Source organism: Mauremys mutica, chromosome 8, assembly GCF_020497125.1.
Source record: "Mauremys mutica isolate MM-2020 ecotype Southern chromosome 8, ASM2049712v1, whole genome shotgun sequence".
Classification (NCBI taxonomy): domain Eukaryota; kingdom Metazoa; phylum Chordata; order Testudines; family Geoemydidae; genus Mauremys; species Mauremys mutica.
Window position 1 is genome coordinate 13,217,011 of NC_059079.1, and position 72,089 is coordinate 13,289,099.

At 44.0% G+C, this 72,089-nt stretch overlaps 1 protein-coding gene, 1 long non-coding RNA gene and 1 other non-coding gene across 4 annotated transcripts; 1 reads left to right on the plus strand and 2 right to left on the minus strand.

Moving 5' to 3' along the window:
* Window positions 1–20,424: 20,424 nt before the first annotated feature.
* On the minus strand, window positions 20,425–45,797 carry LOC123376454. 2 transcript variants are annotated; one of them, XM_045028456.1, is made up of 2 exons: window positions 45,737–45,797; window positions 20,425–22,304 (listed from the first exon to the last, which is right to left on the minus strand). In XM_045028456.1, the coding sequence occupies exon 2, from the start codon at window positions 22,098–22,100 to the stop codon at window positions 21,414–21,416; it is 687 nt and encodes a 228-aa protein (XP_044884391.1). In that variant the 5' UTR covers window positions 22,101–22,304; window positions 45,737–45,797; the 3' UTR covers window positions 20,425–21,413. The 2 variants fall into 2 exon arrangements, with proteins under 2 accessions (XP_044884391.1, XP_044884390.1); XM_045028455.1 differs by lacking the exon at window positions 45,737–45,797 and adding an exon at window positions 27,789–28,393.
* Window positions 45,798–49,760: 3,963 nt separating this feature from the next.
* On the plus strand, window positions 49,761–56,467 carry LOC123375267. The gene is made up of 3 exons (XR_006581378.1): window positions 49,761–49,892; window positions 55,276–55,366; window positions 56,241–56,467. It is a non-coding gene; the product is annotated as an uncharacterized LOC123375267 (long non-coding RNA).
* Window positions 56,468–59,256: 2,789 nt separating this feature from the next.
* Window positions 59,257–59,320, minus strand: LOC123376783. The gene has a single exon (XR_006581953.1). It is a non-coding gene; the product is annotated as a small nucleolar RNA Z39 (small nucleolar RNA).
* Between the last annotated feature and the right edge of the window lie 12,769 nt (window positions 59,321–72,089).

Consider the following 72,089-nt stretch of genomic DNA (forward strand, 5'->3'; position numbering starts at 1 on the left):
CTTATTGTGCTCCTAACATTGATTTGGACATGTAGTTACACAAATTGAAGATGAGTTACACTAAATTATGAGTATTGTTCCCCATAATTCCTAACCTCCACTCACACTTAAAATATAAATCCCCCTTAATCTTTGAATAGGTAAAATGATGTCTGGTCAAGTCAAGGAGACTTGTAATATTGGGCTCATACTCTAGCTGCACAAGAAAATAACTTGCATCACTGTTGTGGTGTTTATAGTCAAAGAGGCCGTCAAAGTCTTTATGTGTTTGCTGAAGCAGTGGAGCAGTACAAAACTGCAATTCTACAGGAATCTTCCTTTCTTTGAAGCCTGCCTTCCGTGGCTAGCACAAGTTACACATCAAAGGGGAACCCTGGCCTTGTAAAGTGTTTATCAGTAATGGGGACAAGGAGTTGTGCTTCCTCAACAGATCCTGGCTTACAAGAAATTAAGTAATAATAGCTTGTGTCCAGTCCAGGGCAATTGGGCCCTTGAAAAATACAGCGATATGGAAATCTCTTTCCATTGGTGTAACTCTCCTCCCACTGAATTCTCTCTCTCACACACACACACACGCGCGCGCGTGCACAGTATACAGTAGCAATAGGAGTAAGGATTCCAAAGCATGGTATGGAATACAGCTGGTCAGGATAAGTTTATCTGGCCCATGAAAAAATGTAGATGTAAACAGAAAACTAAACTAATCAAAAACATTTTATTCCAAAATTTTCTACACATTTTTTGTCAGATTTTAGTTTTAAAAAAACCTGATTGTTCCCCCTCTCCTCCTTTTTTTTGGCTACCAGAAAACTGAAACATTTTGGCCAGCAGGGTAAAAATTTTTGTTGTACTGAAAATTTTCCCCCAACTGGTGGAAATGTTCAGTTTTCATTTAAAAAACCTAAAGATGTCACCAAAATCAGGTGTTTCCTGCAGAAATTTCTGGTTTCACAAAAAAAGTCATTTTTTGTGGCAAATATGTTTTGAAGGAACATTTCAACTGGCTTGACTATGGACCCGACAGACTGGGTAGGCAGACATTACTTACCTTAGTCTTTGGTCTTGGGTAGGTAGGTTTCCTTTGACAAATCAGAGGCACCCATGTCAAGTGGTGCTGGAACAGCTTGTATAGTGGGAGTGCTGAGAGCCATTGAACCAAACTGTAAACCATATATATGATGTAAACGATTTCAAGCCGGGGGGTGCGGCACCCCAGTACCCCTAGTTCCAGCATATATGACCATGTCTTTGTATTGTATTCATCATCTTTCCCAACCGTAATTAATACTCAGTAGTTCTGGTTGGGCAATCCTGATTAGACAGTAGTGCAAAGAAAACTGTTTTCTGTGGAATTTCAGCCCTTCTGAGCATATCAACAGAACAACTCAGCTGCCACTGTTCCAATCCTCCAACCCTTCAGGAGCACTAAATTCATGATTTGAGAAAACTGAAAAAGGTAGTGCAAAGTTCTTCTGTGCGACATTTTTTCAGTATTGGATTGAATGGCTAATGTGTATGTGCATCTGTGGTATATTTGTGGTATTGAAACAGATTCCCTGGGGTGTGTCTATTTTGTTCCACAACAGTTCATAAATCTAGTAATTACTAACAAAGGATATTCTGTTACAGGTAAATAATGTTTGAAATATAATCTCCATAAATGTCATTATTTTAGCTATTAATTTTATAGATTGTTGAAGTAATTAACAGTGCATAAAGAGGACTTCCTGGAAAGTGAGTGTGATCAGCTGCTGAATAGAGCTTTATAATGATCTCTTAGCATCTTGGAATGAGGATATGAATTTCATATTACATATATTTACTTATTTTAATATCTGCCAGACCTACTGGCCAGCATTTCTGTTTGCTTAAGTAGGACAATCTGAACTACATCAAGATTCATGGCTTAGAGTCACTGCCATTGCAAATTATGAAAAGATCAAAATATACCATAATTCTCTCACACAGTGAAGCTGCTATGTTACCTATAACTAAGCAGAATCTACAGCACAATTAGTGTATGACACTTTTGTAAGCACTTTTCTCTTCACTTTAATGCTTTTTTATTTTTAGTTTGTTTTTCTTTCTGCCTGCTATGTAGTTAACAGTGGCTTAATGCTGCATCAGAAATGAAGGTCTCTATTCATTAACGGTTATTTGGGCCACTTCTGTATAAAAGTGACATTCTTTCAGTGGAAAATAGCCCTGAGAATAGAGGGCCTATCCAGATTTTTCTGCTTGTGTTCCATTTTACTGTCCTTCACCTATGGCCTTTGCCACAATTTTTAGTTATATGGCTCCCCTACAGCTGAAAAGAGTCATCTGACGATAAATCCTGGTTACCTTTAACTTTCTTTCTTCCATTTTTTGTCCTCTGATTGATTCGATGGTTGTTGCAAAGAACCACAAGGAAAGGCAATATAAACAAACAGAATGGAAATCACCATACTTCCAGTTCTCTGCGCCACTCGAGTTATACTCTGCTGAATGGTGTGGAGAATAGCAAACATGCTCAAAAAGCTGCTTACCAGACGAGGAGTCTGTGTGGTGGCATTTGACTTCTGCACAGATTTTCCCGCCCTTTGTGTGTGTCCTGAGATCCAGGGTTTTACGGAATTGAATCCATTACTGATTCCACGGGAGGCAAAGTTTACCTCACCCTGTTACCCCCAGAATAGAATGAACCTCAGGGACATTGAGCAGTTGAAAGCTGTGGATTTTCTTTGACCCTATATAGGTCTTTCTACCAGGGGTGGCTCTAGCAATTTCGCCGCCCCAAGCAGGGCGGCATGCCACGGGGAGTGCTCTGCCGGTCACTGGTCCCGCAGCTCTGGTGGACCTCCTGCAGACGTGCCTGCGGAGAGTCCGCTGGTCCCGCGGCTCCGGTGGACCCTCCACAGGCATGCCTGCGGGAGGCCCACCGGAGCCGCGGGACCAGCGGACCCTCCGCAGGCACGCCTGCGGGAGGTCCACCGGAGCCGCCTGCCGCCCTCCCGGCGACCGGCAGAGCGCCCCCCGCGGCGTGCCGCCCCAAGCACGCGCTTGGCATGCTGGGGCCTGGAGCCGGCCCTGCTTTCTACAATGGGGCCCCCTGTAAGCAGTGCTGCCCCCCAGATATGCACGCTTATCTTCTATTGACCACAATTGGTGTTTTGGATGCCAGAATTAAGTCCACTTGACAGTATTGGGGAGCAAAGCTGAAAAACCTGCATCACCCCTTGACAATAGAATGACTTATCAAGAACTGAAGCCGTCCATGCACATAGCCTTATTTTCTTTAGAATACAATTAATCAGAAGCAGAAATTCAGACTCTCCTTTCTTTTGATAAACTATATTCAAATCAGCTTTGGTTAGTCCCAAAATATTCAAGCAGCAGTAGAAGTAGCATCTGTTTCTTTAATAGCTAGCTGGGGCTCAGAGTCTCCAGCTATCATATTGTCCTCTTAATCTAAGACATCAACTGGTGCCCATTTGGTGTTTATTACAGCAACTCTTCCTTCTCTGTGTGAAGGAAATGATACCTCCTTTCCCTCATTAAAGTAAAATATAACCCCCTTTTAATGCACTGGTCGATTGTTGCATAAATTATGAGGACTTTCTGCTGATATGGAATGCAGACGTTTCATACATGGAGTGCAAAGATTCCTTGCCTATGAAAATAAAAAGCAGATGTCTCTCTCCCTCCCTCTTTCTCATGAGGTTAATCATGGTACTTTAACTCTTGATGCACCGTGGTGGGCCACATTCATGAACTACACGCAACTGGCAACGAGCCTTAGAGTTAAACAAATTGGACCCAGTTAATCCCCAGGTTGCTCTCTATATTTGTCAATGGGCAAAATGCGGTGGAGCGTCCAAGGGAGTGAAATTCTGCTCTCATTTACACAGGCGTGAATCTGCAGTTTCTCTTGTATAAATGAGAGCAGAAGCTGGCTCAGGGAGCCTAAGTGGGTGAAACATGATACTTTCTTCTAGACCCTCAGTGTATATGAATTGCAGACTCCCTTTGGCTATGTCTATACTTGGAGCTAGGGGTTTGATTCCCAGCTTGGGTAAACATACCCACACTTGTGCTCATCAAACTGGGACGCTAAAGATAGAAGTGTAGCTGCAATAGCACAGGCAGCAGCAGCACAGGCTCGCTGGCCCAAGTACACAGGGTCCAGGGAGGTTTGTACTCAGGGTGGCTAGCCCATGTCGCTACTCTCCATGTTACTGCAGTGACACTACAATTTTTAGTGCACTAGCTCAATCACAACTTGCATGAGTACGTCACACCCATAACTCATAGTGTAGACATGCCCTTGAGTGTGGCTTACTCAAATTCACTCCCACTTATCAATATCTAATTTAAACTCCTACCATGCCTTCCATCTCACCTCTGAATAGGGTTCACTGAGTCTAATTGAGCATCTGTGGCTCTCAGGTGCTATAGCTCAAATTCTGAGGTGTAAAAAGAGCGGAGTGTAACAAGAAAAGCAACTAACAGCTGGTTGTAAAAAGGTGTAAATTAAATCAGGCCCCAGAAGATCCTCCGCCTCCATATGGAGAAGCAGGTGGAACAGAGCTTTATATCACCCAGGGATTCCCCTCCATCACATGGAATTTAATCAAGAATTTAGTGCTCCTGAAGGGTAGGGGGATTGGAACAGTGGCAGCTGAGTTGTTTTGTTCTGCAGAAAATTTTGATGAACAATTAAAGATTGAAATATTTTGATTTTGAAATGCCTTTGCAGTGCCTCATAGGTAGGGTGACCAGACAGCAACTGTGAAAAAGACAGGACAGGAGGTGGGGGGTAATAGGCACCTATATAAGAAAAAGTCCCCCAAAACGAGACTGTCCCTATAAAAATGGGACATCTGGTCACCCTACTCACAGCTGTTTTAGTTCAGGTTATATATGGTCCTATTCTCTTCTATAGGCTGGGCTGCCTGCTTGGACTACATTTCCCACAATGCAACATGGTCCCATCTTTTGCTGAGGTGAGGTATGAGAGTTGCATGGTCATAGTGCATCAGGGAAGAAGTCTCATTGAGGAGCCTGATTGCTATAGGAGAATGAGGGAGACAAGTGGGCACTGAATTACAGCTCCCACAAGGCATATCCAAATACTGTAAACATGTTCGGTTTTTAAGTGTTAGGATTTTTTATGAAAAAAGCACAATTTTCCATGGAAAAGCAGACACTTTTTGTGAAAAATTTCATTTAATCAAAAACATATTTTCTGTCAAAAATCTGTTTTCACTGAAAATGTTCAACACACCGTAGTATTTAATATATCAGAATAGCTCTTTTATTTTCTGCAGAGAAGAATACTTGTAAACACACTGCACAAACCAGGCAGATGACTCCAAACCACATGGTTGGCCTGCATGTCATGGCATTGTCACAAGTGGATTATTACTTCTGGAGGGAGACCTATGGTGCAGAAGATACAAAACTAGTTTGAGTGTGATTAAATGGGCTAGAAGCTGCACATTTTATGGGAAGGATTTGTAAGCCCAGTGCCAATCTGTAAGACATAGTATGGTACTTAAATTCTTCTTATCCATAAGGGTTGCTTCAGAGGGAACCTGTTTAAAAGTCCCCAAACAATTTAACAGTTGTTTTCATCACAAGGTCTGAGGACTTGAGGAAGATATCCAGGAAGGGTCTTGAAATCTTACCAAGATCATATTTTTCCTAACTTGGCAAAGTACATTTTCCAAATTGTCTTCCATTTATATCACAGCAACTCCTATTAGCATCACTGTAGTTGGGGAGTTCTTGGCATTACCATGATGAACATCATTTATCAGCAGATAACTCACCAGTAAAAACAAACAAACACATGAACAACATTGTGACTAGAACAAACCTTGCCCAGAAGGGTCAGCCTGGGAGTGGATCAGGTGGCTCAGCAATGAAAACAATCAGTCAGCCAGTACGATTCTCCTGGAGGTGTTGTTCTTGAGAGTTTTACAGTGCATTGGTTGTAATAAGAGTAAAATGAGATGAAACAGAAAAAAACCCTGCTTTGTACTACCTGGGTGTGTAGCCGGAGGCAGACTTGCTGGGTGACAGGCCACAATGCTAGAATAAACTGATGTACCTCATTGGAAAGTAGGGAGTCCCATACCATGAAATGGTTGCTGGTTCCTTAGATCAGCTAAATACCACATCATTTTCCAGGCAAGTCAGGAGAGATGCTTTAGGTGTCCTTGACCTGTCCTGCTCTGCCAAGACCCTACTCCTCCTTTTGACCACAAAGCAGCTGCTTTCATTTGCTCTGAGAGTCTAACTGACCCACTGTGAGCTATGGAATTAGTATTATTGTGCTCCTTTTCCAGCCTGGGACCAGCGCTTGCCCAGTCCAGTCTTTGTTGCTAAGGTGTTTCCAGGTGTTGTCCTGTAGGAGGGAGTGAGGCCAAATCATGATGTCACCTCCCCCTTTTATATCTTCTTCCAACCCACTTGAAAGATCTTTTACTGTGACCAGAGTCAAACAGTTCCCATGGTGTAGTACTGTCTCTGAGAGGTTTCTATTGAACCTAATTCCTGAGGTAATCCTTGTGAGTGTGTGTATTTCCTCAATAGGCCATCAACACTGTTTGGCCTTTTTATTGTCATACCTGAAAGGCTGCTTGTGGGTGTTCCCAACCTCGCAACATGTTTCAGTAACACATACATGGCAAAACTTCATAACCTCATATACAATGATAGCACATACAATTTAACAGGATATTAATGTTCAACAGATTAAGACTTTTAAAATGATACCTCACAAGGCATACTTTGTACAAAACATATAATTATATCCCCATGGTGAATATAGGGTGTAGTGTCTCTCTTTGGGACATAGAGTGTCACAGATACAATACTGGGTGTTCTTCCAGATGGTAAATTTACATTAATAATTTACCCAACTCTAACACATATTCAAGCCTGTATTCTCAGCTATATGCACAGTGATTTAGCAGGGTGACTCCTGCTGATCTTAGTGAAATATGTATCAAGGGCTTCTTGCAGGTTGCACAGGAAATGGACCCCTAAATTAGCGCCAAGCAAACAAGAGGGAGGGAAATTATTCAAAAATGTCATGACATTTGTTGAATGATTTATTCAAAAGATATGAATCAGCCAGTTCTGCTGTTAGCATAGACTGGAATAGGTTACAGACCCTGTCTTAGACTGTAATCCAGCTTGAAAAAAGGGAGCCAAGTGAGAATTTTGGGCTTAATTCTCATTTATGCTGAGGTGTCTTTACCTTGCCAGAGCAAGATATAAATGACATTAACGCCCACTTTAAAACCCGGTATACAGGGCCAGAAATGAGTAAAAGGCGAATTAGGCCCCTAGTGTCAATTTGTATTACCTTGTGCTCCCTGCATTGGTTTATCATACCTACTGAACTTGGATCGAAAACTCTTTTAGGTAGGGAATGTCTCTTTGTTATGTGCCTGTGTAGTGCATGGCACAACAGAGCCTTGGTCTCTAGGTGCTACCCCGATACAAATAATATAATAATAATAGACCAATGTCTTATCACAAAAACACAGCATGTTAACTATAATGGGCCAGACTGGGCTCCTAGGTTCATGACCTCCCATACCCTGGTTTTCCTCCTTCCACTGCAGCCCTGGGGCCAAGAATCCCAGGGCCCTGGGAGGATCGGGGAGGGGTTAGGTTCCAGGGACTAGGCTGGTGCAGAAACACAGTCCTTTTGGGGATGGGTTCCATAGCCCTCTCTCCAAGGAGACAAGCCCCACCCCATAAAAGGACAATGTTAGGGTCTCCATGAGGGGAGCCTTGCTGAGATTTCCTGCATCCAAGACCACTCCTATGATGAAATCTGTGGGTAGGGGATGATCTGAAATAATGAAGCTATCGGCAACTGGCTGAAGACTGATTTGAGCTTGCCCGTGTATTACTGGAGAAGTGGTGTCAATTGCTGCTACTGTCTCACTCCTCAGATGGCTCATTCAGACTGATTCCTAGAGTTTAAGGCCAGAAAGGGTCATTAGACCACCTAATCTGACCTGTATCACAGGATGCTAAACTTCATCCAGTTACCCCTCTATCAAGCAGTATGTATATATTTCTGTTTGACTAAAGCAACAACCTTCACTGGGTCTCCCCTGTTATGTGTAAAAGCACAACGAATGTCATCAAATCAGTGACTGCCATACAAAAGTAAGACTAAAGCATAACTTATGTTTGGCTAAATCATATCTTCCAGAAAGACATCCAGTTCTGATCTAGAGATCTCAATGGATGGAGAATCTACCACAACCCTTGGTAGTTTATTCCAGTGGCTAGTCACCCTTGCTGTTTAAAAGTTGTGCCTTATTTCTTATTTTAATTTGTCTCTGTATTTTTAGTGAAAATATAGAAACAGTCTTACTATGCAATCTGAATGTGCACTGTGAATGCAGCCTCTGGGCAAGGAAGGCAACCCAATGTGTTTGTGATTACAGCTGGTCAAAATTTGCCATCACAAAGTTTTTTTCCAACAGAAAATAGCTTTTCGGTAAAATGGAAATTGTGATTAAAAAAATTAAGTTACTGCTCAGTCTACCAAAGCTGCTTGTCTTCTATAAAAGTAGTTGGATTCCCTCTATTTGTTGTCATTGTATGATGCTATGATAGTTTTGTTGTCAGCTTCAGGAAAAAAATATCTTTTAATCTATTGATTTCCAAACTTGTACATTTCAATTAATCCAGACATTGTTTGGTGTTTTATGCTGTTTAAATTGCTCCCCTGCCTAATACCCACAAGAAACAGAAATTTAAAGCTGATTTGGTTTTCACACACTTGATGAAATTTATAGGTAGGCAGTTCATGGAAGACCTCGGACATTGTTCTCCGGAGTTGGACAGTATATTTTCTAATAAAGTTTATTTTTCTTCTAATAAAGCTTGTTAGACACAGATCAGAGCAGACATCTGTGAAAGATCAGTTGAGGTTTTATTAATTATTATTTATTATTAATTATTATTATTCAGCAGTTCTACTCTATTGTGTTGAAAACATTCCGAATGTTTTCTCTTAAAGGCCTGCAAGAGCCACCCAAAACCCTCAGTTTGTGGCTGCAACAAAAAATGTCATGTTGTCAATTAGGCAGTAGTTGTAGAGTCACAAAGTGTCATGTCCAATATTGAAGGTAACATTTGATCTTAAGGACTAAATCCTATAATTTGATGGTGCCGGTTGTATAAGGCTAGCTAGTGGTTGCTGTGGGATTCTGGTGGTGACGGTGTGTGGCAGTCGATAAATTCTTGTTATATTTAGGGTTATTTGGTTTGATTGGGGTAATTGATGGGTTTGTTTGTGTATTAGTATATTTTTAAAAGAATCTCAGTGGCCCCAGGTCACTGGATGGGCACTCTTTAACCATAGTTTGTTAAAATTCAAATACATAAATAGAGGCTTTTTTTTTTTTGCATGCAAAAAGTTGTTTTGCACCCTCCTCCCAGCAGTGGGAGCACGTTTAGATGAGAGGTTGAGTCATTTGAATTGTGTGGTTTGCTAAGAGGAACAGGATCTTTTTCTAACCAGTAAACATCATCAGTATCCATGTGTTTGCTAGTGTGATCAGCTGTAAAGCTCATCCCGCTCTGAAACCATTACAACACAACTAACTGAGGAGATCTGCACTGGCCTGGAAGTACTGTCAAGAAAGAGTACAAGAAAAAGAGCTTCTGGCAGTTTTGAAAAGACAGGTGGCTGGGGAGCAGAGCACAATGAACCAATTATGTTACACAACTGTCACAATCTCTCTGTGAAATCAAGCTAAAACACTTACATAGATGCAATGTAGAGATCTGCATGTGGAGATTCTGGATGGAAATGTCTTCAGATTTGTGGGGTTCATAACCAGGGTTCAGGTTTGAACCCAGCTAAATCGGATCATTTGCAGGGTTCATATCCAGGATTCAGGTTTGAACCCAGGAAATTGGACCAATTAATTCACAGCTAGCAGAGTAAATTCTGAGTTCACAATTATACTCCTCCCCCCTATTCCCTACTTACTAGACAGTATCACATATGGACTATTCAGAGATTGTGGCATTTTGTTGTGGGTAAAGTACCAAGAAACACATTGTTGGAGTACCAAGTTACTTAATTTGTTTGAATGACCTATTTCTGCTGTAGCAGGGCATTCGTTTTTATGAGAACAGATTTCAAGAGGAGCATTTCCCAGGTCTGACTCTGATGCTTGAAAAAGAACCCAGGAAGGGAAAATTGTGATGAATAAAGCTAGGTGGTATATTGTAATGCACTGGCTGGTGTGTATTTATATCACTGTACTCTGTTGGAGTGAAGCATCGCTGTTCAGCTGTGAATCATAAACCCCACGCTGACAGAAGCGAAAGGAGAGTCTTTTCAGCTCAAGTGGTGGGATTGTGCAGGGGGATGAGGGAACGTTGCACCCCCAAACTGCAAGCCTTGAGCAGGCATGGAATTTGCCCCTTCCCCTCATGCACAGCCCTGTTGGCCTGACTGGAGCTGCCCGCCCCAAATATAGAAGTGAAACTACGCCTGTGCTTTTGGGGCAGTAGGAGCTCAGTTCCAGCCCTGCTGTCACTGGAGTTCTAGATGGTCGTGGGGGGGCAGGGTAATGACAATATGACCTCCTTTGTTTTTTGGGGTTTTTTCTACAGTCATGTTAGAAGCAAGTTCTGAATGCCTGTGAACCCTAGGTGTCTGGGGATAAGCTTGGCCTGACTAGTGTGAAATGTAACACATAGGCTAATGGGTATTAGAACAGTACAGCAGCTCTGCTAATGTTATGGTTGTGAGCTACTCACTGTTTAAAAGATGACTGTTCTAAAGCATCTAAAACCACATGGCTGACTTGGATTGTCTTGTAATCAGCTGTTCCTCACAGGGGTGTGGCAGAGGGTTAGTTGTCCAAATCTGTGGTCATTTGCATAAGGGGTTCCTAAGATACAGCCCCCCTAAAATCATCTTTTTACAGAAATGCCTGCTCAAACGATGGCTCTAATCCTCCCCAAACTGATCTCAGCCACTCAGGATTTATCAGGTAGTACACGGCACCCACTGTCCCAATAACTTTTACGAGCCTCTACAGCAATACATAGTAACATAGTCAAAGCTGGGGAAGAACATGGAAGACGTATGCAATAGAGTGGGGCAGACAGGATATGTGCAAAGAAGAATCCAAAGGAATATAAAATCCAGCTTTCATTCTGATGGCCAGCTGTCTGTCTGCATTCACAATCTGTGCTGACTGAATCGTCCAAGCTTCAGGTTAGCACCACTGATGTAAACTGGCCCACAGAAGATGTATAGTGCTGGGTAATAGATACAGTCTGTTCTCCTCTAACGCTAATCTACTGACTGCCGACTGCCAAAACTATGGAAAATGTTCCTCCCTTTAGTAAACAAAGATAATTTCAACCCACCATGCTTTACTTTAAAAGGATAAGCAGAGAAAAAATATCCATCTACAGAGATGTGGGGAACATATTTTAAAAAATTGGAAGGGAGGAGGGAGGACTGTGAGTGAAATACATCGTCATAACACCATATAATTCACTTCAGGGATGCTGCCTTCTCGTCATTCATTTTCGTCAGAAAAACCTTAGCCTGATCTTCGATTTTTTTGAATGACTTTTTTTACTGTATTTGTGAGAAGCAACATAAACACATTAACCAACAGATTAGGAAAACGTGTTTCATGGCATACAGTGAAATTCCCTGAAGTAGCAAAGTCTGTTTTTTTACTACAGTTCCCATGGAGAAAAATCATTCTAACATTTACTGAAGGAACACTAACTATGTTAATGGGCTTACTGCGTGTCTCCTTAGCTGTGAAAGGGGAAAGACCATATTTCACCATTAAATCTGACGTTTTTCTCATGTTTCAGGCAAAAAACAATAGAAAAAATGGCTCCTCTCTTTCTCTGGCATAATACGTATTTCCCAAATGGGACCTTGTCTTTTCTGGTGTTTGTGGTACATGTATCTATGATGGAGCTATTATGATTTGCTTTCTGTGTACTACACCTTAACATTTCTAGGAATCTGCTGCCTGAAAGGGGCAGCTTCCACTTTCTGAGGCGGAGTAGCGCAACATGTAACAGGGGGACACATATGGTGCTCTCTCTTGGACCTTTACTTTTGTTCCTTCTTGTTTTCTTTTTCAGCTTAATCTAAAAGAACAACCATTCAGATAAAAAAGTAGATAAACATTCCCACCGGCAAAAAAAAATCTTTGTTTTAGCATTGAATTTGCTTAAATTCAAAACCTAATCTCTGGAAAAAAACAGGAATATCTAGTTATAGGAACCTTCTTTAATATATCTTAACATCCATACATTCCATTAAACCAGGGGTTCTCAAACTGGGGATCGGGACCCCTCAGGGGGTCGCGAGGTTGTTTCATGGGGGGGTCACAAGCTGTCAGCCTCCACCCCAAACCCTGCTTTGCCTCCAGCATTTATAATGGTGTTAAATATATAAACAAGTGTTTTCAATTTATAAGGGGGGGGTCGCACTCAGAGGCTTGGTATGTGAAAGGGGTCACCAGTATAATAGTCTGAGAACCGCTGCATTAAACAGTGCTAACAGACTGCAGCAGAAGCTCTCTTGGATTATTCTATTCTATTCTGGATAGTTTCTTAAACTGCGCTTATCGCTGTAGGACCTGAACACCTACCATAGTGCACTGAATGACATGATTACACACCCGTCATGTGTAGTTCATTCTCTCTCTCCTCATCGCCACATGGGGAGAATTGTGTATACTGCAGAGTGGTGTGATTTGTTTTCTAAATGTGCATGCTGCTCTGTGGATATGGTGGAGAAGGCAGGTCAAAGAAATGCACCTTGTGCTTGGTGTGGAAGTTGCTGAGGTTTTGGATGGTCTTCAGCTCCTGTGGGAGTTCTCAAATCTTCACTATGTATATGAGGTAGGAATATGCTTGCTGGCTAGGTATACTGATATTATATATGTCACAGGTCAGGGCACTTTCACCTGTATTGCCCCTCGGTGGGCCAGCCAGGGCACCCAATCTCAGGCTTCCAGCTCCTCAGCTGTTGCCCTTCTGGGCTGGGTTCTGTATCTCTCTCTCTCCCTTCTGACCAGGGTATTTCCAGGCTGCACAGTTCCCCGTGTTACTCCCAGCACAGACAGGTTGCCCACAGACACCGGATGGCTTTCTTCTGAAAGACAGTTAACAGGTGTAATTGCTACAGTTATAAGGTACCGCACACAGGGCTGGCTCCAGCTTTTTTGCCACCCCAAGCGGCGAAGAAAAAAAGAAAAGAAAAGCCTGATTGAGCAGAGCAATTGAGCTGCCACTGAAGTGCCACCGAAGAGGAAGTGAGGCACTGAAGGACCCGCCGCCGAATTGCCACCACGGACCTGAACGTGCCGCCCCAAGAACAGACAGACTGCCGCCCCTTTCTATTATCCGCCCCAGGCACCTGCTTCCTTTGCTGGTGCCTGGAGCCGGCCCTGACCACACAGCACTTCCTGTGCAAGCCTGCTTTATTCTTACAATAAAAAGCACTACAGAGAAAACATAATTAAAACACTGAAAGAACCTAAACACATACTAATAAGCTTACTGGAGTTAATCCCAACTTTAACATGGATTCTGGCAGGCGCAGTCCTTCAAACCCCCATCCAAAAGGGGATTCCTTGTGGTCACAGCTTCAGCTGAGAACAAGCACACTCATAAATGTTTACTTCACCCTTTATGCAGTTCAGGAGTCTTTGATCTGGAGTTTCCAGGAGCAGGTAATGCATAGACAATAGGTTTTCCATTCCCAGGGTGTAGCTTGAAAAGGGAGGATTTGAAATGGGTCATTTGCATTGCCCAGGTACTTCCTAGGAAATCTACTTCACAGATATAGTTCCAAAAAATCCTTTGAAGTTTCTAATACCTTCCAGAGATTTAATTAATCAGTCTCCTAGAAATGGTACATACACTCAATTCCACAATAACACATACCTAATTGTATTTTAATACAATGTCCGCCAAAGATGTTAAACTTAATTCAGTAAGGTTTAACTTAATTCAGTAAAGTTTGTCAGTCTGTCACAATACATAGAGGGGAAAGTGTGAAGTTGGCATTAAGGCTTTGCTTTGGAAGATGAATTTGGGGAAATTGGCATATCCACTGAGTTTATTTTATGGTATCCTGCCTCCAGCAGTGACCAAACACTGATGCCTCAGAGGAAGGAAACACAACAATAATACTATGCACCCAACCGTGTGAGGTTGTATAGGACAACAATTCCTCTTAAGGAACAATTCATATTCAGGACAAAAGCATGCAAGTCAGTTACATTTGTAACCTTGGGGTCAAATTCATCCAGAGGAGTTTGAAATTCCACCAGGAGTTTGATGATTTTTACTTTCCATAGCTGCAAATGTTATCTCTGGCCATAAAGTTGTCCATTCTTTTTATCTTGTATAATTATTATTGCAGCGCTCCTATCTGAGGCAGCATTTCATCTTAAAAGCAGAGCTCAAAATTAATCCATTGGCTGCTTCCAATCATAGTTTTGGAGAGAGAGGAAATGTTTCCAGCCTCACGAGTCTATTGTGTCCCTTTGTTGAGGTTGTGAGATCACCACTGAAATTATTACCGAGAGAAAGATCTGATTCTCCATTGACTTTACCTGGCAGAGTCATTTACAGCAGTGTAATAGGTTGCCACCTCTGAGGTACAAAGAACTGGGACATCAGAACCATTTCATCTGGGACAGTTACCTCATAAAAGGGACAATCCTGGGAAAACCTGGACCGGTAGCAACCCTACAATGTGGCATTTTACCCCCACTTAGCACTCATTTGCGTGAAGTGTAAATGATTCCTACAAGGTGCAAAACATTGGCGAATCTGGCTCTGGTATTCATGTGGGGTAAAGAGGGCAGTTACATAGTTAAGTTACTCTGAAAGAGAACTTTGCAAGCTGTTTACTAGAATCCCTTTCTTTCCAAATTCTACAAGTGTCCGCTGAGATCAAAAGGAAATAATAAAATGTAGATGGCCTCTCCAGTCAATGCTCCTTGCTTTGGATGTGCTAGCATTGTCATTTTCTACTTCCTGTTGAGATAGCACTTGACAGCAGCCCTGGACTGATATAGAAACTTCAAATACCCAGTTTTTAGGGAACATATGGGGTGGGCATGGAATGCACAGTGGAATATTTGGGTATGGAAAAGTCTGGATGTTTGCTTTTGTCAATAAGGACTTTCAGAGTTTGACTGAATATTCATGATTTCCTACTGATATCTGCAATGCTCAGTGATCCAGCCAAGTGGCCAGAACTTTCTAAAAGCTTCTTCAGTATGCTGTATGCTATTGCCTGTTTCTATGGCAAAGGTTGGAGAGCTCCATGGGATGAATGTTATAAAGTCTGTGGCAGTCAAATGACATTTATACTATCATAGAATATCAGGGTTGGAAGGGAAGGGACCTCAGGAGGTCATCTAATCCAAGCACCTGCTCAAAGCATGACTAAGCCCCAGACAGATTTTTGCCCCAGATCCCTAAATGGCCCCCTCAAGGATTGAACGCACAACCCTGGGTTTAGCAGGCCAATGCTCAAACCACTGAGCTATCCCTCCCTTCCCCACTTATGCCTGACTCTAAAAATGTATTACTGGCATGCAAAACCTTAAATCTGCGTGAATAAATGAAGACTCAGCATAACACTTCTGAATGATTGCCGACCCCTGGACTATATTATATTATATGAGAGGGGGAGCAACTTTGACCCCTAGAGCAACTGTGACCCCTAACACTGGACCCATGTAAATCTATGCAGATTTGGCTGGGTTATGATCTGTTGAACCAAAATCTTCATATAGATTCTTTTAGCTACTCTCTTTACATTATGAACTCCGCAAACCCAGAGCCAACTAGCCTTTAGAAAGCCTGATTTCAGTGCTGTTATGTCTTTTAGCAGAAGGCTGAAAAGGGATTTTGAATCCCCCCCTTTGTTAATAATCTAATTTGGCGTTGGCATTGGGATTTAATACTACTTGCCTGCGGCTGCTTTTAAACTTTCTATTTTCTTTAAAACTCTTAATTGCGAGCTTTAAGGACTCCCAGCTATTCTTGGTAAACAGAAAATGAGAAGGTTGAAGTTCCCATTGGCAACAGGCTAATTGAAGGGTGGTTTCTTTTAACAGGAGTTGATTTTTAAAAAATCTTTTATATTACTATTATTTTATGCCCTTTGGGATATGACTCGATAAAACGGAACCTTTGACAACCATACAATGTACTAACAAAGCGGAACTCATCTGATCTTTATGGGTAGGCTCATACTCCATCAGGGCCACATGCTCTTGGAGACAGTACAGGACAGAATATTTTAGGAAATCAAAGCGAAGAGGCACTGATCATACATCCCTAAGGTGAAATTCTGGCCCCACTGAAGTCAATGGAAGTTTTGCCATGTTATACCCTGTGACAAGAAGATCCAGTATGGTATCTAGTCTGAAGTCCTGCATAACATAAGCCATAGCATTTCAGCAATATTTTCCCCTCTTTTTAACTTCTGCTGGAACCCTGCAACGTGTGTGTGTGTGTGTGCATGAGAGAGAGAGAGGGAGAGTACGTGTGTGAGAGATTTCCTAATCTTTAACAAGGGTTTCAGCCATTTTTATCACTTCCAAGAATACTCCTTGTCAATTTGCTCTCTCTCTCTTTCCAAACAACCTTAGGGTTTAATCCTGTGTGGTCCTAAATGACCACAACTCCAGTAGGTCTTTTGTCTCCTCTTTCTATGGCTGATGAGTTAAGGATGCCCAGCAACTTCACTGATCAAGCTCTCAGAGTCTACCTTTAACGTACAGAGATTCTTGTGCTTAGATAAGGCAACCCCTGAAACAGCTTTTCAAAAATCTCTCAAATGTTTCCTTTAATTTCAGATAGGTTTATCCCAGGTGGAGACCTGAACTCAGACATCTTGTTTTGTAGCAAGTCACTGCCTAGCTTGTGTGACTCCTTGAGAGATGAACATTTTGGTACCCTCATAGAGAAATAATCCTTCTTCTACCCACACATCTCAAACATTTGGATCATGTGCTACATAAGTCTGACAATTGCTTGTTCTTGATCCAAAACTGCTTTCCAGGCATTCTCTTGTAGTACAGCATTACTCATGCAAGTAAGGAAAACTGAGTAAGACTTTTACAGGGCAGGGCAGAGTGATGAACAATTGGAACACGACAATGTCATACCAGCTCAATTCAGGATAATTCAAGGATCTTTAAGTTTTGGATCAAGATCTCGCACAGACTACTCAATGTGTTGCAATTTGGCCTCCAGATAATGCTAGCCAGATTTTTGGGCACAGTCATTTGTACATGCAAATGGAGTAATTGTGCATACAAAGTAGCATGAGCAGAAACCCACTGAAAATTTGACCCGTGTGATGCTAGTTAAGGGCCTGATCAAATGTCCAGGGAAGTCAATGGGAGTCTTCCACTGCCTTTAGTGGCCTTTGCAAAAGAGCCAAAGTGCACAATCCATCCTTTGCAACTGACTCAGTTGCTTCTTTCTACTAATTTAGGGCCAGATTTTGCAACCCTGACGCCTGCTGAGCAGCACAAACTCCTGTACTAATAAAATGGAGATGAATTCCAGAACTGGTCCCTGAGCAAGAGACACCCAAAAGAATCTGGATACATTTCAGCAACAAAGAGTTCTTATCCAGCACCCACAGAAATAGATAAGAACTCTCCTTCCTCAACCCCGTGTTTCATTACGGGGATAGGAGCTTGCAGGGTCACAAAATTATTTAACCCAGGAGTTACAATTATACCAAAGTTCTCTGAATAATAGGAAAGCCAGAAGATCTACAGTCCCTCCCACCAGAGACAATCTCTCCATGTCGGGCTTGCCTGCCCACTGTAATTACATACAATAGGCTTTTAGGGATAGAGGGTCAGTGAAATGTCCCCACTGCACCCCAAATATAATGTATACATAGGGTGCAGGTGTCTTTGGGTCAGCACCATCCTTGTCTGCTAATGAGCCCGTTTGTGCTGGGGTCTGTGCATAGCAGCCATCATTAAACATGATGTGTCTCAAGGGCTGCTCCTCTGTGCTGTGAGGTGAGGACAGTGGGGAACCCATGACTCATGGAGGAAATCACAGTGACAAACTGTCCACCCCACCTGATAGGTTCATATTTTTGCAAAGAAAAAGGGCAGAAACTTTTTTTTTAAAGAGAGAATGAGAGGTGAGATTGACCCTTACCTTCATAGCACCCCCATGAGCAGCAGGCCATTTGCCATGAGGTCCCTGGGCTTTGCAGTCTTGAAACCCTGTTTTCAACTTTCTGGGCCTGTTCCGAGACCTACTAAGTGAAAGACTCCCACTGAATCAGTGGGCTTTGAATCTGCTCCTCTGTACCCTGCATAAGAATAACAGAGACTGGTGGGGTAACTCACATGACTGGAGCACTGTCATGGACAGGTATAAACTGTTCAGGAAGGATTGGTGGGTGGGGGAAGGTGGAGGAGTTTCACTGTATGTAAGCGAGCAGTATGATTGCTCAGAGCTCCAGTATGAAACTTGGGAAAAGTCTGTTGAGTGTCTTTGGGTTAAATTTAGAGGCGAGAGCAACAAGGGTAATGTCATGGTGGGCATCTGCTATAGACCACCAGACCAGGGGGATGAGTGGACGAGGCTTTCTTCGGACAACTAACAGAAGTTTCCAGATCACAGGCCCTGGTTCTCATGGGGGGGAATTCAATGGCTAGATTGTCGGGCTCAGCGGGTAGTGATCAATGGCTCGATGTCTAGTTGGCAGCCGGTATCAAGCGGAGTGCCCCAGGGATCGGTCCTGGGGCCGGTTTTGTTCAACATCTTCATTAATGATCTGGATGATGGGATGGACTGCACCCTCAACAAGTTCGCAAATGACACTAAGCTGAGGGGAGAGGTAGATACGCTGGAGGGTAGGGATAGGGTCCAGAGTTACCTAGACAAATTGGAGGATTGGGCCAAAAGAAATCTGATGAGGTTCAACAAGGACAAGTTCACAGTCCTTCACTTTGGATGAAAGAATCCCATGCACTGTTATAAGCTTCTCCTTTATCTCCCTTGCCTCCTGCAGGCCTTGTGCCTTCTCTCATGCCATCCCTTCTGCTTACAGTGGCATCTCACTCATACACACTGCTCAGCATCCACTGTCCCGTGGAGTGCTCAGTCTCTAAACACCACACTCTCCTCTAAGATTGTTAAGGGTGGTTCAGGTTGGAGCTGTATCATTTCCTGCCCAGCAGAACAGGGACTCTCCTATGTGCCAGATTTAACCTAAGAAACTGTACCACATAAATCTATACTGCTATATACATTGTCATCATAATACTGTAAACTACCATGTCATGTCTGTGAAATTTGCACTGAGTTAATAGAGCCAGATGGCTGAATCTGCAACGGGATTTTGAGTGCCAGAAAGATAAAGCAAGAGCTCAGAAATCAATGATCCCTTGGCATCCCGCAGCCGTCTGAAGAGGGGGATTATGTTTAATCTGTGTACAAAGCATGGAGCGGGGTGGGATGAACAGTCCTTTATTTGTTGACAAAAGTCAAGGACACTTTGTGGGGCTCAGTTGTTTCTTTGGCAAGGAAGCCACTCAGAGCAGCGGGGGGCTTGTTCTATTTTTGATCGGAAGTGAAGACTACAAATGCGCTTAAAAAAATTAATTACCAGCTCCTTTAATTAATGTTGCTGGGAGAGGTATTGCATTACAGTGCAAAGTGGAAGAAGAATATAACCTTTCTGTGAACTTCTCAGCCCTGCTAAAAGCATAAATTTAAAACCTCTTAGCAAAAACTTTTTTGGCTTGAGCTGAGGTCTACAATCAGGATTCTGTCTGAGGGTATCAGTGCGCAAAATCTCTGCCTCGTGGAACTCTGAACCCCGAGAGGTTTCTTATGTTTTGCCTTCATTCACTATAGTCTATGTCAGAAGGTTTCAGTGGTCTGCATCAGCTCTGGCTGCTTTTTGTCCTCTGAGCCTTGTGCACTTCCTCTCTGCCCATGGAGAAAAACTTTTGGAAGGGTGACAAAAAGGCCAGGGTAACTGGAGTAGATCAGAAAGCTCTGTACGCGAGTAACATTCTCTAATGATATATCACTTTTGTCTGCTACCAATTGTCACAAATAATTAAGGCAAACAATTTATGGCCCTGTACCTCACACTTACCCTAGTAGAGTTTCATCTCTGACTTATACCTGGTGTGTTCCATCGGGGCTGTCTGCCTTCTGACTAAGGGCAGGGCAAAAAGAACATTCTGAAATACAGCTACTCCCTTGCCTTAAAAAAAAATAAAAAAATCCACAAGCGCTGGCTTTTTTGGCTTCCTCTTTATTATACAAACATATTCTCGGAGTGACAGCTGTTTCTGCTCAGGAGTGAGACAGAAAATTTGGCTTCATTTTGCTCTTGGATGTTGATTATGTGGCTTTGAAGAATACCCCATTCACTTTACCCTTCGCTGTCTGTCCATAGCTTTTGGGGCTGGGAAGGAGCTGGAAGAGGAAGAGATTTCAAAGGGATGTTTTGCCGTTAGAGGTTCAATTTTGGTTTCATACGTGATTTTCCTAGATGGCAGTTTTATGGCTAAGACCTCTGTGAAAAACTGGAGCATGCTGGCAAGCTCATGAACATGCCACATAGTCTATGATGACCTCTTGCGATGGCAGATTTATAGCTTTTTCTCCTCATAAAAATCAGATATCTTGCCAAAAGCAGTCCAGCTGGAGTTATGAAATCAGTAAACACGAAGAGACCACAATGCAATGGCCTTTTCCGTTATATTAATTTGCAGCATGCTTAGTACATAATCTTAGGTGCCTCAGATGATGCAGCACAAACATGGTATGTTTGGAAAGATGCCATTGTTAATTTAAAGGCATGTAATTTTATAATTTCATTAGCTCCTGATATGCCCCTTTTCAGTCAATAAGAAGGTCATCTTGTTGAATCACAAATATGTTCTAGGTACAGCATCCAGTTTTATGTTTATGTATCAGTACTTATTATTATTGTTCTCATAGTGCAGAAGAACATAAAGTCATACCATGGTGAACAGTAAATACAACACATGGGAGTCATTGGCCAGAAGTCTTCCTCCATGTTTTTCAGCCTTGATAAACATGCCACCCTGCATCCCATCAATCGGCCACATCATCAAACCACACTCACTGCGGGTGCCCCCGGGCACCTGGCACCAGTCCCTGCAAAACTTTCTTTGGTGATCTTCCTCCACTCATCCCACCCACATGTCCTGCAAACTCAAGCTTTCCTCTGATCATCTTGATGATATCAGGTATCACTCCAGTTATGCCATATATTCAGGCAATTACCTTTTCATTAGGCATGTGCATGGTACACCTAGCATGCAGCAATCACATGTACCATTTCAATTCAAAGGCAGAAGGCCTCGTAATGTCCATGTCTTGCAAGCATGTCGCTGAGGATGGCCATGAACTGAACTGACCCAGCACAAGTCAGGAGAGTAGTCATGATCCCATCTAGAAGAATGGAATGTGCCTTGCTGCTTAGCATCATGGATAAGGGCGAGGTCATTTTGAGATGCCCAGTCTGCAAGTTGTTCACCATCCTTATACCCCCAGTCTGTGTGATGGCTGTTGAAGTCTCTGATGTAGACATCTGGGTGTAGCAGGCTTGGTAAAACCTGTTGGTTCCAGCTGATGCTTGGAGGCATGTAAACATTTGCCAGCCAGAAATCGCAAACCTGGATGGTGTCGCAGAATTCAGTAGACATCAGCTGAATGGCATCTGCAATATCAGACTGAACGTATGTGGCTCGACCATACTTTGGGTGTGCCACATGGCACAACAGGTCGAAGCCGTCAATACTGTAACCCCCAGCTTCGGCAGTTGCCACGTATGTCTCTTGCAAGCAAATGATGTTGATAGTATGTTGATGAGCAAGAACACTGAGTAAATCATACTGGGCAGCCGACAAACCCTCCACGTTAAGTTGTAACACGCATAGAGCTGGACCAATGACATAGAAGTCACAGGACTGCACGTTGGGGTTGTCGGTGATGACAGTGCCGGGATTCGTTGAGCTGGTGCTCATAGAATTCAGCTCGCTGGTTGGATCATTAGCTTTCCTGTCTGCTGCCAGGTACTGGTGGATGGTGCAATGAGGATGCTGATCCGCTGCCCATTACTCAAATGGTAGAGAATGAATGTGGCTCCTGGTGGACCTCAGGCAGACACAGAAGACTGAATCTCCAGGAGGCCTTCCTGACTTGTAATACAAAGACATCCCTTTGTGAATCTAAGGAACAGAGAGAGACTCCATCTTTATCCTTTACCTTAAGGAGACAAAGAAACCAAGTGATTTGATCTCTGTAATAGGCTTTGGCCAGGTTAGCCAGTAAAAAGCTAGAAAGGAGACTGGGAGTGAGAGAAACATCTTGAACAAAGATTGTATCTTGCTACGCTATATTTTCACTCATTTTTCACTTGTAACCATCTCTAACTTTATCTGTTTTCCTTGGTATTACTTAGTCCATGCTGTTTTTTATTAATAAACTTGTTTTACTTTTTCTATTAACCAATTCAGTGCTCTATTTGAAGGGAAGAGTGTATCTATCACAGTTAAATTGTGATGTGCTGACTTTAACAGGGCAGCAAACTTAATATTTTCTGAGAACGCATCGTGGTAGGGGCTGTGCATTGGAGAGACACATCTTTGAGAAGCTCAGGGCCTGGAGTTCACTGATTGTTACCTGCTAGGTGAGGTCTGGGCTGGGAGAGTCTTGATGAGTTTGCTGATGAGGGAGACCAACTGGTGTGGCAGGGAGCTGACACACAATCAAATTGCCAGCAAAACTCACTCTTGCTGAGGCAGGACTCATTGGGAAATATTACAGTAATCTACAGTTCCTTGGATTGTGAGTTCCTTGCAGCAGGGACTGTTCCTTCCTGAATATTTGGAAAGTACCTGCTACATCTTGGGTGTCACCATAAACAAATATTAAACAATAATTTAAAAAACTGAATATTTTCCAAGTAGCCCCTTGTCTCTCAACTCAAGTCCATTTCATCCTGCTCTGTTAGTGTCACACTTATGGCTATGAGTGCAGGGTAGGGAACAAACTTCTCCAGTTTGCTAATAGCCTAAAAATGTCTCTTTGAAATTGTTTAAAAAACAAATGACACAAATTGGAATCCCTTAATGCATGAATTCAAAGGATGGTACATACTTAAGCTTTATGTAATAAGATTGTAATGATAGACTGTAGGTTGTAAGGATTTCAAGGTCTGGGGCCTTCACTTTTCTCAGCAAGGAAACAAAAGGTACATCTACACTGCAATAAAACACCTGTGGTTGGCCCATGCAATAAAATTGCAGTATAGATGTCAGGGCTAGGGCTGGAGCCCATGAACGGGGAGGGTGCCAGAGCCTCAGCTTCAGCCCAATCCTGGATGTCTGCACTGTGATTTTACAGTCCTGCTGCCCAAGCCTCATGAGCCTGAGTCAGCTGACATAGACCAGCCAGGTATGTTTTACTGCAGTGTTAACGTACCCAAAAGGAGAACCTGTTCATTGCAGTAGCGCTAGGGCTTATATCTTCATGAGCTTCAGCCACTGGAGGGTAATCTGAAGCACACTTGCTGTTCCACCTGTTAGAGCAGTGGTTTACGTATGCTAGTCAGACTCAGGATCCTTCAAGCTATTTCTTTTATTTTGGTTTTATCTGTGCGATCTTGGTGTGTACTTGTGAAATGTCTGTCCCACCAGTCTAACCTGGGCTACAGAACTTGAATCAAGGGGATAAACTCTTTCTCTGTTGCCCAGCTTCTGAGAAACATTGTTAGAACACCCCATTGTGAGTGATATAAGAAGTTGAAGAAGCAGAAGAGAAGGACTGAGGTCCATTATTACCAGATACACAGCCTCTTGCAATCACAAGAAAATTTCCACCGAATGTTACCCTGATCATCTGCTGAATGCTCCAGCAAGGAAAGAAATCTGGTCACTACCTTAACCACACGGTCCTGATTCTGATTCAATTTACGTAACTATAAATCAGAAGTAACTCCACCAATGTCAACTCCATAGAAATCAATGGAGTTATTCCAGGGTAAAAAAGGTGTGAGATCAGAATCAGAACCAATGTGCTTTTCTCTTTCTTTCTTTCTTTCTTTCTTTCTTTCTTTCTTTCTTAATACTCATTGGAAGGCTGAGACTTAAAAGGCATTTATAAAAGCTACATAGTGATACTGAAACTGACACCATGGCTCTGAGTCAAAGTACTGAAAAAAAGAACGGTGAAGAAATAAACAGCTCAGAACATATGCGATAAAAGGCAAAAGAAACCCAGAACAATTGCTGTGCCTTGCAGGCCTGAAAAGCAGGTCTAGGATCAGTGTTTTTTGTTATGACTTTACCAAAATCTTAGAATAATGGAAAATGAGGATCATTTTAGTTGGCTTTGTTTCTGTGCGAATGCATCACATCTGGCTCTGTGCTATTTATGCTCAAACTATATCAACTTTTTTAAAGGGGGAGTTTAGGAGCAAGTTCTAAAAAAATAAGCAAGTTTTCAGCTGTGATTCCTGCAGCACGGAGAGGAAGCCTCTGTGGGGTTTCATTTGAGATGCGCCTACAGCATGAATGCAAAATGAACATTCCCATTCTATTTATGTACGTATTTTTATTTTGGCGAATTGAATGCCCTGCCTAGGGCAATGGATTTCTCTGCTTATCCAGCACTACAAAGTTATTCACGCTGACACACTAATGTGCTTTAGCCCTGATGTGGAAAGACCACCTGTAGGTCTACAAAAATAATTCAGTCAATTGCATTTAGTAGTGAAAAAGGAGAAAAAATGGAAAAAAGAGGGAAAAAACATTACAAATAACAAAAATGATAAATGTTGATAATTTTTCATTTTGGAAATCTATAAAAGAAATGAAAAATTTTTGTTTAGAATTAAAGTTTAATTTTGCTTTGAAATCTCCTGTTCAAAAAATAAAAATTCATTGAAATGACATTTTCCCATGAAATATTGTATTCTTGACAACACCCTGTTTTTCAATAGGAAAACTTTTCAGTTGAAACATTTCAAACAGTTCTTGTTATTTTATTTGCTAAGGTTTAAATAATAAAAAAGAACAAAATAAAAGACTCCTATAGAATAAATTTCAGTGCCCTGATACTATAAATGTTGCAGCATTATACCTCTAGCAGCATCAAACAACAAACATTTAAACAGGAACTAATTACCATATATACTCGATCATAAGCTGGTTCATTTATAAGCTGACCCCCCCCAAGATGCATAAGTAAAAATGGAAAATTGTTATAACCCGTTCATAAACTGACTCTATAATTCGGGGGTCAGCAAACTTTGGCTCCTGGACCATCAGGATAAACTGCTGGTGGGCCGAGATGGTTTGTTTACCTCAAGCATCCGCAGGCACGGAGGTAAACCTAAGTAAACAAAGTGTCCCGGTGCGCCAGCTGCTTACCCTGATGGGCCATGACAGCAACTGGTGGGGAAATTTTTTTTGGAGGGAGAAGCTGGGAGTTGGGGAGTAACCCCTGTGATTCCCCCCATGACCCCACTCCTAGCCCAGGACTCCCACACTCTCCCCATCCCATCCCCTCCCACCTTATCTGGGGAGGGTCAGGGGAGGATGTCTCTGGCTTGGCTGGAGCTGCTCCGGCAGGCTGGGCAGCGCGGCCGCAGCCTGCTCTGGCGGGCCAGACCGGGCGACACGGCTGCAGCATGTTCCAGTGGGCTGGGCCAGACGGCACGTCCGCAGCATGCTCCGGTGGGCCGGGCCGCGCAGCCACAGCCTGCTCTGGGGGGGGGGGGGCCGAGCGGCACGGCTGCAGCCTGCCAGCCCCAGAGCTGCAGCTGCTTCGGAGGCTGGGGGGAGAGCAGCGTGGCCAGAAGCTGAGAGACTCTGGCCCCACCTCTTCCCTTATGGCTCTGCTGCCTCTCCTTCCTCCCTCTGTTGGGGAGAGGGGCTGTGTCCTACCTCACCCTCTCTATACCCCTTCATAAGCCAACCCCTGTCTCTGGTGCTTCCCTTTTTTTACTAAAATAATTTGGCTTATGAACGAGTATTTACGGTACTCAGTTTGCTCAGCCATCCAGCTAAAACCACCAAACCAAATGAAAAATCAATCACTCCCCCATTTCCACCCTCTATTGTTCTGGGAATATATGTGCATCTCTCTCTAGACCAGTGGTCTCCAAAGTGGGATGCGCGCACCAAGCAAAAATGGTAGAGCCGGCCCTGCGGTGCGGCAGGGGGTGCGTGCTCCAAAATTTTTTACCTATAGGGGTGTGCGATCAAAAAAGTTTGGAGGCCACTGCTCTAGACTACCCAAATAAATCGCTTTTGCCGAATGCCTGGATGGCCAAAATCTGTGCTATTTTGGACTAAGGAGGGGAACAATAGCAGGAGATAATCAAATTAATTATTTATAATGAAATCAGTATCACCTGAGGTACAAAAAGGGCTGATTAGTGTTTTGAGCAAAAAAACTGGAAGGCCAGGCAAGGCACTTCTGTTTAGTTCTCGGGCCTGCCACAAACTTCATTGTGCAATTTTGGGCCACTTAAAGACACACTTTCCATCTCAGTTTACCCATCTCTCTCCCTGGCAGACTAACAGAGAAGTGGCTGGTAGCGGGGGACACTTTGGCTGTGAAAAAAGGCATGGTCCAAACTACTCATGGACTGTTGATATTCAGAACATGTTATAAGGCCCATCTTGTTGGCTTCACTGGGATTACTTATGTGCTTAATGGGATGCGTGTACTGAAGTGCTTTGCTGGACCGGTGGGTACATTTGCAATGACAGTAGTGATCTGTTTGTAGCTTACTGTTATGGGGTTTACAGAGACTAAGGGAGTGAAGGAGAAGTAGCAGGCCAAGAGGGCCCTGCCCCTCCGCAGCTGCGGAGCCTGCTCCAAATGGAAGATCTGCTCAAAAGGAGACTGACTCCCTCCCCCATTTCCTGCTGAGGGAGTATAAGTGAGCAATGGGAAGAAAGCTGGGGAATACTTATTTGACCAATGGCACTGCTGAGATGAATTGGAAACTTCCTGCTGGGAGGTAGGAAGTGGCCCAGGGGAGTCTGGTCAGGTGCAACTGAGACACTCCATGCTTCTTTCCTCTTTCTCCCTAGGCTGGGACCCAGTAGAGAGGGAGGATCTGGATCCTCCTATCAAATCTCCCCTCCCACCGATCCAGCTGGGAGAACTCTGGAACACTGGGAAACAATAGCCCACAGCTAGACCGCTGGGCCTGCTGACTGTCAGGCAAGCCCATCCAAGGACTTTGGGGATGGAAGGACTGTCAAGCCATGGCCTACTGGTCTCTGAGTGAAACCTGCTACACTTCCTCTGCATGCCGTTTGGGTTGGCTGCAGAAACGATCAGTAGAGAGATCCATTCACAATGCCATTAAAAAAATCACTTTCATTTACTGCTTTCCTTTCCCATCTCATTCTTTTGATCCAGATGCTACTCCTACCATGGCTAGTAGACAGCTTGCTATTTCTAACACGAACTGATCCTTTCGGATATGAATTTTGGTTCTTGGCAAGTTAGCATGGGGCAGGGGGTAAGTACTTGTTTGTTTTGACTTTCTTCTCTCATTAAGTCTAGTTTATTTTAGTAGATGGTCTTTTGATTTCTTTAATTAAATTATGGCTGGACCAGGGCTGGGAATGAATGCAGTGTGCTTATGATTCATATGCACAACTGGGGAGAAATATCCTTTGAATTCTTACCAGCACGAAGAAAGTAATACGCGATAAAGCGTAAGGGTGATAGTCATCTCCTGATTCTGCAGTCAGAGGGGGTGGGGTTTGGCAGTATTTACCCTCCTTGTTGCCTTAGTGTAGTTCCCATTTGATATTCAGTGTCTTTGACAGAGCTGGTCAAAGCTGTTGTTGCTCCAACCCCACAAAAAATAATCATTTGTATGTAGTCCCGTTTTTTTTCTTTTTGATTAGCGAATCATTTGGGAATCAAACCTGATTTTTTTTTGGTGACTGTACTTCTGTTTGGCTTTTCAGCTCCTGGGTTGTTTGCAGACTAGTTGTTCTTACTTTTTTTTGGCTATTCTTTTGTCCGTTGACTGGTTGATCTCCTAATGGCTTGTCTTTAGTCCAGAAGTTAGCTGGAATTAGTGCACCTGAGTTAGCTTTGCTTGGGTGAAAGTGACCCCCATAATGAAACAACACTTCAGCTACTCAGAGAGACTGGAATAGCGGCTGGTGAGGTCTTGTAACTTGGGCTGTTGTATTCCCCACTCTACTACTAGCTCCAGCATCAGCAGCACCCAGGCTTCAACCCAGATGGACCAGCTGGCCCAAGCTTGAAGCAAGTGATTTTTGCCTGTGGACTGGAGTTGAGTGAAGGGCGAAACTTGAGTTATACCTTGAGCTAACAGTGCAATGAAGACAAGCCCTTTGTCACATCAGTTGTTTCTGCTCACTGATTGGATGTCAGAAACTTTTAAAAATTAGACATGGCCTGAGAGTTAAACATGTGTTTAAGTGCAGTCCTGAATAGGGATGGTCTTAAGCACCTATATGTGCTCTTCTGAACTGGGGCCTGGGCTACACTAGCGGGGGTGTGTGTGTGTGTGTTCAAACTAATATACGCAACTTCAGCTATGCTATTCGCGTAGTTGAAGTAGAAGTATCTGAGCTCAACTTACCTGGCCATCCTCACGGCAGTGAGTCGACTGCTGCGGATCCCCCGTCGACTCCGCTTACTCCTCCTGCCGAGGTGGAGTACAGGCATCGATTAGCGGATTGATTTATCGCGTCTAGACGAGACGCGATAGATCGATCCCTGATACATCGAACACTACCCGCTGATCCGGTGGGTAGTATAGACGTACCTTGGGGCCTTTAAGTGGGAACGTGGCTTAGTGCTTACAAGTTATACAGTTCGCAGTAGATAGTTCACTGTTAAGGTCTATCACTAAGGAGGGAAGGGAACATTATGAGCTAATCCAAACTTGGAAGCAAAGTGACTTTGCAAATCTTTTCACAAGATGAGACAGCAAGCCAGACAGGTTTTTCAAGCATTTTTCCAACTCTAGATTTCCTACGCTTGACCCTACTGGGTGTCATCAAAACAGAGGTGAAATTTGATGCTTTGCTGAGCAATTCACAATGCAATATGTGTGATAATTTACCTCTGTGTGATAATTTACGGTTTGTTAGAAAATTGCATGGAACCCTTATATAAGTCAGTGGTTTGAAACGTGTCATAAATCGCTTGAAAGTGAGAGGAAGTTGAATTTTCCTTCCAGGGAAAAAGAAAAAGGATTGTAGTTTATTACTGCAAACAAGAATGAGAAGATAAAAAAAAATAATTAAAAAAGAAAACGTCAAACTCTCTTTATTTGCAATCCAAAAGGACCTCAAGCCAATTGTTTCCTCTCTTAAAAGGTCTGGTTTCTATCAACCAAGCAGAAAGCTTTTTGTTTCTAGCATCCAGACCAACAGGCCAGAGCAAGGGGCTTTGAACTGCAATTTGTCTTTATATATTTTTAAAATGTTATTTGTATGTGTTTACATGTTGGCTGAGGTGCTCTCACCAGAGCCAGCTCTTTCTGGGACGATTCACCAAATGATCAAATGGCTGATTAATCAAAGTCCCTCTTGACAGCACAGCCCTTCCTTTCAGTCACCTGCTGAGTCGCTCGTATAAACCAACCCAGCAAGCGATTAAACATCAAAAAAGCTGCGTGTACCACAAATTTGGCCCTTTTCAAGGTACATACCTCAAGTCGAGAGAGCATTTGGGCTACATTTGTGATGCAAACTGGAACCTTTGGCTACCAAATGCAGGATGTGGTGTATCCTGTTCAAAGAGGCACATACTTCATGTGTTTATCTTGGCTCCTCTCAATCAAAGCATGCTGTGATTCAACTACACATAAAATTAACAATCTATGTTATAGTTGCAGATTACATTACACTCCATATTTTTAAAAATCTTTTCCAGAGAGACGTCTTCTAAAGAGAAGGGGAGGAAGGTAACAAAACCCTCGTGATGTTTATCATAATAATTATTGAATGGCAATCAAATCATACAGCATTAAAAGATCAGCTGAAACATCTGTAAATATTTTCTCATCCTGTCAGTGTGGTACCAACGCCTGATAAAAGGTGTATGTTTCCATAAACAGGAGGGGTACTCTTTCATGTCAGTGTCTCCTTGACAACATCCCAAATGGCAAAGATGGAAATGGGTTTCATAGGGAGGGATGGAAGAACCCAGAACCATTTGATAAAGCAGGTGGTCCAAAATCAGTTGATTCTATTACAATTTGTGGGATTAAAAATTAAGGAGAGAAATCATAGACAACCAATGCCCTTTGGCTGGCTGCATCTCTGGGGCTGGTTGACTCTCAGATTTTCTTTTCCCTTCTCCTTGTCCTCCTCCTTTTGAGAATTCCTTTTATCTCCTTACATGCCTTCAGTCTCTCTCTCTGTATTATTATTATTAATAATAACTCTTTGCCTTCTCTAGCACCTTGCATCCAAAGATCTCAAAGCCCTTTACAAACTAATTAATAAATCTTTACAAGAGAGGTAGGTAGTTAATTATCACCACCACCATTTTATATATGGGTAAACCGAGACAGAGAGATGTTAAGTGATTCAACCAGGATCGCACACTGCATCTTTGGTAAAGCTGGGAATATAATCCAGGGGTTTTGCCTCCAACATCACTCACTTTACAACTCTCTGCTTCTTTAGCTAGTGAGCCCATCTTCTTTTCTTCCAGTCAGTCCTACCTGCTTTCCAAAAATGGAGAAAATGGCTGCAGATATGCACATACAAAGCAAAGCATTAAGTGAACAAGCACATGCATGGCCACTTCTGCATGCACTGCCATAAGAGTGCAGGTTGACCACCAATCACTCATGTTGTCTCTTTATATTTCCTACGTCACTCCATACCCTTGACACGCTAATCCCTCTGTCAATCATGATCAGCTAACACCAGCTACTCCACCATCTTGTTCCCCTGTTCCACATACATGTTTCTAAACAACCAATCTGCCCCACTCGCTCCGTTATGATGAGCTGGTCCTTTCACTCAAACATCTTCCCCTTTCCTAGCCAGCTATTAAGGGACAACAGGCCAGATCCTCAGCTGCTGTAAACTACTGGCCTACTTGAATTGATTTCAATGGAACTAGGCTGATTTACAGGATCTGGCCCAATATGTCTAATGACAACTTCTGAAACTTTTGGTTTTCAGCAGACATTTCCAGAGAGTGGTCCTCCCTTTCCTAATGGACACCCTTATTTTGGTATATAAGCTTCACAAGACATGTTCCTTTCCATATGGCCTTTGTAACAATGATTATACCTGGTTGCCAGTTGCAAAGATAAATGTCCCATGTCGTCTTTTTTTCTGCTAAAACTCAGCCCATTCTGTTTCGGTGCGCTCTTACAGCCATTTGCAACTCTAGACAGCTGGGAGGACTGAAACAATGGACCAAAAGGAGTCTAAGAGAAATAGTCATCAAAGCAGCACACCGATATACTTTGGTTGCTCTAGAAAAGGAAAGGATAGCATGGATAGGCCAGAGACAAAGAAATGGAGCAAAGTGCCTCATGCATTTTTGGAGTTATACAGTATATGCCTTAAAATAAGAAGTCTCTTCTGAACCTTGGCTATGGATTATACTTCTAAACAGCTGGAGACTTCTAAAAGTTGGAACTCTTCATTAATTCGATTGAAACTATTGTCAGACTTGGAGCTCTGATACTGGACACCTAAATCCATATTTAAGTCCCCAAATAAGTGACCCAATTTTCACAGAGAAGTATCCAATCCCCCATTAACTTAAATTTAGGTGCCTAACTATAGACGTGGGTGCCTGTTATATCCTTGGGGGGAGCCGGTTTAGGAAGAAATCAGTTGAGGCCAGAGAGCTGACAGCTAACAAAACCACCATTTTATTTACAGAGACAGAGAGCTCACTCAGTCGGCTGAAGCTGGCTGAGCTAACCCATAATAATCTAACTCAGTTGCCATGGCAACAAAAACCATGACAACCAAATACACAACATATTCCTCCTCCCCAATAAGAACATCCCCTAAATAAAACACACACTATACTAGAGAAGGAGGGTAGACTGCCTCCATTCCTGGCTAAACCCTGGGGGTTATTTTGCCCCATAACCGTGGGTTCGCCCTAGCTAAAGATCCAGCCGATGAGGAGGCCTTCTGTCTCTAGGCGGATTACGGCGAACTTCTGGTGTTATTGCACCCGAAAGCACTAGGGGCTCCGGGTCCGCAGCACGAACGGGTGAGGAGGTGGTATCAGTTCGTGCTGGGCAAAGGGGTATCTCAGCCGCCGGCAGTAATGGAGGAGAACAGTCAGGAACAGGTGACTCATGATTCGATGCCTCACCAGAAGTGGTGAAGTCAGACCCCTCAACTGCAGATGGGTCCTGAGGACTGGCATGACCTGGCAACAGCTGATCTACATGTCGCCGCCAGGTAAGATTCTCTGCAGTCCGGACTGTGTAGGAAACAGGTCCTGTTCGAGTGATGACTGTGGCCGGGACCCATTTAGCTCTGGAAGTATAATTCTGAGCCAAAACTGGCTGTCCCGGGCTAAAGGTTCGGTCTTTTGCTCTGGGTGCCCGTCTGATGACTTGATATTGCTGCTGATGTTGCACAATTTGTTGGGGTTCAGAAGGTTTCAGCAGATCAAAGCAAGTGTGCAGCTGTCGTCCCATCATTAGAAAGGCCAGAGATGCGTGGGTCGTAGCATGAGGTGTGTTTCTGTAGGAAAGTAAAAAGGTATCCAGACGCTTTTGAATGGAGTGTTGTCCCCTTGCTGATTTCAAAGCGTTTTTCATTGTCTGCACAAATCTTTCAGCTAATCCGTTGGTGGACGGATGATATGGTGCTGACGTGATGTGGTGTATCCCATTTGCCTTCAAGGGGGCCAGCAAAGTCAACGTGAATACGTTGCCATGGGTTTTCAGGCCAGTCCCATTGGTGTAGGGGTGCCCACTGGGGTGCATTCCTCACACCCTGACATGACATACAAGCTTTTGCCTTCTCTTCAATAGCGCTGTCCAATCCAGGCCACCAAAAATAGCTTCGTGCAATTTCCTTCATGCGCACTATTCCACAGTGACCGTAATGTAGCTGTTCTAAATCTCAGTGGTGGTGGAATAATGACACGTCTCCCCCACAACAAACAACCAGATTGGACCGATAACTCCATCCGCTTGGACATGTAGGGAACAAGGTCGGATGAGACCGGAGAGGTTTGTCGAGATTTTCCATGCATCACCAGGTCCATAACTTGGGGGGACAATACTGGGTCAACGCGAGTTGCCTTCTTTATCTGAGTAGCAGTGATGGGTGTATTCTCTACCTGTTCAAAGTAGAAGATTTCCTTTTGGGCACTATCTTGGTGTTTGACCGGCAAAGGCAACCTTGAGAGGCCATCTGCATTGCCGTGCAGAGTGGATTTCCGATATTTGATTTCATATGTGTGTGCTGAAAGTAACAATGCCCAACGTTGCATACGACTAGCAGCTAATGGGGGAATGCCTGTGTAGGGTCCAAAAATTGATGTCAGAGGTCGATGGTCTGTGAGAAGAGTAAACTTTCGCCCAAATAGGTACTGATGAAACTTCCGAATTCCAAAAACAATTCCTAATGCCTCACGTTCGATTTGGGCGTAGTTAGTTTCTGCCTTGCTTAGAGTGCGTGAAGCAAAAGCAATAGGTCTCTCTTCTCCTGAAGGCATAATATGTGACACGACTGCTCCCACTCCATAAGGGGAGGCGTCGCAGGCCAATTGCAGTGGTAAGGATGGATCAAAGTGCGTTAGAACTTCAGAATTTAGCAATGCATCCTTAGCTTTGTTAAATGCAACATCACAGGCTTCTGTCCACTTCCAGGCCTTTTTCTGCCCAAGGAGCTCATGAAGTGGTTTTAGCAGTGTGGCTAACTGTGAGATGAACTTTCCATAATAGTTCAGGAGTCCTAGAAACGAGCGCAGCTGGCTTACATTTCGAGGTGGGGGAGCCTCCACAATAGCTTTAACTTTTGCAGGGGCCTTCTGAAGACCTGCAGAATCAATGATGTGTCCCAAATATTCAACAGAGGGCTTGAAGAATTCACACTTGTCTTTGCGAACTCGTAGGCCATACTCTTCCAGTCTTTGTAGGGTAGCCTCTAAATTCTTTAAGTGATCCTCTTCATTTCTTCCAGTGACCAGGATATCATCCAGATAGCACTGAACTCCTGACAAGCCACACAAGATCTGGTCCATAGCCCTCTGGAACAGGGCGGGAGCAGATGTTATTCCGAAGGGTAGGCGACAGAATCGATAAAGCCCCTTATGAGTCGCAATAGTCAACAGCTCTTGGGACTTTTCATCGACGTGCATCTGTAAATATGCTTGACTCAGATCAATCTTACTGAACTTTTGTCCCCCAGCCAGGCCTGTGAAGAGGTCATCGATGCGGGGAAGCGGGTATTGCTCTGCACACAACACTGGGTTGACAGTGACTTTAAAATCACTGCAAATCCGGAGAGAGCCATCTTTCTTCACGATTGGAACAATAGGAGTGGCCCATGAGCTATGGGTAACTGGTATTAGGACTCCATTGGTGACCAGGCGCTCCAGGTCTGCTTCAACTTTTGGCCTGATGGCATATGGCACAGTTCGGGCTTTCAGATATTTTGGTGGACTGTCAGGTTTAATGTTCAATGTCACAGTGATTCCCTTCATACTTCCCAAATCATCTCCAAAAACAGCAGCATGTTTCCTTAGTATAGAGGTTAGACTGGTTTCTTCTTTAGTCATCCGGTGTACTTCTGCCCAGTTCAGTTGAATCTTCCCAAGCCAAGACCTACCCATTAGGGCTGGGTAGTTACCTCTCACCACAAACAGTGGCAATTTAGCAGCCTGTCCATTGAGCTCCACCTTAACATCAATAGTGCCCAACATGGGCACAGCTTCTCCCGTATATGTCTTCAGAACAGTTTTTGTTGCCTTAAGCGGAAGATGCTGTAGCTTTTCTTTATACACAGTCTCTGAGACCAGCGAGACGGCTGCACCGGTGTCCAGTTCCATGCGTATAGGTTTGCCATCCAATAACGGGGTTACCCAGTATTCATGTGAGCCCATTGCCAAAGACAAAACATGCAGTAGCACTTCCTCTTGCGATGAGGTGTCACCTTGATCATCCTGGGTCTGCTCTAGGGTATGCAGGGTTCCTCTTTTTGTCGGCCAGACCACAGGCCTCTTTTTCTTTTGTTTACAGGCACACTCAATGTGTCCCTTTTTGCCACAGTGTCGACACACCAGGTCCTTACACCAGCATTCCGATGCCTGGTGACCCGGCTTACCACAGCGGTAACATTCTTGACTCTGCACAGTTTTGTGGGTCAGTTCTTGTGACACTTTTTGCACCTTAGGGGATGCACCGATGTATTGTGCCTCCCTTGTAGCCAGTTCCATGGAGACAGCAATATCAACAGCCTTCTGTAAGGTAAGCTGAGCCTCTATCAGTAGGTGCTTCCGTATAGCTTCACTGTAGAGGCCACACACTAACCTGTCACGCAGGGCATCATTTAACATTTCTTTTAATTCACAGTGTTCTGCTAGCTTTTTTAAAATGGCTACAAATTGTACAACTGTTTTATCTTCCTTTTGGTCTCTTTTGTGGAACCTATATCTTTCAGCAATTACCAGTGGTTTTGGGGAGAAATGGGACCCCAGGATTTCCACAATGTCACTGTAAGATTTAGTCTTAGGCTTAACAGGATGTAGTAAGCTGCGTAGCAGGGAGTAGGTTTTAGCCCCTACAACACTTAAGAATATTGGCACCTTCTTCACTTCTGTAATGTCATTTGCAATTAAAAAAAGCTCAAAACGCTCAGTATACACATGCCACTGCTCCATAGTCTCATCAAAAGGTTCCAGTGGCCTGGTCAGAGTAGCCATGATTTTAGTTTCACTTTCACAGTCAGTGCAAACAAGCAGCTTTTTTGTTTGTTTGTTCTTTACCTTGACTTCTACTTCCTTCTGTTACTGGAGCAGCACCGGAATCCCATCCTCGTCGCCACTTGTTATATCCTTGGGGGGAGCCGGTTTAGGAAGAAATCAGTTGAGGCCAGAGAGCTGACAGCTAACAAAACCACCATTTTATTTACAGAGACAGAGAGCTCACTCAGCCGGCTGAAGATGGCTGAGCTAACCCATAATAATCTAACTCAGTTGCCATGGCAACAAAAACCATGACAACCAAATACACAACAGTGCCCAACTTTGAACTCCCAAACTGGGAAATATTGGCCTAAGCTATTCTATACATTTCAAATATTTTAAACAGCAGGGGAAAATATCCACTGTACATTCAATACAGCACTTATAAATAATATGACTAATCATCTCCAGTCAGACTGAAAGACCAAAGTAATTTTCAGTTTCTATCTAGCTTCTGGATGTGACTTTGGGGTATATTTTCAGAGATGCAGAGAGCTTTTGAAGTTTAACTCCCATTGGCTCTCGTATTCGTCTTTCAGAACTTTTGCCTTTAGATGGAAATTCGTTCTGAGCTGGTAATACTAGATGCTATTTCTAAGACTTTGAGTTCAAAAAATACATGAGGAAACTTAAGTCTTCGACACAGGTGGCTTCATGATTCAAATGTAACATTTAGTTCTACGAAAGCTGAGTTGTGTTTTTTCCCCCTCCATGTTTTTTACTTCATCCCTGGTGGACCATAGCCTGCCTCATAAAACAACCACAAATAAATAGTTGCAGCTAGCTTGGAGGCTGAATTGTCTGCTCTCTCATGACGTTAATTCTTCCAGGTCAGGGCGGAGATGCTTGGGATAGAACAGCATAGAGAACTTTGATTATGACCTACACCTGGATAGGCTTTCCCAGAAGCTGCTTGGGTCATACCTAAGGACAAACCAATAAGGAAACGATTTCTGATGCCCTCAGTCTCTAGGTCAGGGGTCGGCAACCTTTCAGAAGTGCTGTGCCGATTCTTCATTCATTCACTCTAATTTAAGGTTTCGAGTGCCAGTAATACATTTTAACATTTTTAGAAGGTCTCTTTCTATAAGTCTATAATATATAACTAAACTATTGTTGTATGTAAAGTAAATAAGGTTTTAAAAAGGTTTAAGACGCTTCATTTAAAATTAAATTAAAATGCAGAGGCCCCCCCCCACCCTGACTGGTGGCCAGGATCCGGGCAGTGTGAGTGCCACTGAAAATCAACTGGCGTGCCACCTTTGGCACACGTGCCATAGGTTGCCTACCCTTGCTCTAGGTGATGGACATTAATTGAAGAAGAAAAAAAAAACAAAGAATATCCAAGCCTCTAATGAATGTTTATGAGATTCTCTCTTTACTTAGGGAATGTGCAAATCAAATGCACAAAGTAACTCTGTGTTTGTTCTAACAAGTCTGTATTCAAAGAACAAATGTTTTTATGTTAATCTGAAGTACTGGCATTGTTCCATTGTGTTTATGAGCAGAGTACAAAGTGATGCGACCCCTTTCGTTTATTTACACTCTGTCACATATTGTAATATTTTTCAAGATCTAAAATGGACTATTTGCCTGAGCCTCAAGCTTGGGTTTTCAAGTTCAGGCTCATTCAGCCGCCAAATTTACCAACCTCTAGGCGACTAGACTTTAGGCACCTAATGCACCAAGTACAACCTAATATTCCATGTCCTGGATAACTGGAGAAGAACAGATATAGGGAAGCAGTGTAAGCAGTGCTCTGTCTTGGAGAACGAGTGCAGAGGAACATCATCTCAGTGTCTGAGAACTAGTACAGGCTGCAGAATTTGAACCAACTTGTGACCACCAGCACCCACTCTTTTGTTAAAATGAATTAGGAAAATAGGAATTGGAAAAGACAGTGGATCCACCATATCCTGTGCTGTAATATGGAATAGCAGCTAAGTAACAGCTGTAAGTTTATTTTTTCTATGTGGCACTTTTAAATTTGCAATGGGTCTGTGTAACCGTGTGGGACGCACCCCTGCGGCGACTCCTGCTGGTACCATCAGGGAATTAGCTCTCCAGCCATCGGAGCGCCTTTAGCAGGCCGGTGTCCCGCTTTTCCTTGGGTGCCCAAGTCCCTCCCAGACCCGATGCCCCTTGCATACCGGCATGCTGCCCCCTGGCAGTACACCCCTCAAGTCTCTGGGTCTCCCCTCCCCAGGGAACCTCCACCCACTATCCCCACCTCACCTCAGTCTTTGTCTACTGCCCAGTCTCCATCTAGCCCCCATTCACTGGGGCAGACTGCAGTATGAGCCACTCATCACAGGCAAGGTTGGGTTTGGACCTGCTGCTTCTGCCTACCCCTTTGGGCTGCCCCCTGCAACCCCAGTACCTATTCGGCCCTCCACTAGGCCGCAGCCTGGGGGGTTTCTAGGCCAGAGCTCCCCAGCTCCCTTGGCCTTCCCCCAGCCCTGCTCCCGCTCAGGTACCTTGGTATGCTCCCAGCAGCCAGGTCCCTCCCTCTCAACAGGCTAGAGAGAGTATCTCTGTGCTCCTGGCCCACTGCCCTCTTATAAGGGCCAGCTGAGCCCTGACTGGGGCATGGCCAGAGCTGAGGCTGCTTCCCCACTCAGCCTGGGAACTGCTTGCTCCCAGCCACCGCCCTCTCCTGGGCTGTTTTAAGCCCTTCTAAGGTCAGAGCGGGTGACCACCCCGCTACAGTCTGCTTGTCAGCAGAGAGAGTCTACATTCAGAGGCTGAGTTTATGCAGCATGTTACAGTGGAGACGTGCACTGTGCTGTGCTAGGGAGAGTCCACTTTTGCTTTTAACCTTAATCTAAAATAAAAACCACACAGACTGCCAGAATATGCATGCTCTTTGTGTATGGGAAAACACAACAGCAATCTGTCCCCTACGGTGGTCAGTCTCAGACAGAACTGCGGCTTCAAATGGTTCAATATTATAGAATGTGAAGGGAATGGGAATTTCAGCCAGACTCAACTGGTGATCAACCTAGCATCACGACTGACAACTCTTATAAATGTATTGTGAAGCATGGTGTGAATTTCACAGAAACAAGGGTTCAAACTGAGCCAATAAATAGCAAAATTCTGAGGGTTTCTCAGTATTCATGGACATTTGGGGCCAAATGAAGATGTGACGTCATTTATGGCAGACTGTCAACTTCACATTGTAAGTTGTGTGTATAGTGGTGTAAAAAGGGTTTATCTTACACCTCCTTGTTAGCTGCTTTTCATTCTGGAGCTGCACCTTTCTGTCCTTTCAAGTGTGACACCCCGTTTAAACGCAGACCCACTTACTGATGTGTAACTTACACCACCAGTTATGCCACCTCTTTATTTCATCCATTTATATTTAACTTTCACACCAGACAAAAAAAGAGCATGTGTGTGTGCTAGGATTTTGTGAGGCTAGAACAAAAATTAAAACAACGCAACTTTTAAGAGCTGTTTCCTTAGATATAAAATCAAACTAAGTATTTCTTCAAACCGCACAGCAGGTAACCACCTAATAACCCGTCTATCAGTAACAGCATTGGAACATCATGCACTGGGAAGAAATTTTTAATTCCATCCATCACCCACAACTTTCTGCATGGATTCCAAAAATCACAGAACCTTGTTGTCCACTCACATCCCTGACAGCAAGATCCTTTTGTTTATTTATTGTGTTTGCATGCATAGCAGCTGTCTTGGTGGCGGGCTTTGCAGCTCAGCCCCTCTCTGGGAATCCCCCTTGGAGGGTGGGTGCTGTTAGCTAATCTAATATGTCACCTTTTCACTGCTAGTGTTACTTTCTGAGACTGGAAGCAGTAAGAGGTAGGGGGCACCTCCTTCCCTAACCCCTGCACTTGTTCCTTCGGGGTCCTTGCAGCTGCCTTCTACTGAGTAGGCTGAACTATTTTCTGGAAGTGGGGAGGATAGCCCCAGTAGCCGCTCCCAGTAGTGTCCCACCAGTTGATAAACGCTGATCTAGTCACATTAGGAAGGGGTTTCACTTCACCGAATGACTCAGCTTGGTGGTTGTGCTCACATGCATATTTTCACACTGCGCTGTGCTTGGGGTTAACGATTAATGTAAACATCTGGTTTGGAATAACTTCCATAGACTCATTAGAACAACAGGTTCGCATCTCACTGGGGCACACTCAGCTTTCTAACCTTTTCTCAGACCTAGATCTTTGTGTACCATATGGTTTTAACGTGTGGGGTCTGTCAGATTGGACCATAAAAACCAAGGTCCAGTGTGCTGTGTGTGACAATAAAAGATCCCACAGCAGTTTGCAGAGGTTTGTCCTGGCATCTTTGACCACTGATCTCTTGTATGCTGTGTGTTGGCTGCATTTCAGCGTGTGTGTGTGTATTTTGTAAAGCATGAGGATAGTGCAGTATATGGGTCTGATCCAACTCTTACTGAAGTAATTGAAAAGACTCCTTAAATGCACACTAAATATAATCATAACTATTCGTCAATTCCTTTGAAATCTCATCTCTTTCTGCTTTCTGGAGCAAAGAGCTTAAATAAAGCCAACGAGTTACATTTAAAGTGATGGAACTTTAAAGGAGCAAGAAAGTAAATGTTGTTTCTTAATTATGTAGTGGACTTTGTGTTTCATGGATTTTCGTCCCACGTTCCCTACATAAAGCATCTGGCATTTGGCAGTGGCAAATATATAGGAATGTATCTTATATTTTTTTAGCTAGCCATGCCAGGTGACATATTTGTGTTTACTGCCAAGGCTGGGAGTCGTCTGCCAGTGCTAATTAGTGAATATTCCTTCTCCACAATGGAGCCAGTATTTGAACTGCCTTTCACCCCAGACTTTGAGTCACTATCACATTCCCTACTCTTCTCCATAGCTGGAAGTTAGATTGTTTCGGTTGGAATTCTGTGGGCACAGATGATGCCACATGCTCCTTAGGACTCCTTGATTTTATAACAGCTGTTGATTTTGGTGGAGGCCCCTTCCCACAGTTGCACACCATTCCTCCATTTCTCTGTCCGGTCTGCAGCCCCTTTCTTGCTCCAGGAACCACTGCTGCCTCTTTGCGACTTGGACCTCAGGCCAGGTTACCAAATAATTTCCCCTTCTGGGATTGGAAAACCATTCCTTGCCAGCAATCTTAGGCAGGGCCGGCTCTAGGTTTTTTGCCGCCCCAAGCAAAAAACATTTTGGCTGCCCCCTATCCCAGCCTTGGGCTCCCCCCAATACCTCCTTGCTGCCCCAGCCCTGGGCTCTCCCCCCACACACCCCCTGCCGCCCCAGCCCTGGGCTTCCCCCTTCCCCCCCAGCAGTGCTCCCCTCACACTTCCTGCTGCCCCAGACCTGGGCTCTCCTCCCCCCGCACCTGCACCCTCCTTCCGCCGCAGCCCTGGGTCACTCGTAACTCGCTCCCAGGGCGGGTCATTCAGCAGGAATTTTGGATGTGCACAAAACACAGACAGGATTGGTTCCCATATGGTTACAGAGCTGCAGTAAAGTGGAACAATTTTCAGCTTGTGTGATTGGAGGATATCTGGATGCATATTATAAGACTGTCCTCCATAAATGAGGAAAAGTTGAGGTGCCTTTATTATTCTTTTGTTCCACTCTTTCTTTCTATGGGGAATTTGCCAATGCAATATCACTGTCTTCCTTTTAAACAAACAAACAAACAAACAAAAAAAGTAAAATTTCTTGCTCAATTTTATCCTACTTTTTCTACAGCAAGTTACAGTGGATCAGTATATTTGATTTGGGAGAAATGAAGTAACAGCTGCCCAAACTGAGCTTGAGCACTCCTGAATTTTGAGGTGTTCAAATCTGGAAGGCAGGTGCTGGGTGTGTGTGGGGGGGGAGGGCTGTGGGCTCCGTGGGGGAGCACGGCATCATGTATGCAGCAGCGTATCTGGAGCTGCACGGAGCCAGACACGCTGGTCTGAGTGGCACGGTAAGGGGACTAGGGGGTTGGAGAAGGGGTAGGGGGTTCCGGGGGGGCAGTCAAGGGACAGGGAGCGGGGGGGTTGGATGGGGCGGAGGTTTGGGGGGAGTCAGGGACAGGGAGAAGGGGGGGTTAGATGGGTCAGGGGCTCAGGGGGGCAGTCAGGGGACAGGCAGTGGTTGGATAGGCATGGGAGTCCCAGGTAGGGGGTGGGGTCCTGGGGGGAAGTTGGGGACAAGGAGAGGGGAGGCTTAGATAGGAGGTGTGGTCCTGGGGGGCAGTTAGGGGCAGGGGTCCCGGGAGGGGGCAATCAGGGGACAGGGAGCGGGGGGGGGTTGGATGGGTTGGGGTTTCTGTGTGGGGGGCAGTCAAAGGGAGTAGATGGTGGCAGAGTGGGGCTTCCCTCCCCCTGGAGTGTCCTGTTTTTTTAATGTTAAAATATGGTCTCCCTACCATTCACAGCACCCACAGCACGCCGCGGCATGAGGTCCCCCTCCTTCCTTTCCAGTTGGTAGTGGCCAAGAGAATGCTGGGAAATGTAGTTCTTTCCCTGCTCCAGGGCTGGCTCTATAGGCAGGGAGCTAACCAAGGAACTACAGCTCCCAGAGCCCCCTGTTGGTTCTCAGCTCCCATGCCGCCCCTGCAAATGGGCTGCCCCAAGCAGGTGCCTGCTTTGCTGGTGCCTAGAGCTGCCTCTGATCTTAGGCAGTCTTCCCATTCAGTGCCCCATTGGTGCCACTTCCCCAGTGGCTGGCTAGGGAACCCGGGCCCATCCCCTACTCCAGGTTCCGGCTCAGCGACCCTCTAATCAGCAGCCAAGGTTTGTTCTACCCCAGATCTTGCTGCATTTCCCTGAACCCTTTCCTAACCTTCTGGCTCGCCCTTCCTTCCTTCTCTGGGTCTGCCAGCTTCACCACTCCCTCCTCCCAGGGAACAACTGCAGGCGACCTGTCCCTGTGGCCTCCAAACACGCCTACCTTCTCCCAGGAAGTGACTGCAGATTTTCCCAGCAGCCCCTTTGGCTTCCAATTTCCTGTCTCATTCCTCCTCAGCTGGGCTTCCTCATTCAATCAAGGGATTGCTTAGCCACCTGATTCCCCTCAGCTGTGGCCTCTTGGGTTAATTAGCCCCCTCTTCAGTCTGCTTTAACCCCCTCCAGGCAAGTGTGGGGTGAACACCCCATCACAAGCAGGGTACTAAAGGAACATTGGGCACTTGTTCATTAGTCTCCCTTGTTTTCTTAGTCTGACAAATGCTGATGTGCTGCGGTTGGTGGCTCCAACATGTTGCCTTAGGACCTATGGTCTTGCAACATACTGAACATGTCCTACAAGGTGTGGCGCACCATCAACTCCCTTTTGAGTTCAGTGGGAAATGCACAACCAGGCCCTTATTGAAGATGCAGCTGTCTTTACAAGGCTCATCCTCAGGTTGCCTGCACAACAGATAGCATAACAGTTCACAAAGTCTCACTAACCACATAGCAATATTAAGGGAGCTGTCTCCAAGCCTGGGTTCTTTTTATTGCTTTCGTGGTGGTATTGAATGCAGCATCTCAGGTGATAGCAGGTGGATGTTACAAAACGCACAGAGCGTGCAAAAATGATAAAATCCAGCGTATAGGCTGTGATCTTTCCCTCCTCCTGATTGATGTCAGATTTAATAAAACAAACAGCTTCTTACTCCCCTCTGTTCGCTCTGCTCCCACACAAGAATAATTTGATATACCACTTTAATTTAATATTTAGGCTCGGGTAGTAAAATCTTTGACTTTCCGCTCAGTCGAAAATACAGCAAAGTAAACTTACTGAAGAAAAACATGGCCTGATTGATGTACTATTTTTTTTATTTTACTCTTTCATGACATCCAATAAAATAAAATAATAGAATATAAATCACCAAGAAATAAAGTCTCAGGGCCTGATTCGCCCGTCGGCTCATATAATATAAGGAGACAGATTTGAAGAGATTCCCACGGTTTCGCTAAATTTGTCAATTTTTAACCTTGTCGCGTTTATGTGAAACAGCAAGTCTAAGATGTTTTTGACCTAAAACTATAAACTGGCCCATATTTACTTGAAACTTAGCCAAGCCATGCTTGAAAGTCGGCCCACTTTTGGGAATGTGACCTGAGTTTGAGCAACAAGACTACAGTGGAGGCAAACTCACCTAGTTTCAGGAATGGCTGTGAAAGTTTCGTGCTGCTCTGGTCATAGCCATGAACAAATGATGCATTTCCTTGTGGTTGCATGTGCTATTTTCTTTGTCAAGTGGCCTTTTCCATTGCATCCATGGAAATAGTCTTTGAGGCATGGATCTTAATTTACTCTATGTTTGTACAGTAGCAAAATGGGGCATGATTGGGTTGAGGCCTCTAGGTGTTACAACAAGATCAATATTAAAAAAATAATATCAATACAAATAGTGTTTCTATCCAAGATTTTGGTTTGGGCCCCCTCTCTACTTCTCAGAATGTGTAAGGAGGAATAGATGTATTCCTACTCCTACAGGTTTATATAGTTTGTGCTTTGAGTACATTGCTTGAGGAAAAATCATACCCTTCACTTGCTCATTCTGTAAGGGACCAGGCATAGGAGATCTGGCGTAGCAGTGACAGCTGGACTGGTGTCCCAAGTCAAGGACGGCCATGAGGCAGTAGTCAATGAGTGGGGATCAGAGTAATTGCTAAAGCTGGGATTGATAGGGAAGAGTCAGAGTCAAGGTGGGACTGGTGACCAGAGGTTAGAGGTAGTTACCAGGCTGGAATCAGGAAGCAAGAGTCAGGGTCAGAATCAGGCTGGGGTCAGCGACTGGAGATCAGAAGGCAAGGTGAGGTCTGGAATCACAGCAGGCCAGAAGTCTATATGGTTGCCCAGACAACTTCCAGGGTCACCTTCCAGGGTTAAATAGTGAGCATGGGCCAATCAGAAGGCTGCAGGGTTCTGTCACTCTGGACCCTTTGGGCGATACTTCCTGAATTGCCTAATCTCCACAGTGCTCCTTGAATGTGGTTCTGAATGAGCTCCTGGTGCCAATGTGGAAATGTCAGCTGTCACAGGCCTGGGTCCACATCCCATGGATCCTTACATTTTCTTGGTCAGTGAAGTCATTTCCAGGCCTTCAGGAATCTCTTATTCAATTGTTAATATTTTCATAAACAAACTGTTTGAAATGTTTTGAAAAAAAAATTCTGTCGAAAAATGTCATTTTGGCCAAAGTTTTCTAATTTTTGGGACAAAGGAGGTTATTAAAAAATGAGAAACTGAAGGTTTCTCAGTAAAAATTCTCCGTTTTTTTGGTTTAAAAATTGGGGATTTTTAACATGAAAAACATAAAAATGTTCAAGGGAAATTTTGAGGAGGGATTTTTTCTCATAATTTTGCATGACAAATAATTGGCACATTTTGCACCAATTACAATCACTGTTAAGACAGATTTATGCCGCAGTTCACTACTAACGTGCTTAAAATTACACTCATGCTTAAGTGTCTAGGTGAAATAGAGCTTTAAACCTTAAATGATGTAATCTCTCTCTGTCCTTCTGTCTGTCTGTCTCTCTCTCACACATACACACACTTTTTATGTCTATATATACAGTCCTTGCATCTACTATGGAAAATAATATCTATATGTTTCCTTAACTAACTTGTACTGAACAAATCTGCAACATACCGAGAGTTGCCCCACACCAAGCCCTTTGATAGTGAGCAACACTACAAGGGATTTTGCTTCATTTATTACTTACGATGACTGTTTTCCTCCCGTGTTTCATGACACTGAGAAACTTCCTTCTGGCATAGACCTTCATGGCCCTGTTAGAGGATGGCAGGGTTACAGAATAACATTATTAGGCAGGAATTCAAAGCATCCTTACATTAGCATGTAAAAACCCTAAAGATTGTGAGTAGAAAATGAAGTTCTCAATTTTGCCTTTCTTTCCGATTTGTCTAACTGTCAGGTGGGTTCTAGTACTGAATATGAGACCCAGCTACTTAAAAAAAATATATCAGTACTAGAACCCACCTGACAGTTAGACACAAGACCACTAGATTTCATTTTTTCAGCCCTATAGATGTCTCCCCAAACCATTAAATATATACATATACATAAAAACACCCCTACACCCCAATTCAGTGCTGCGCGCCCTTACATCAGAACTGAATTGGGGTGTAGGGGTGTTGTGTCATTTCAAGTGAAGATACCGTGAGAAGACCGGATTTCCCCTAATGGAGAAGTCCTATAGAATTTAATAGAGAATAATTTACATCCTAGCAATTCTACAAAATGGCTCAAAAATCCTTTATAAAGGGGAGCATTCTCTATCAGATTCTATGGACTTGTAGAGTAATTTCTATAGACTCCTATTAGATTTCTATACAACACTACTGGTCTCATCCCTTGTCCATAAGGCTCATGTTATTTTGGCCAGAAAATGCTCCCTGAGGCTAAACAGCCCATGAAAGATAGAGCATTAAATTCAGCCTCATGAAGTGGCACTTGCTGACACCAGGACTGAATCTGATTTATATGTTTATTATTGGTATACCGGTAGCACCGAGGGGCTCCAGTCACTGATCAGTTGTGCTGGGTGCCGTACAGACATGTAAAGACAGCCCCTGGCTCCAAGAGGATAGAGTCATGGTTAATGACACAAAGCCAGTACTGGGATAATCCTTGCAAAGCCCTTGTAGCTGTTTGTCTGGAGCTGGTTAAAGATGTGATCAATGCATTCGCTCATATTCTTTTTAGCTTTTCTTGCTAAAGTACTCATTCCGTTGTCTCACATTCTTCCAAGTTTTCATCTCACAGCTCTGACCATAGCCGGTAGCTACTGAGCCACCGAAAGCTTCCTCCTGGCTGATGTCAGCCAGTACAGCTGCATTTAGTGCGATGTGCATGTCTGGGCTAGTCACCCTTTCACCGCCTTGTTCCCATTGGTTTGCTCATGTAAATGATTTGCTCGTGATTTGCCCTGTGGCTGGGGCTCCTCATCCAGCTAGTAGTGCAGTTTGGAATTAAATGAGGTTGATTAGCACCCTTTGACCATTAGCCCTGACCTGAACCAGACTGACTCAGGTTACTTCCACACACTATAATCTCCAAAGAGACATATCAGAAATTAAAGCCGAGGTGCTAACCCCTACCAGCTCATATATTTTTCCTTGGTCTACAGGATGCTTGCTTGCTGCTGTTCCACATGCAGTTTGGTAGGTGGGAGGGATAGCGTTTTACTTTCACCTTACTAGGGAACTTCTGATTTATTTTGTTTGACCTAAACCTGCTGAATTCTAGCCCTTCTAGTACAGCATAACATGACCTGTGATGTAACCTTACACCTAATTAAGTAATCACGCTGTAAGTCTTGACTTATGCTGTTTTTTCAGTGATTTATTTTTCTTCTTATACGCTTATGAAAGTGGAGACCACTAGTCCATGTTGGGGTCACCCTTAAACCCCTCTTTCTTTGGCTTATGTAAGCAAACGTCCTCCATGAAATGTCAAAGAGGGGGAGAGCTAAGGGGCACTCTTTTAGCACTGTAATGAATAGTCTGGCTCAGACTTGCACATTGGTAAATGAGGGGGCCACTTGGATAGCCTCACATTTAATGTTAGTTCAGAGGGGGGAAAATAGGGTGTAAATCAGCAAAGCTGCAATGGGGTGATGTTGATTTACGCCACCTAAGGCTCTGCTCTTTAATTCATAGTTATTCTGAGCCCAAAAAAGTGACAGCTTTTGGAGGCTAAAATGCAATAAATAGGAGCAAGCTCTTTAGCTAGTTACATTAGTCATAGGGCTATCTGCTGAGCAGGTGTAAGCTCCATTGGTTCTGACGAGGCGATGCCGGTTGCCTTCAGCTGAGGATCTGCCCTCCTGCATAGTTCTTTTCAGCACTTTTAAAAGAAGTACGCAAAGATAGGCATGGCTTACCAGGAGGAGCCCACTTTTATAACAGTGCAAGTAATTTATGACCAGGATCCTACTCTTATTATTCTACTGCCTTTCTTCAACATACAACATTCTTTGACATCACGTATTTTCCCATGCCCTTTCTCCACTTACACATTCTGCCTCAACTCGCCGCTTAACAGCACTTGGTGACAAGCTTAGAGCATTTTGATAAGTCTTCTGCCAAAGTGTCTCTAATAAAAATAAAAAGAATGACAAGTGGAGCAGAATAAAGAGGATTCCAAGAGCAACAACCGAAGGTTAAAGCAGCAGAGAACAGGGAGTGGGATGCTTAATGAGAACACAATGTAAAGATTTCAGTTTGCCTTTCTTAGGACCATTGAAATGGTTGGTTGGTTGGTTGGTTGGTTTTTGCACTGGCTCACTAGTTATCTATGTATCCTGCTCCCATTCAAATCCTTTAGTGAACTGTGCCTGTCCGTTGATTTCTATGGGAGCAGGGGTAGGTCTATCTATTGTACACCTTTTATAGCTCATGGCTTAATCCACTCCTGTCTAGAATTCCACGGCAGAGGTTGTTTATTGGTAGTACATGGCACCTATAGTCCTCATTTTGCCAGCGGGGCCAGATACAGGCTGGCATAGAAAATGTGTGGTGAGGAGAGGGTGTGGCCAGGTACCTATAAACTTCACACATTCAGCCCATCTCTTAGGCAGCTTGTGTCAAGGGATCTCCTATAGACCCCTGGCTGTGACTGGAATTCAAAGCTGCCCATTCTTGGCACATGCCTCAAGGGACAGTGGCAGTGAAAACACCCCAAAAGTGAATTTGCCAAGCCCAGAACAGTGGTGCAGAGGTTACACGTTGCAGCCACCATCTGTGTACGTGGGGGTGAATACAACCCTCAATCTTTAAGTGGAAATCCATTTACCTTTTTTTAACCACCTTTGCTCCTTATTATTTGAAGATACTTGAGTTTTCCTAGTTCATCTGCTCTCTCTATTGTTAGGGCCCTACCGAATTCACGGTCTATTTCGGTCAATTTCATGGTCATAGGATTGTATATTTCAAGATTTCTGCTATTTAAATCTGAAATTCCATGGTGTTTAATTGTAGGGGTCCTGACCCCAAACGGAGTTGTATGTGTGTGTTGTAGGGGTCTCAGTGTTATTGTAGGGGGAGTTATAGTACTGCTACACTTATTCTGCACTTCTGCTGATGGTGCCACTGCCTTCAGATCTGGGCAGTAGCGGTGGCTGCTGGCCAGGAGACCAGCTCTGAAGGCAGAGCCTCCGCCAGCAGCAGCACAGAAGTAAGGATGGGATGGGATGGTATTGCCACCCTTACTTCTGTGCTGCTGCCTGCAGAGCTGGGCCCTCAGTCAGCAGATGCCACTCTCCGGCCACCCAGCTCTAAAGGCAGCAGCACAGAAGTATGGTTGGTATGGTATGGTTTTGCCACACTTACTTCTGTGCTGCCTTCAGAGCTGGACGCCCGGCCAACAGCTGCCACTCTCCAGCCGCCCAGCTCTGAAGGCAGCACAGAAGTAAGGGTGGCAATACCATGGCCCTCCCAAAATAACCTTCTGACCCCCCCCTGCAACTCCCTTTTGGGTCAGGACCCCCAATTTGAGACACGCTGGGCTCCCCCATGAAATCTGTACAGCATAGGGTAAAAACACACAAAAGACCAGATTTCATGGTCCGTGGTACATTTTTCATGGCTGTGAATTCGGTGGGGCCCTACCTATCGTGCAGGCACAATACTGAGTTTATGACATCACATCCATTCTATGGCACCAGACCACAATGTCACAAGCACTGGATTATGATCTCATTTTAGAATCAAGCAGCAGGAGAAGGGACTCGAGCCAATTACATCTCATTTTACATTAGAGTGTTAAAGATGTTATTCTCCAATTGGAAAGTCACTCTTTAAAACAATGCCCCTGCTCATAGAAGTGGAGCTCAAATATCTGGAGTCCAGGAAACGGTGAGCATAAGGAACATATCATAGTATAGCAGCAGCTGTAGTAGAAGTTGGAAGACTCTGGCACTGCATCCATAACATTCCTTTTGTTATCTACAGATCTATATTAATGCCATTATCCAATTCAATGGTAGCAGTTTAAGGGGGAATTATCATTTGAAATGAATGCTATGCTTGTAGTTGGTAGGGGAGGATGTTGGGATTCCTCTTTCCAAACCACAGGAGATGTGTTAGTTCCATTGAGGTCCGTAAGAGTTGTGTGTCCTGCTGTTGGAGAATATTTCTGTTCTACTTAGTCCTGTTCAGGTTCTTCTACTGTGCTCATCATTGTGGCATCGCGAATGCCTTCCACTAGTGCAGTAAGCTACGGCTAAAATTTTCAAACTGGCCTAAGCGAGTTAGCTACCAAATTCTCATTGAAAGTCAACAGGAGTTGGGCGTCTAAATGCCTTAAACCCCTTTGAATTCTCAACTTAGAAGTGTAGCAGCATCTGTACCCTGTAGTTCTTTCCTTCCTTTCTCTCTTTGTCTTGATGGTGGAATTGCATGTGGGATTTTTCTTTTTGGAAGTGCAATGCACTATGTGTTTATGTTAGTGAAGGCCTGGTTGACACAGCGCGCTTTGCACTGGGAACAAAAGGTGCTGATTTTTGTGGTGGTTCTTAAATCCCATGAGATTTCTTTCCAGAGCTTTGGGCCACCCCAAGAAAGGTCCGTCTCCTGCACAAACAGGCTTTGCCTTTGTTCTATCATGCCAGAGGAATGGCAACCACTATTCTTGTTCTGGAGTTTTAGGCAACATTTTAGTGCCTCTCAGAGCAAATGGCAATGTGACCACCCCCAGAAAATTCAGTGCTTGGTTGACCCTGGACCCAGGACATGGTGGGCTGGTCTTCAGGAGTTTAGTTCTGACTGAGCTGATCTCAGCAGAGGCAAGTTCCATAAAGCTGATAGTTACTTCAGCAGCAAATCTAGTGCTTTAATTTGAGATGCTTCCAACAGCTTGGGGCATGTTACAAATCCAAGGACAAAAGGGAAGAAAAGCTTTTTTATACTCCCATCTACAAACACATATATAGGGGGGAGGGATAGCTCAGTGGTTTGAGCGTTGGCCTGCTAAACCCAGGGTTGTGAGTTCAATCCTTGAGGGGGCCACTTAGGGATCTGGGGAAAAAAATTGGTCCTGCTAATGAAGGCAGGGGGCTGGATTTGATGACCTTTCAAGGTCCCTTCCAGTTCTAGGAGATTGGTATATCTCCTATTATTTATTATCCCTCATTTCAGTAGCAACACAGTACAGAGAGCACTTTTTAAATAATAAATTGCTCTGCATCACATAATATATTCTCTCTCTCTCTCTCTCTCACGTGCTATAGATGAGGTGCCCAGTTCTCCCACCACAGGATATGAGGAAGTCAATGGGATTTGCACTTATCCTGTGGGGAGGGAATCAAGCCTCCTTCCATTGAAGTCAATGGCAAATCTTTCATTGAGTCAGGGAACTCAAAGATTGGGATTGTGGCTGGTTTATGTGCAAGAGAGGAAAATCCCTTGATCCTTTTCCCCACCTTGTGCATCCATGTTAAGGCTAGTGTTGGTCTACCCCTAACCATTGAAAGCTGTGTGAAAGACATTACCCCAGGCAGGTATCCATCCTGCCAACCCCCCTGTTTACACTGAACAATGGGCTCTATATTATCCATCTGTTGATATAGAAAAGAAATATTTTCCTGCACAGTGATATCTTTAAGACATCCTCTCCCCCAAATCTGAAAATCCTAGTGTGTAGGATGCAAATAATGGAAAGATATAGCACATCCCAAACCCCTCTAGAGTAACACCCTTGGAACCTATATGGTCTGGAAGGATTTTACAGCCTAAATACCATAAATGGGATTCTGAAACTAGAGAGTACGTATCCAGCAACTTGGCATGTAACAAATTCTCATGCTGGGGATGTCGTCATTGTTTGGCTTTGTGGTACTAACACCTGGCCTTTTGGGGGAGTTTTATGTCTGTCTCTCTTTCTCGGGCTCTCTGGAAGGATTAGATGTCTCTTTCTGATCACTCCCCCTCCCCATTCAGTGGACTCTGCCTCACTGTTCACCTGCAGAACTATACATTTGTTTTTGCTGTGTCTCAGACCCTTGGAGGCATGAGCCAGGCCGCACGGTGTGTCTGAATCCTATCCCCATTTTACTGTCTGATTGCCTCTCTGATTCCATGCTGAAGCGAGACGCGTATGCTAGCAGTGGGAGTGGAGATGTCAGTCTGCATCAGCTTGCTGGTTGCCTGCTTACCAGCTGGAACAGCATCCCAAAGGAGAAGAAATGGAAAGCACATGTGTGGAGAGACCATCCTTGCCAGTCTTAATGGCTGGGCTGCATATGGGACAAATCAGCTGCTTATCAAGCCTTTGGAGGCAAATACAAGGCCCCTGATTAATCTGGTAGTTCTTTTTTTTTTTCTTGCCACCCTACAGGCCAAGGAAGCACAGCTAGTGAGTGCAATACTTTAGATAAAGTTGTCAGCCTAGTGCATGTCTCAGGGTACTGTGTACAGATTACTAATTGCTCACAACATCTGTGTCAGCAGGAGAAATAGAAAGTACCTGTGGTTGGCCCTTGTTCAAGTGCAAATTCCAATATACTCAGACTATAAGCTCCTGGGGGCTTTTTGTTCTGCGCTTGTACAGTGCCTGGCACAGTGGGGTCTTGGCCTATGACTAGCTCCTAGGTGCTACCATAATACAAATAATAAATACCAGTAACCTTAATTGTCACTTTTGGTTTCCACTAGCCTCTCTTGGAGAATCAAGTATCAGAGGGGTAGCCGTGTTAGTCGGGATCTGTAAAAAGCAGCCAAGAATCCTGTGGCACCTTATAGACTAACAGATGTATTGGAGCCTGAGCTTTCGTGCGTGAATACCCACTTCATCAGACGTCTGACGAAGTGGGTATTCACCCACGAAAGCTCAGGCTCCAATACGTCTGTTAGTCTATAAGGTGCCACAGGACTCTTGGTCGCTTTTTCTTGGAGAATCTGTATCCCCAGGATCTAGTGGCTCAATTGACTCATTGCTTTTTTCCAAAGCCTAGTTGTCAACAGAAATCAATAGGACTCGCTGAAAATTTCAGCCGGAATTTCCACTATTTTTGTTTGGGACTTATCTACAAATTGTATTTGATTCTGATTAATTTGTTTGTCACTCGAATGATTTGACATTTGGCATTCCTGTAGACTGAGGTTCATTCACATCATCTCTTCTCATCAACTACATTTGACTATTTATTGTTCCTGGTAAGTTTCTGTATCACCTGGCATTCTTTCTGCTCCCGGATTGGGTATTTGAAATTGTAATATGCAGGTGAAAGGAAACCAACGAGATTACAAGACAGCTATGTGAATTCTATGGGCATGAAACGTCTTGTGAACATGGAGTTGCATGACTATTCACAAAACCTTCACTTTTTGCAAACATGCTTGAGAAAAAGAAGTGTTCATCAAAGAAGAGTGATGCACATTCAAAGCGAATTCCTGGTATTTATTCAAACAAATGTTCACAGATGCTTTCTTCATGTATCTACCCATCTGTATTCACAACAGAAAGAGAATCATATTATGGAAGCATTTTAATGTGCTAGCTGTCCACAGCATATTGCAACATATTACATGTGATATAATTAGGGCCCTACCAAATTCATGGTCCATTTTGGCCAATTTCATGGTCATAGGACTTTTTAGAATTGTAAATGTCATGATTTCCGCTATTTAAATCTGAAATTTCAAGGAGTTATAATTGTAGGGGTCCTGACCCAAAAAGGAGTTGTGTGAGGTCGCAAGGATATTGTAGGGGGGTTGTGGTACTGCTACCCTTACTTCTGCGCTGCTGCTGCTGGTGGCGCTGCCTTCAGAGCTGGGCTGCTGGAGACCTGTGGCTGTTGGCTGAGAGCCCAGCTCTGAAGGCAGCGTCGCTGCCAGCAGCAGCAGTGCAGAAGTAAGGATGGCATGATATGGTATTGCCACCATTAATTCTGCGCTGCTGCCTGCAGAGCTGGGCCCTCAGTCAGCAGCCACCACTATCTGGCAATACCATGATCCCTCTAAAATAACATTGTAACCCCTCTGCAACTCCCTTTTGGGTCTGGATACCCGATTTGGGAAATGCTGGTCTCCTCTGTGAAATCTGTATAGTATAGGTCAGTGGTTCTCAAACGTCAGCAACCTGAGCACCCCCATTTTGATTTAAAATTTTTCTGGGACCCCCAAGTCCCCCCGCTCAGACTCAGGCCCCGCCTCCACTCCACCTCTTCCCGCCCCCTGCTCACTCCCTCCCTCGCTCGCTTTCCCCCACCCTCACTCACTTTCACCAGGCTGGGGCAGGGGGTTGGAGTGTGGGAGGGGATGCGGGCTCTGGGAGGGAGTTTGGATGCGGGGTGCAGGGTCTGAGGTAGGGGTTTGGGATGTGGGAGAGGGTGAGGGGTGTGATGCTTACCTGGGGCAGCTCCCAAAAGCGACTGGCACATCTCTCTGGCAGCGGCTCCTAGGCAGGAGGGTCAGGGTGCTGCACCTGCTCGCGGGCACCCCCCCACAGCTCCCAGCCAATGGGAGTTGCGAAGTTGGACCTCGGGGCGGGGGCAGCGCATGGAGACGCCCTGGCCTGCCCCCTGTTCTGCCACCGCTTGTGGGAGTGGAGCAGAGTCAGGGCAGGCAGGGAGCCTCCCTTAGCCCTGCTGCGCCTCTGAAGGGGGAGGAGTTGATCGGTGGGGCCCGCAGACCCCCTGAAGCGCCCTCGGGGACGCACAGGGTCTGCGGACTGCAGTTTGAGAAATGCCAGTATAGGGTAAAAGCACAGAAAACACCAGATTTCATGGGGGGAGACCAGATTTCACAGTCCCTGATGTGTTTTTCATGGCCGTGAATGTGGTAGGGCCCTAGATATAATAAGTAAACAATTATAATGGCACTTTTGTCTTATTGGGTACTGAACTCAACCTCACTGGAGTTAATAAATGAACAGTAGACACTGGTAATGCTAGTAAACTTCTGGACTGGCCTGGAAATCAATGGAGAAAGTCACCTGCTTAAGTGAAGCCCAGGATTAAGTGTTTTATTGGGTCAGAATCTAAAAGCCACAACAGAGCACTAAAGCTAAGAGACGACATTAAGGAAGAACTCGCATTTCTTTAGTGGACAAATAATAGGAGAGGGTGGGGGAAGAAGAAACCTCCTCATGCATTTAACCACAGTAAAATTAACACAAGCTAAAATATGTTGAAAGATTTTGTTCCCATTTGCCTGCAAATCTTTTCTCTCTCCTAGTTTCTGGGCTTTGATAAAGTGGAAAAAAACAAACACAAAAAATACCCATTTTAATTGCTTGCAGTGCTGCAGAACTTCTCTCTGACGTGTCCCAAAGCTTCTGCTGCAGAGGAGAATAAGCCAAGAGCCTTCAGCTGTTTTCACTTTAAAACAACGTAAGAGACTCAGGGCGAATGCATTTGTTATACATTTGCTAACCCGTATCAGACTGAGGCTATATCTCATACCAACATCTAAATCAGCCCAATTTGGCTCTGAATGTTCTCTTTTAGGAAACCAGTAAACTTCCCTCCACAAGCCAGAATATGAGACTATACACACTTCAAGCTGCTGACTGTCCTTTGCTACCATTCCTTTATGTTTATAAGTTTAGCAGGGGGTCCAAAAACTCAAATGAAAAGCACATGGGTTTGTGACTTTAAAACTGAAATAGAAGACATCTAATATGACAGAACATGTTGTTTATGGAGCCATGGATTTCACTGAAGGACATCCTTACTGAATCATAATTAAACTACCATAATGAACTCCAAGTTTCATCTGCTGGGCTCAGAAGGGGGAAAAAAGATACTTTCAGTAGGTTCTGCTGAAGTCATTTGTCCAGACCCACAGCTGTTTTTAATGTGCCGACGAGTGGGAAAACTGTCAAAATTATGCCCTAGAAATTTCAGGCAAATGGCTGTGTAATATCTGATAGAAACAAACTGAAATCGGGCACTTTAGTTAATCTAATAAATTGTGTTTTGTAACTGAAAAATATAATTGCACTGCACACGCATTATGTGCACACTTCACTTTTAAAAGCAGCAGTGCCACCAGTGAAACAAATGAAAACACTTTATAGCCCAGTCTGATTTATTTCACAGTTTCAAGATTTCTTTGGGACAAAACAAGTATTTGGCATGGAGCTCTTCAACAACATTTCTATAGGCTACAAAGGGGAAATCTGCATTCCTTGAAATAAAAATAATATTCTTTTGCAAAGAAACATTTTAAAAACGATTTTCTACTTTTTTTTGCAAATCCTAGATTATTCACTGGACTCACCTTTGAAGTTCAAGACACAAAAACGATCAACTTTAAAATTAGCACATAAAATTAATGATTGCTGGAGTTGGCAGGCTCCCTGGAAAACCTGGGTGCTTCTGGCATTTTCATTTGGAAAGGCTTCAAAGCTATTGCCTGTATTAAACATTAGAACTGGGAGCTGGAAAGTAAGAGAGATGGAGAGGAAAATATCTCCTGAATATCAGGTGAAGAGCAAATTTCAAGGGACAGCTGTGTCTATGGTTCCAATGCAGTGATGTAACTTCCAAAACCATTTCCTGAAAGACTTTGATTATGAGATTCAGTAGTGTTTTCTTTTGTGTTTTTCTTTAACATTAAATTGGAAATAAAAGTGTATGTGTGTGTGTGCAGGGGGCAATGGAGGGGGAAGGAAGCCGCCCACGTGATCATTATATAACAAACTGAGCTGCCAAGCTTAACGTAGCAGAAACACAAACATTGATGAATGACCAAACTGTGTTAAGAAGACGCAGTTGCCTTTGGCCAAACTTGACTTAAAAATGGAAAGCTGTTACTTCCTTGAAGAGACACATATTCAGTTTCACACTGTAAGACAAAACCTTAAAGCCTGAGCTTTTCTTGTATTAGTTCATCCTGCACCCTCTTTGAACTGTATGCTCCATCGGCTATATTCCTCCACATGCAAAGGAAACGAAATGACCTGATTTAGGCTCTCACAAGTGAAAAATTAACTTTTACCCTTGACACTACAAGCACTCTTGACCTGGGGCTCATATAAAAATGAGTGATCAGAGAATACAGCTGCAGACAAACTTGTGCTTTTCTGAGCAAATTAGAGCTCAATGTGATGGGGTAGAGGGAGAACCACTATAATAATACCTAGGTTCATAGCTCTCAAAGACCTTTAACAAAGGAGGCCAAGTATCATTATTCTCATTTTACAGACAGGGAAACTGAGGCACTAGGAGGCAAGTGACTACCTCAGGCTAGTGACAGAGCTAGGAATTGAACTTAGATTTCCTGCATACTAGCCTACTGCCTCAATCATGAGACTATGCTGCTAGTGGAGGCTGATACCATCAACCCCCATCACATTGGGGAGGAAGAATGATGTGACATGGAATTTATGGAAGTCCAGTTGCAAATTGTCATTTTTGTGGAATGGAGAGAAGGAAATTATGTTTCATTAGCAGTAAAGAAGGAGAAAATTGAGTTGTGCAGAGTTGGATTTTTTCTCTCTGCTTGAGTTTGTTTTTAAAATAAATTAGCTTGCTGTGACACATTTTATCAGTTGATCCAAGCTACTTCACAACAAGTTTTGGGTCCCGTTAATTTTGCCATTGCACAACTGGTGATAATTTAGACCTGGCATCCTGCTTCTACTCATGGCTATAGCCTTGTAGATCTAGGCCCAAAGAAAGTAGAAAGCTGATACCCTTCTCTGAAGCCCTCATGCCACATGTTTCCGATGCACTTGCGGTGACAACATTTACTGAGGTCTCAGCATCAGGAAAAATGAGAGCTCAGACTTTGCCCTTGGTTACTGACAAGCCTCTCCCTTAACTCCAGTTGGGTTGTTTGAGTGTTCCTGTGGGAAGGATTTGGCCAAACAAATACAAATTTCTTTATTTCCTCATCCGAAAAAGACTTCTCCAATTTCTAGAACCTCCAGGAAAAGGACCAGCGAATTCAAGTCACCTTAGAATCCCTGTATATGCCAGTTTCCCCTTAAGAAACACCAGGGCTTATTTGTCTATGCAAATATTGATAGCTATGTGTTGTAGTACCTCAGATATCTGTTCCATCCCAAGCAGAAGAGTGATTGGATGCTTTTTGTGGGTCAAGCCCAGTAGCCCACGAGGGAGTCAGGGATCTAATGTGGACAAAATAGACCTAGAAGGTTGGCAGATGCTACCATGCCACAAAGAGAATTTTTCTTTGCTTTTAAGAGCATAAGCAGGGCCATACTGCGTCAGACTAATGGTCCGTTTAGCCCAGTATCCTGTTTTTGACAGTGGCCAGTACCAGAACTTCAAGAGGCGTGTACAGAACAGGGCAATTTTGGAAAGACCCACCTTTTCTTCCCTTTTTAATATTTATTAAGCCAAGGAACCATTTTAACTATGGTGTAAACACCCATAAGTTTCTTTTTACCAAATCTGGTGAAAATGTGGTTTTGGACTTATTTATCCAGGTCAACAGTTTTCTTGTGGAAAGACCATTAAAGGAGAGAATGCTAACAAGAAACAGAAGGATGAGGCATGAGGAAAACACAAGGCTGGCTTATCATAAGTAACCAGAGAGCACTTTGGTGGATGTACATATAAATGGAAGCAGCTTTCATAAAGGCTAACAGGTCTCTCTTCCTTCCCTGACTATGAATGCCCAGGTGGGTATTTTAGTCTTGGCCTTTTTAACAGTAAAAAAAAAATATGAATAAGTTAAGCTTTGAAATGTTACTGTTTAGTCAACTCTCTGGCTGCAGACACAGTTTAATTTGACACAACAATGTTTGCTTTAAATAGCACAGAATATGCCAGTCTGTGGGGGTGACTCATTTACTAGCAAATTAACAAGTATCTAATATAAATTTAACCTTCACTTCAAACTTACTTTCCTTCAAACCTAACTCTTTTTTGATTGGGGTAGTTGCAAATGGAAGCCAAATATTTTAGTTGGTTGGGCTGAATGGAGGGATATGCTATGTGTTTAGATTTCCAATTCCTTTGCATCCTTTAAAGAGCTACATTAAAGAAACTAACATTTCTTAAAACAAAGTCATTTTTGTGTGAAGCAGCCCCCTAAGACTTTCTCGTTTTTCAAAATCCCAGAATTAAAGTTCTTTCATGTGCTTTTAAAGAATAGCACCTGAGGTTATTTTTTCCCTATCAAACCATCCAATGAATTCTAAAAGCCTTCATTTTGGTTTAAAAGGCTCTTGTGTAGTTCCTGTGTTGGATGTCTATCTATCCATTGTGCATTCAAGAACCAAGCCAAGATAATTGCTCAATTAAAGTGCATCAGAAAGCATTTGCAGTATCATTGTTTTTCTCATACCGTTGTATTCACATCATTTGTACCACTGGAGCAGAAGCAGCTTGGGAAGAGAAAAGCAGAGGAATGACAAGGACACTGCACCCCTATGACTGTATGATCCCATCCTGGCTGCTGACAGAAGCCAAGTGGGGGGAGGCAAAGGCCATCCAAAGGCTCACCCCTGCTCCACTTCCTCCCTGAGCATGCCATCGCTGCTTCACTTCTCCCACCTCCCAGGCTTGCGGCACCAATCAGCTTAGGTGCCGCAAGCCTGGGAGGCGGGAGAAGTGTAGCAGCCATGGTGTGCTCGGAGAGGAGGCGGGGCAGGGGACAGCTGGGGTGGGGAGTTCCCCTGCGTGCCGCCCCTCCTCTTAGTTGCTGCAGGCGGCCCTCCCCGCGCTCCCCTGCCCCAGCTCCCTCCGCCTAAATGCTGGTGGCAACCGGGGCGGCCAAAGATCCGGCCGCTGTGGTCGCTGCCGAAGAAAATGCCGCCCCCAAAATCCTAGCACCCTAGGCAACCGCCTAGGTCGCCTAAATGGTTGAACCGGCCCTGGGAGTAAGGCAAAACATGGTCATTACATGGTCAATTGCAAGGTTGCAGTACTTTGGCATGCCTATCACCTCTCCGATCAAGTACTGTCACCACTCTTCCAGACAGCTCTTTCTGCTTGGCGTCTGGTACCGTGTTACTGGAAGATGGCAAAGTTTGGCCTGACATAAACAGTATATAGGTTTCCCAATGGTTTAAGCAAGAGGATAAACAACTTAATCCAGCCAACGGACAGCAGGATCTTGTAACTGAGCAGGAGTATACCCATCAGTGGCTTCATTGCTGGGAATTGCTAGGTAAACAACAACAGAGATGAAAGGAAAGAAGCATTCAAATGCTTTAAACGCGGGTGGGGGGGATGAGTTCTGTGACTCACATGACATGACTGAGGAATATTTAGAGCTCAAGTGACTTAACTTCTTTCTTCTGTGCATGGTGTTATCAGCAGGGGAGTGGAGCAAATCACAGGGATTTTCACTGTGAGCTCAGCAGAGTATCTTTTTAGGTACTGGAAACTCGACAGGCCCCCCCATTGCTCCCTCCCCCACAGAAGTTCGTGATGGAAATTCAGTACTTTTAAGCTAATGGCACTGTAGAGTGGGCCAACAAGCAAAACAAATTCATTCCTATCTTAGAGCCATTAAGATGCCGCAGCTCCATTAGTGCCTGGGAAGGCAATGCGTAAGGCTGATCTGCATGGGACAGAGGAACTAAAAAATGTTTCGCTTCCCACTCCCCTCAGAGTGGGCAAACTCAGATTTCCCTTCCCTCCTGTCGCGGAGTAAGGGGGACAGGGGTCCTTCTGAGCCAGCTCTTTCTTACCAGGATGGGGTCTGAAGTCACATGTGTGGGATGCAAAAACCTAGTAAATGGGGGCGGGAGGGATTTCCATTAACAAAAATAGATCAAAGCTAATGAGAGGTGGGGACCCAACTCCTAACTCTCTGTTGTGCCTTTGATCAGCTCCCTTTAGACTGGATTTGACAGACTTGAGTGAAATGGGTTGGAGTGGGCTTGGATTTCCACCGTTGTTGAGGCTGGTTGTGAGGGTTTGCTTCTCTAAGTTATTCTCTCGTGTACTGTACAGGGTTGTGATTTTACGGCACTCCAATAATATCTTAAACGCAAAAAATCATCTTGTACTCTAACTGTCCTTCAACTCTCAAACGCGTTTGCTTTTTTGTAAACTTATGGTTTTTTAGGGAAACACTTTTAGAGGGAACTTAGACCAGTGATACTCAGACTGAGGCTCATGAGCTGCAAGCGGCTCTTTAATGTGTGTCCTGTGGCTCTTTGCAGCACGTGATATTAAAACACTGGGTGATTTAACTATTAACCATTCTAGGTTGTTAACCAATCAGGATGCTTTTACTATATTATTAATCAATTGTAGTTGATAAAATAATAATGCTTGGTCAGTCATTTTACTGTGAGAATTATATATATAGTAAATGAAACAATGAATTCACATTACTGTGGCTCTAATGTTGATTGCTAATTTGGCTCCTGAACCACTGAGGTCTGAGTATCACTGGTCTAGAGAGTGTGTATGGTCCCATGACGAGAGCCTGGGACAGGCTGCAATGAAGTTCTCTGCTTGGCTGCTGTAAATGCGGCTGATTTGCTTTGTAAGTTTGGGAAAGTGAGTTAAGTTTCCTGCCTCAGTTTCCATGTCTGTAGAAGGGGGATGCTAATACTTTAAACTGGAGATTCTCAACTTTTTTTTTTTCTGAGGCTCCCGCAACATGCTATAAAAACTCCATGGCCCACCTGTGCCATAACAACTGTTTTTTTCTGCATATAAAACACAGGGTCGGGGTTAGTGAGTAGCAAGCAGGGCAATTGCCTGAGGCCCCACACCACAGGGGGTCCTGCGAAGCTAAATTGCTCAGGCTTTGGCTTCTGCCCTGGGGGATCGGGCTGGCTTCGGCTTTCTGCCCTGGGCCCCAGTGAGTCAAATGCTGGCCCTGCTTGGCTGACCTCCCTGCAATCTGCTTGTTCTTGGACCCCTGGTTGAGAACTGCTGCTTTGAACCACTTCACAGCTGTTTTGAGGCTTAATTAACTAATGTTTGTAAAGTGCTCAAAGATGTTCCAGTGAAAGGCATATGTCAATATTAGACACATTTTAATACAATTTAAATGACCCAGTTGAGAAAGGGGGTTGTGACTCAAAAGGAGAGCGCCGTCTGTACGTTTATCTGGTACATTGACCGTTGTCCAGACATACTCAAAGAGATTTACTTTAGAAATCAGACTAGAAATCTCACGGTAGCAGACGGTCAGAGAAGATGCCCAGTTACTTCCGAGTTACTGCTGAGACTCCATGAGATCGAGAAACACTGTTAGAACCGAGTTGTAATCTCCTCCCCCTGTGCCAGTAATACACACACACACTTTACGTTGGGGTTTGTTTTAAGTTCTGGGCAACGGTTTGGGCCATTCCTTATTAGAACTCTGTGAGCTAGAGTCGGGTTCTCACAACAAAATGTTTTTGATGGCCTCAGAGTGCGGCCACCAACTTTTGCTAGTGGCTACTCTGACAAATTTTCCTAAAATACTTAATTAACTTTAGGAAAAACAAATAAATATGCACATATACACATCCAAATCATTGCAATAGATTTATGTAGGGTTGGGGTTTTTTTGCAGACTCAATAATAAAAATAATGTACAGTTGTATGTTGGTGCTCCTGGCCCTCGCTGCCTCTCCTGGCCCCTGACCTGTCACCTGTGGCCCACATTGCCTCCTCCTAGTCCCTCCATTGTCCCCCAGGCCCTGCTGCTTCCCCTCTCCCCCACTGCCCTGAGCTCCCTTCTGCAGCTTCGCACTCCAGGCTCACCCCACTCCTTGCCTCTAGATCACGGTGCTGGGTAAGGTTGGCACTACTGAAGCCCTGCCATCCTGGGCTGAAAACCAGACCCCACGTCCCAAGCTGGGAAGGGGAGCTGAAGCCCGGAATCTGCCCCCAGAGCCCCTGGGCCCTGCAGGGAAGGGCTGCTGCTTGCCCCCTTCCCCATTTCTGCCCAGGATGTCGTGGCCGCAGGAAAACCCCCTGGTGGCTGCATGCGGCCACAGTGGCTGCATTTGAGAAACACTACTCATCCACGGGCACCCAGGAGGGGCTGGAGCCTGCAAAGAGCCTCTCCCACATTGCACCACCCCTGTGAAGGCAGAGCCCAACAGCAGGGACCACTCCATCTTTGATCCCTTCAGGGAGCAAATCATTCCAAGGAGGGGCAGGGGGAAGCTGGGGCCACCAGGCACTGGCCCACAGAGGACAGCCAGGACACTGGGGTGGGAAGGGGGGATTGGACACTCTTATGCAGTGGTTCTCAGCCTTTTTAGGTAATAATAATAGGAGATATACTTATCTCCTAGAACTGGAAGGGACCTTGAAAGGTCATTGAGTCCAGCCCCCTGACTTCACTAACAGGATGAATTTTTGCCCCACATCCCTAAATGGCCCCCTCAAGGATTGAACTCACAACCCTGGGTTTAGCAGGCCAATGCTCAAACTACTGAGCTATCCCTCCCCCCACAGATGACTGTCCCCCTTTCAGAGTCTGACTTGTCTTGCGTACCCCAAGTTTCACCTCACTTAAAAACTACTTGCTTACAAAATCAGACATGGAAATACAAACGTATCACTGCACACTGGTACTGAAAAATTGCTGACGTTCTCCTTTTTACCAGGTAGTTATAATATACATCACTTGGAATAGAAATAGTGTACTTATGTTTCAGTGTGATTTTTGAAGCTATTTTTCACTTGGGAGCCTTGTCTGAAGCCAGAGCCCCGGGCAGTGAGGCTGAAGCCCGAGCCCCACCACCCAGGGCTGGAGCCTGAGCCCTGCTGCTGAGGGCTGAAGCACCTTACTTTGTTTCGTGGGGCCCCCCTGTGGCACAGTGCCCCAGGCAGTTGCTCTGCTTGCCATCCCCTAAGGCCGGCCTTGCACTTGTGCCCCCATAAACTCGTCTTCTGACACCCCCCCCCCACAGGGGTTGCAACCCCCAAGTTGAGAAACACTGATCTAGATGAGTTGAGTAACCCTGGAAGACCTCTGCGTACCCCAGGGGTACGTGTACTCCTGCTTGAGAACCGCTGTTCTAATGGACAGCATGCAATGTGCACACTGAGCAACTCCAGGAGCGATCAGGCACAATCTCCCTGATGCGCCTATTGGAGCAGCACAGCTCTCCAACAGCGCGTACAGGCTCTCTGTGTGTATGTCACACTATCTAGCCCTTTGTGTTATCTGCATTGGTTTGCTTAGCCCTAAAGGAAAGAGAAAAGGGGACAAAGCAGTGGATTTCCCTCCAGCTTCATGTTGCCTTCCTATTAGAAATGCACTCCAATCAAAACCCTGGATCCCAAACTTGGTGGGGGGGGTGTGTCAGGATTTGCCTCTGAATATTGCAGCTCAGCCTCATTTCTAAACCCCATTAGGAATAACAGCAGATGCGTCTGTGGGAGCTTTCGTTCCTTTTAGCTGCTGGAGCCGTGAAGCATAAACTGCTGATGACTTTGCCATGAAATACCACTTTATTTTGTTAGGCCAAAGTTCCCATGGCCAGCTATTGGTGTGTATTTATATTTGTGCTGTATGTATATATCAAATATTTCTGCCACGCTTGCACGTTCAGCCAGTTTGGTAAGACTGGGGCTGAACAAACATGAGTGGAAATTTCATTGCAGCTTCCAACCCTTTAGAAAACAGAGTGCCCATTTAATATGAACAATTCAGGTCATAGTTTGGATGGAAGACTGTCTTCTTGACTCTCCCTCTTTCATGGCACAGGGGAACCTATATAAAGAAACTTGGCAGGCTCTTGCAAAGCATAAATTAGAGGAACTTGCTGAGAGGAGGAGGAGATTTTTGAGTCCCATTAGGGCCTGAGCAGAAGGAGTTCAAACGCTTCACTCTTCAGCTGTTGGAGATAAAAGTTCTAGTACATTCAATTCCTGCTTTCTGACGCTGCCAATAAGCAGGGGGGCTTCTTCCTTGGCCTCTGACGACTGAAGAAAAAACAGAGATAAAGCAAGCAAAATAAATAAATGCTTTGTGGATAGAATAGATAATAATGTCACCGGCTGAATATTAAAATATCAAAGCTCAAGGAAAGGAGATATAATTATAGGCTTTTGAAGTTCAATAAAGGCCCATTTCATCAGCATGGTAGCTAGAATTTCAGTGAAAAGATAGAATTAGAATAGTACGCTGTCATTTCAGATCCAAAAAGGATAGTTCAGCAGGAGAAGGAAGTTCTCTAAGGTAGAAATATTTTTAGCATGGCAGGTTAATTACCACTATCCTTAAATACCCTCCCATTTCTCCAATTTTGTTAATAATCACCATTTTATTAAAAATTTTTAAAGCAAAGTATTTATATGTAGCACAATTAAAAACTAATTATTTAGAATGATTTTGAAAAAAAAAAAGGATTGAAAATACTTAGACATAGGGTCATAGAACTAGATAGGACCTCCTGTGTCATTGAGTCCAGTCCCCTGCACGCAAGGTAGGACAACATAATAACTAGACCCTCCCTGACAGGTGTTTGTCTAACCTGCTGTTAAAAACATTCAGTGACGGAGATTCCACAACCTCCCTAGGCAATTTATTCCAATGCTTAACTACCCTGCCAGTTAGGAAGATTTTCCGATTGCCCAACCTAAACTGCCCTTCCTGCAATTTAAGCCCTCTTCCTTGTAACAACATTTTTTGTACTTGAAAACTGTTATCATGTCCACCTCCACCCCTCCAGTCTTCTCTTCCCTAGACTAAACAAACCAATTTTTTTTTCACTCTTTCCTCATAGGTCATGTTTTCTAGATCTTTAATCATTTTTGTTGCTCTTCTCTGGACTGTCTCCAATTTGTCCACCTCTGTACTGAAATGTGGCGCCCAGAACTGGACACCATACTCCAGTTGAGGCCTTATCGGAGCAGAGTAGAGTGGAATAATTATTTTTCATGTCTTGCTTACAACATTCCTGCTAATACAGCCCAGAAAGAGGTTCGGGTTTTTTTGCGATAGTGTTACACTGTTGACTCATATTTAGCTTGTGAGCCACAATAACCCCAGATCCCTTTCCGCAGTACTCCTTCCTAGGCAGTCATTTCCTATTTTGTAAGTGTGCAATTGATTGTTCCTTCCTAAGTGGAGTACTTTGCATTTGTCCTTACTGAATTTCATCCTATTTACTTCAGACCATTTCTCCAGTCTTTCCAGATCATTTTGAATTTTAATCCGATCCTCCAAAGCACTTACAACCCCGCCCATCATGGTATTGTCCGCAAACTTTATGTGTTACTCTCTATGCTGTTATCTAAATCATTGATGAAGATATTGAACAGAGCCAGACCCAAGACCAATCCCTGTGGGACCCCTCTCAATATGCCCTTCCAGCTTAACTGTGAACCACTGATAACTACAATACGAATGGTTTCCCAACCAGTTATGCACTCACCTTATAGTAGCTCTATCTAAGTTATATTTCCCTGGTTTGTTTAAATTCAAGATATACCACAACTACTGCTTCTCTCCATCTACAAGGCTTGTTACCCTGTCAAAGAAAACTTATAGGTTTGTTTGACATGCTGTGTTCTTGACAAATCCATGTGGACTCCTACTTACCATCTTATTATCTTCTTGGTGTTTGCAAATTGATTGCTTGATTATTTGCTCCATTATCTTTCTGGGTATTGAAGTTAAGCTGACTGGTCTGTAATTCCCCAGGTTGTCCTTATTCCCCTTTTTATATACTGGCCCCATATTTGCCCTCTTCCAGTCCTCGGGAATCTCTCTTGTCTTCCATGAGTTTTCAAAATCCTGAGTTTCCTCCAGATTCTGATCCATGTCTTTGGGACAACCAAAGAAGGGACAGAGTATTAACAGTGTAACACACAGGATTTTTGGTGATAGACTGAACTTTATTTCTTGGCCACAGTCACCTGACCTGGGCCAGGGTTACAAGGACCAATACTAAAGCTGATCAAAAATTTGAATTTCCATCCTATGTTAAATTTCAGCATTTTGAAATTTGTTCCTGTCTTGGATCAAGATGAAGTCAAAATATTAAAATTTCACTTGGAATGAAAAGTTTTGAAAATTTTCTATTTAGAATGTTGAAACAGTTTGTTCTGGCACAGTTCAATATTGAACGGCATGTGCCTGAGCTATTGCAGTGCCTTATGGGAGTTGTAGTTCAGGTGCCTCATGCCTCTATTCTCCTCTCTGTGCCAGGCTCCCTGACCAGACTACATTTCCCATGATGTACCACAGTCATGGATGGAGGGAGGATGGCAGTACACCAGGGGAGATGTAGCCCTGTCCATTGGAAAGAATGGGGGGCATCTGAATGGCAACTTCAGTGAAACCACCATGGCAGCTCGGGCAGACACTGCTTAATACTTTAAAGCACGAGATGGAGGACACAACTACAGCACAGCAAGCTGCTGATTTTAAATATACTGTTGAAGAAAAGCCCATTATGGCCAGAATGCAAAATCCAAAATGTCCTTTCATGAGCATATCTAAGGCTGAAAGAAAAGCTATTTGAAATAATTTGGTTTGAAAACATCAGCTGAATTTTCGTCATGTGAAGCTCATATATTCTTCTTTACGGAAGTTCTAGCTATGTGTTATATAGGAGGTCAGACCAGATGGTCAGAATGGTCCCTTCTGGCCTTGCAATCTATGAATCTACTATTATTTAAAACAAACAAAACCACTGTAATTGCATTTGGATACACCTTGTTTCACTAAATATCCCCAATCAGATTATGCAACTGAAGAAAGTAAGGCAAGACTCCAGGCTGCATGTCACTGGAAAAGGAACTTATATGTAGGGGCAAGGATGTTTAATGACCCCCTAGCTTCCTGTTTGTGTTTTAACAGCAGGACTTTCCACCTGGCCTTGGCCAGAAAGTCAAGCTTGTACATTCAAGCGGAGACCTAGGAAAAGCTTCAGAAGAGTGTACAATATCCAGTTTCATAGTTTCATAGTGCTGTATAGCTTTTCATTCAAACCATGAATCAGCCTATGGGGAGAAATTGGCTGGCCTTTTTCAGAATGGTTCTTGCATGGGAGGTCTGAACATAAGGATTCAAAATGCACTGAAATAAGAAAGGAAATAAAGATTCAGAATTAGGTAGTTTGAGTTGCTTTTCTCTGTGCAAGTTCTAGTTCATGATATAGAGGGAAGGCTTCCGTAGTACTTGGAAGGGGCTAAGTAAGTGTTCATTTTGGTGTCTGCTTGTTGGACTAGTTCTGGCAATAAATTTTGTAATAGATACGGTGCTCATCACTTTACCTAACCTGAGATTTAACATGAACAGGATAGATGTAGACCATGCTCAGCAAAAGTAATGGCTTACTTACAATGAGATTTGATGGAGTTTAGCAAACTTGAATAGGACTTGAATCCAACATGTTTGCCTAACATTTGATAAGCCGGAAACCATGAGCCTTCAGATTAGTGCAGTTTTTCATTTTGCTTTTGATCTCAACATAAAATATTGTCTCAGCACAAAGAATTGAGGCCTGAGTAAAGACATAAAATGGGCTGCTGTCACAGGGTGTCTAGCCCTTTAAGAGCATATGGGTCCAGCCCCACACCTCCCAGATGCAGAAAATAAGCACTATCTCATGATAGGTAGGTCATGTGGTTAAAATAAGGCTTTCTGGGGTGGAGATAAGAAAGAAACCTGTGGAGAATCAAAGGGAAGAGAGGGAAGACTCCAGATAGGAAGCCCTGGAAGCTGCTGCTGGACAGAGAGCAGGGAGGGATTTAAAGGAGCAGGAGAGCTCTCCCTAGTGCCTGGCCAGAGGGCTGGGGTGTAAGACAGCAAGGAGCAGCTGTCAGTGAGGAAGGCAAGTCTGCTAGAGGAAAACCTCAGGTGGGACTAGCCCAGGGGTTGGCAAACTATGGCACGTGTGCCAAAGGCGGCACCCGAGCTGATTTTCAGTGGCACTCACACTGCCCGGGTCCTGGCCACCCATCCAGGTGGCTCTGCATTTTAATTTAATTGAAGCTTCTTAAACATTTTAAAAACCTTATTTACTTTACATACAACAATAGTTTAGTTCTATATTATAGACTTATAGAAAGAGACCTTCTAAAACCGTTAAACTATATTACTGGCATGTGAAACCTTAAATCAGAGTGACTAAATGAAGACTCAGCACACCACTTCTGAAAGGTTGCCAACTCCTGGACTAGATTAAGATGCCTGCACCGAGGCTTAGGAGCCAGCTAGGAAGGTGGGCGGGAGTTCTTGTGTAGCTTTGAGAATTGTTGTTAATGAACCAGGATCCCAAGAAGGGGACACAGGGAAGTCTATGTTGAAGTTACTGGGGAGCAATGGCTGGTCCAAAGCCAGACAGGATAGGTGGTACTGTGACCGTTTCCCTTCTTGTTTGATTCATATAATCTTTCTACATTGTTCACTGTATTTTCTTTTACAGCTATAGCGTTTGCACTTCTACACCATCTCGCGGTGGTATTTTTTTCCCCGTGTTCTTGTTATGTCTTTGTTTTCTGTGTGCTGCTCCTTGAAATCTCCATCCCTGTGTTGAAAAGTAAACATCTCTACGCTTGCCTCACAGGATATAGAATTTAATTAGTGCTACTAGGTGTGAAGTGGGGAGGAAGGGTAACCCAGTGCTGGGGGTACTGGCCGGGGACACGGGAGCCCAAAGTTCAAATCCCTGTTCTACCACAGACTTCCTGGGTGATCTTGGGCAAGTTACTAAGGTCCAGATTTTAAAAGATATTTAGGGGTTGCAGCAATGTGTTAAATACCTGGCTGATTTAGGAGCCCAAGCCTCATCTTCTAAAGGCATTTAGGCACTTGGAGCCAAAAGACAATTGAAGGTCAAAGAGATTTAATCTCTTACGTGCCTAAATCACTGTTGCAAATCACTTTACGCTCCTAAATCAGTTAGGCGCTGCAATGATGAGCGCCACAATGCCAAAATGCCTTTAAAAGTCTGGGCTTTAGCCTCTCTGTGCCTCAGGGTCCCAGAGAGGAGATGGGCACAGCCAGGATAAAACCTCACTCTGAGACATCATGAAAATGACACCCCTACAACTGAGTCAGTCAGGGGACACACACACACACACATTATGAAGTGCGACCACCAATGATATTATAGAAACTATGCAAAAAGTGTATTTCTTGTCATTTTTGCAAGCCAAATGGCAAAAAATTATCTTATAGAGAAAAGTTGTAAGATCTTCATCTGCATCTGTTTTGCAAATGGGAGAGCAATGTCAGCCCAAACAGGTTCCAATCTCTCTCCCCTTCACACCACGATAGCAAAACACATATTGATTCATAGAGACTATCTGGAGAGAATTTTACTGCTGAAGCAGGAGATGGGGACTAGTTAAATGAGGCAGGAAGAATATACATGAGTGAAAAAGTTGCAAAGGTACAAACATCTTGGAAAAGCAGCTGTCATTAGTGAATCTTCTTCCATCCCTATAAGCCAATAATGCCAAAGCTTTCAGAAGCTTCACGCAGTGAAAAATGAAGTTCAGTACAAATGTGGGTGAAATCCTGACCTTACTTAGAAATCAATGGGAGTTTTGTCACTGACGTTAATGGGGGCCATGATTTCCTCCTCCAAGTGGTGCTAAGCCTAAGTGGTGTGGAGAACTTTGCAAGAGCCATCTGCTCACCCTATGAAAACACTTTACTGTAATGTGTATTACAATAGGGCCTTGAAGCCCCAAGAGAAGTTGGAGCTCCATTGGGCTAGATGCTGTACATACAGATAGTAAGAGGGAGTCCCTACCCCAAAACACTTTACATTCTAAATAGACAAGACAGGCAGAAGGGAGGGAAGAGAACAGAAGGGAAGCAGGGACTATCCTGCCTCTCATGGAGAAGGTTTTCTAACACACTTTTCCAGGAATAATTCCCACAATGTTTTGGATCAATGCCGTTACCTAAAGTGTCAAGCTGAGCTCATATGTTTGCTTTTTGCAGCCTGGATTTCTAGACCAAAGAGGCCTGGATAAATCTGAAACGGCAACTGCAATATTCTGGATGCTCATCTGTACTGCATTGCTGAAGGTTTGCCCATTGCTGGTCTTGTTCTTTTGGTTAAGATGTATTGTCCTGCAAAGGTCAATACAATATTATCGTTCATGCCGTTCTCATTACCTCTCCATGTGTTTCACATTGGCATGTGCCGTCAACATAACTTAAAAATAAATTCAGAATTCAAAACATACATCATTTGAGAACGTCTCTGAACAATGCAGCCAGAGTCTGCCAACCTACAGCTAATTTAGGGTGGTAAATTTGACATCCAGGCTTTCACCCATGGGGGGAGAGGCAGTGCCCTGTATTTTCACAATGTAAGTCACACTGCCACCACTGCTGATTGACTAGCATTGCACAACCATTCCCAGATGCACATGTGCTGCCCCCCAGAGCTCAGGCATCCAGGAATTCCAAACTAAGGCTGGTATATGAGTGCTCCTTGGCGTTTTCTGGCTTCTGTTGCACAGTAATAGAAAAGGATATCCGTCTTTATTTACAATGTTATGCCTTATGCCCTCCAACTTGACCTGTGAGCATCATGTAGCCCCTTCCATCCAAAGCACTGGAGAACATGTACAAGCAGCTTTATGGGCCTCTTTGCTTTTGCCTCTAAATAAGAAGTAATAATGCTACACTTGCATTCTGACTGGCGTGGGACTGCCCTCACAACCCCTTCCAACCAACTCACCTCCTATCTCACTCACCTCTGCCCTCTATGGGTGCATGTACAGGCCTGCGAGGAGAGTACCAAGAGAGCAGTGAGACGGCAACAGTGAGTGGTCCTTGTGCAGGGAATCCAAGATCCTTGCACTCTGCTCCTCTCCTTCTCCTGAGTCAGGGAAGAGCCAGCCACTGTCGGACCCTAACTGTAGATGCACCTAGAGCTTAGGATAGGTGCGTTTATAGAAGGAATGAGTAAAAGTCACATGCAAAACCAAAAAAAACTCCAAGCAAACCATTCCTCAAGATTTGGATGGAATTGGTTATTGAAATTAAAAAAGAGAATAAAAGCAATTTTAACAGTGATAAAATATACGATGGCTGGTATGTGTGTGTTTTCACTCTGATGCCTCTATTAATCCTCTTTAAATTAAGTGTTGGTCTGACCTGTTTTGTAAGGTACTTGTTCGCGGAAAAGCATCAAAATATCTGCCTGGTCAGTTATGACTATATCCTCACCAGACTTCCAAATCCCTAAGC

Bases quoted from the DNA above. Each gene is read 5' to 3' on its own strand.
- LOC123376454 (XM_045028456.1), bottom strand. From the start codon at position 22,100: ATGAGCACCAGCTCAACGAATCCCGGCACTGTCATCACCGACAACCCC.